This window comes from Talpa europaea (assembly GCF_964194135.1).
Source record: "Talpa europaea genome assembly, chromosome: 13".
Classification (NCBI taxonomy): Eukaryota; Metazoa; Chordata; class Mammalia; order Eulipotyphla; family Talpidae; genus Talpa; species Talpa europaea.
The window spans coordinates 90,056,542-90,128,630 of NC_140080.1; the positions used below are offsets into that span (position 1 = coordinate 90,056,542).

Sequence of the window (72,089 nt, forward strand, 5' to 3'; positions counted from 1 at the left end):
TTTTTTATCCCTAAGTCTAAAACCAAATGTACTACCTTCCCTCTAACCAGTGCCTCCTCCCAACTTCCTGCTGTAACCTAAGCACAGAAGTTACCTTGTTATTTTATCTTTTCCTGCACCCAATTCCTGCATACCTAGTCAGTTTGCAGGTGCTAGAGACTCTGCCTCCTCAAGATGCCACACATCTCACCAATCTGTTCCTCCCCCAGATCCTGAGTTCAAGTTCCCCTTCCCAATATTCCCTGGACTCCCAAGTGATTCTTCCATCTCCTCTCCAAACCTCTCCAGCAACACACTAAGCAGAGATTTGATTGGTTATGTTTGCATGCTGTAAAACCTTTAATCACTCACTATGAACTGCTAAGTATATTCCAACTCTTCAGTTCAATATTCAAAGTTCCCTGTTACTGTTATTTGCCTCTATTTCTCATCTCATGTCTCACTATTCCCCTAAATTGATCCTAGTCTCCAAACAAATTAAATTATTATTGTCCCAGGCAGGCCCTTTGCGTCCTGCATCTGCACCTTTGCATCTGTGTTTTCCTTCAAAGTCTAGTCCATATGCTTTCCCCCCTCTGCTAACCTGGCCTAGCAATCTGGTTTTAGGGGTCTTGTGGCCCTTCCCAGCGTGGAAGAAGCTCACGCTGCAGTCACTCCTGAGGAAGAGGCCCAGTTCATCATTTACTGGCTACCTGGCATTTCCAATAGCTGTGCTGTGTGTCCTCATGCCAAGGCCAATTTCAGGAACAAGAGATGGTCAAATTAACACCTCGGGGAGCTGATAGGAACCCACCCTAACACTTCAACATCTTATTGCGTTGTTTTCTTGTAAAATCAGAAAACAAAAGCTTTTCATGGAATTCTTGTAAAGATTAAATGACAAAATAAGTCTAAATTACTAAATGCAGCCTGGCCCAGAGTAAACAATGCAAGCTATCCTGTCTTCTGCTCCTGCTTGGTTACTCCTGCTATTGCTCCGCTGTCCTCACCACTGCTAGGAGTGGGATTATGCCTCCGCCTACTCCTACTACTATTTGTACTATTAGTATTAACAGTAATATCATCTCCACCAATGTAAACTCCTTGAAGGAAGGAGAAGGAATTAACATTTATTAAGCACCTGCTATTTTCCAAACACAGGCTTTAACGACCTGCCAAACATTGTGCTGAGAGCTCCCTACACATTTTCTCACTTAATGCTGACAGTCACCCTTTGAGAGTCTATGACTATCTCCACTTTGTAGATGACAAACTGAAACTGAAAGAGTTTAACTCATTTGCTCACAACTGCACAAATAAGAAGAGGTAGTTGTAGAACTGAAACTTAATTTTTTGTCTTCCCAGACCACTCTTTGATTAAACATATGTGATACTTAAATATTTATCAATTTAATAAACTAAGTCTTTTTTATAATAAATTTTATTTTTATATTCCCCATACAATTGCAACCCCCCCATTCTGAACCCAATCCCTCCCCTCCCACCCCCCACCCCCGAAAAAGTGTCTCTGGTTCATAGTTTTTTGTTGATTTTGATTTTCACTTTCTTATAGTTATTCATTTTCCTGGTCCCTTATTTAAGTTTTCTAGATTCCTGCTATGAGTGAGACCATCCGGTATTTTTCTTTTTCTTTCTGGCTTATTTCGCTGAGCATGATCCCTTCCAGCGCCATCCATGTTGCTGCAAATTGCATGTGTTTATCTTTTTTGAATGCTGAGTAATATTCCATGGTGTATATGTACCACATCGTCTTGATCCAGTCATCTATTTTTGGGCATTTGGGCTGTTTCCAAAGCTTAGCTATTGTAAACAGTGCTGCTATAAACATAGGGGTGCAGGTGTTCTTTGGAATTGATGTTTCTGTGTCCTTTGGGTAAATAAGTAGGAGTGGAATTGCTGGATCCTATGGAAGCTCTATGTTTAGTAGGTCCAGAAATCTCCACACAGCTCTCCATAGTGGTTGGACCAGTTTGCACTCCCACCAACAGTGCAGGAGAGTTCCTTTTTCTCCACAACCTCACCAACATTTGTTGTTGGTAGTTTTTTTATTATGTGCCATTCTCACTGGTGTGAGATGGTATCTCATGGTAGTTTTGATTTGCATTTCCCTGATTACAAGTGATGTTGAACATTTTTTCATATGCTTGTTGGCCATTTGCATTTCCTCTTCAGAGAAGTTTCTTTTTAGCTCTTCTGCCCATTTTTTGACTGGGTTATTTTCTTTGTTGTTGTTGAGTCTCATCAGCTCTTTGCAGATTTTTGTGATCAGTCCTTTATCATTAGTGTTGGGTGCAAAAATGTTCTCCCAGTCAGTGGGGTTTCTCTTTGAATAAACTAAGTCTTAACTTTAGAAAGCAAACTTACTTTTGCAAAAATTATTCTTCTTCCTGCAGATTAACTTTCACGGTCCAGGCAGGACTACAGACTTGTCCTACCTGCCTGTAGTTCTGCACAAAGGCGAAGTTGTAAGAGAAAACACTGAATGGCGACTATTTACAACTTCTTATCCAAGAATTTTAGCCAAAGAAATACATTTAAAATACATGCTATTTAAAAAATGATCAAACACAAGTTTAACACAATTATAAATGTCACTGATGACTAAAAATTAATGAACCTGTGAGACAACTCTGAAAAGTCAAAATTGATCATTCTTGTCTAGCTGTAGTCAATGAAATTGCCCACGGACCGAACTGTAGTTTCATCAGCTTGATTAAAAGTGAAAACTAGAGGAAGGGCAAAGTAGGTCAAAAACTTCCTGAGTCCTTTAGGATTAAAACATTCACTGATAGTCAGAGTGTGTGAACAGATCGGTAAGGATCTATTTGTCATTCTTAGAGGCTATGGAAAGAAAGACAGGGCACCCTCAACTGGAAAAATTGATAATAATGAGAATGAAAAGCAAAGAGGAACTGGGCATGAACTCTAGCGAAAGGATTTCCAAAGTGGAAATTCCTTTATTCATGACCCGCACTGGGGAATTTATAGCCAAAGGATCAGCCTATCTACAGGATACACAAAGCAGGTTTTATTATGTGACTGATCAGGGTTTCCCAAGCCAGTTGTTAATTACATAATTCAAGCTTCCTACCATTATTTTTGTTCTACTCTTTTCACTCACACATGGACACATACACACACACACATACACACACACACACCTCTACCCTTATATAAAGCCAGATATTATTCCTAAATTCTTCAACTAAGCCACCCTGAAGCTCCCCCTCACTCACATCCACCACAAGTTCTATTTTTGAACCTCTTAGAACAGCACTCCCTCTCATAAACTAGTTTGGCTGTGTGAAGGGAAAGAAGAGAGAAAAGAAGAAATTGCAAGAAAGGGGAGATTTCAGAGACTGAACCTTAGGCCCTGGCTTTTACAATTTTCCAGAAATGTAGAGAAGAGGGAATTCATAGAAAAACAATCAAAATCAGAATAAAAGAAAGCATTTAACAGAAAATCTGAATAAGACAACCTTTCCTAGGAAATCTCTCTGAAGTATTCTTTGGTTTTCTTCATCTGGTCAAAATTTCCAAAGGTAAATACTATATTCCTTGGTCCCAGATAACCATCCATTTATTAACAAATTCTTTGAAGTAGGAAGAAAGGAAATATAACAAGGTATACACTAACTGTAAAATATATTCCATTGCAGAAATGTTAACTTTGGAGGTGGGGGTAGGAGGACTGGTTCATGATGCAGATAAGACTTAGATGGGGGAGCAGGGGAATGGAAATCAGAGCACAACCCAGAGCTGAGAAACCCAGTACCTGGACAGCCTCTTCTGGCTTGTGGAGTTGGCTGTTCCATAGATGGGTCCTTTGGGGTAGTTGGTGAGTTAATGGCTGCAAAGTAGAGATGGAGTTTCTACTGATTTAATGACTTCCCAGGAAGAAATTGAGATGGGTGGAGCACTGTAGTAAATAAAAAAGACTTTGGGTCAGAGACTGTCTCATCTTCGAGCATGCAAAGCCAAGCCGCACATGCTTTCTACAACAGATCCCAGAAGTGAGTCTTGGTCAGTAGCACACACAGATATCTAGATCCAGGGATGTGGAAATCTTCTTTACACAAGCACTAGAAATACTTTCTTTATGGGATTCTACAATGGGACTCTTTTGCTTGTGAACAAGCATTCAAAGAGGTCATCGTCAAATGAAATATCTATATTCCCGACCACCTGTGTAATTCTCTGAGGGCTTGCTACCCTACACTGAAGGATTCTCATTGCTGAGAAGAATGCATTTGCTCTATTTCTCAAGAGAGACCCCAGATTGGAAGATGGAATTATGCTGTGACACTGTTGGGCTCCAACTTGCTGTCAATGCACCTCTTGGTACATGTCATATTTCACTGTAGTATTGAGGATGGTCACAAAGTATCTTTGCAGTGCATTTCTGTGGCTCCATCTTTAAGTAAAGGTGATAGTATGAAAGGTTTAGCAGTCTTAAACCATACACCATTGTCTATATTTACCATTGCAAAGGCTTAAGGCCACATTAGAAAATTAAAACATCCCCCTCTTCAGAGGAGGAGTCACTAGCAGAGTCGACTGGCTTTCTGCTTCTACAGAAATGTCATTTGAGCTTTCCTGAGTACTTCCATTATCCATGAAGAGCTCAGGGAAACTGGAATAATGAAGAAAGAAATCAGAGTGAGGCCATTAAAGCCCAGTTCATTTTAAGGAGAGAGCAGTAACCACCCCTTCCCCTACATTTTAAATATCACAATGAATTTAAGTAACAGAATAAACAATTCACTGGGAGCACACATTATGTACAACTTTAATTTCTTCCTACTGTGTTCATTACCAAGCCATTTGCTTTCTTCAGGCAGGATGGGGGAAAAAACTTTTAAAAGACTCATTTAACACAGAAGTCTATTTCCACTAATGTAGTCTTCGTGTGGCACACGTGGGCTTCCAAAACAGATCTATAGATACAAATATACAGAAATTAGTCTCTTCCTTTACAAGAACAATAAAAATTAGCCACCTTCAAACACAGCATTGCTATACTTAGCCAGTGGGGGAAAAAACTTGAATATGAGAATCATCTCATTTATAATCATTGCGATGGGTTAGTATTTCTGATAGAAGTTATTTTCCTTCGCTGTATGAAATACTTCTAATTGTGAAGAAAACAATGATGATAATACCCAGCTTTTACTTTCTATTAGGTAGGGAGTATTTTTCATGCATTCTTCTCTGAGGAAGCAGGGATAAAGTGCTGTCCATCAACTGTAGCCAACAAGTTATTTTACAGAGTTCACAGCGCGGCAGGCTTTGACACTTATGAGGAGGGACACTCGGGGGACATATGGGTCTCCAGAGCTTTCACAGGATCACCAAAGGCTCCACAGGTTCTAAAGATCCAAAAGCCACTTCTGTGTGTGCTCAATGAAAGGGAAGCCCATGTGGGCTTTGCTCTGGTGTGTAGGAGCCCACAGTGGGCAGGAGCTAGCTGGAAACCGTGGCAACCGAGCCACCTACAAAATGTTCATCACAAAGATTCCAAAGAAGGCCCTATTTTTTTTTTTTTTTTTGTCCTGAGTGCTACCAATCACAGGGATAGCTAAAGATGGGGGCTTTCACTGGCAAGAATATGTGTCTGGTTTGTAAACAAAATGAGAATATGGAGGACCCTACCTAAACCCCTCCAATTTTTTCTCAAATCTCATTCTGTCCAGGAAATTTAGCCAGTGAAAATAGGCTAGGCGACATCAGTGCATGTGTGTGCATGCACACATACACACACACACATGCACTATGCACCTGCTCACCTAGAATCCAAAAGCAAGAAGCTAAAACTCACCAGAGGAGAAATAAAAAATAAGTTTTAAAAATAATAGCTAGGCAAATGATACACATAAAAAACAGACAGTAAAGGAAATATATTAAATACAGTCTGTGTGTGTGTGTGTATATATATTTTTTTTCTACAAGAATGTTCCATCTTTGATAAATAAATACAACCCCAAAATACAACCCAAAAAAGAGTTTTCTAATAACTAATTCTTCACTCATGAAGTTTCCTCACTCAGAAACACATTAGCTTATTACAGAATTAGGCTTGGCCAGAATCTACTCCACAACAGCACTCATCACAAATCTGCAAAATAACATCTATACATCAAACCCTTTCAGAATTTCAACCCAAGTGTGCCCATGAAATATGTTTCAGACTCAGTGCCATCATTTTTACACGTGTCCCAGCTAATTTCTCTACGTGGCTGTTCAAATGTCAGCTGGCATCTTAGTTATTTACAAAACACTGTCGTTTACTGCTCCTCTTGGAGGTTCTGTGAGGTATGTGTAGGGACTGTGCCTCCTGGCTCAGCAGATGAGGAACGAATGTTTACAGAGAACAGGTCAGAGGTAAGGAAGGCAGAACCAGAAGTCTAGCCATGTCCCTCCTCTCTAGTGCACTTCGGGAAATCGCAGATAGGTCTGCATCTTACAACACATGGGATAGTCTCTTGGTGGTAAGCTGGCAATCACCTTTTTTGGTTATGCCCTTTAGTCCTTCTTCTAGGACTGTTTCAGAGCTGTTTCTCACCAAATTTAGTCCCCAGTTCATGTCCTGGATTAAGGTTCCTTCTTCCAGAATAGCTCCCATAAAATCGGGATCAGAGAATACCTGAGCTGGCTCACTGGCTTCTCAGGGCAGAGAGAGAGGGAATGGCTGCCACTTGATAGCCCACCTTCCGGCACCCCAGTTATTTATTAACAAAAAAGTCACCCTAAAAAAATCACACCTGGCTTGCATTCGCTTAACAATTTTTCCTTTGGAACTAAACTCTCAAAAGGCTGTCTCCCATTCTGTTACAGAAATTCTGGTCTCCCCCAGTTTTTTCCTCTTTATCAGTCCTTATGGAAGTGATTAGTGATTTCTTACATATAAATGCCTTCATCATTAATTATATGAAATGATTATAATTGTTTAATTCTTCTGTTCATTTCAATAGTGAATATTTGGGGAAAAAAAGTGAAAACAAGTTCTGACGATGACAGGCGGAAGGCGGTAACTGAGTTGGCGTCAGTGTATTCGCTTTGAACAACTTAACAGAAATGAAGCATTGTTTAGTTGCATGGATCCCAAATACACACATTTGTTCTGAGAAGAGGACAGCCATTCTCCACGTTAACGGGGACCATATTAATTCCACAGAAGATATTTTGGTTGTTTAGACAGAGTGGCTTATCGGCTCTGCCACTTCATTAAAGCCAGCCAAGGCAAAGCAGGAAAAGGTTGATGAGGTCATAGCCCAGGAGTGAGGTCACCAGCTAGTCATCCTTCTCTGCCACAAAAGAAGTTTGACCGAGGAGAGGGTGCCCCTGGGGTAGAAGTCAACATGCCTGTGCCTGAGTCTTTCAGACCCAAAATAAAAGGTTTGGTCACAGAAGCAGATGACTAATAGCACTTACAAATCTGCTGTGAATGATACAATGATTAACTGACTATTCCAATCCCAGAAAGGTCACATTAGCAGCCTCTCACAGTGCTTCAGAGCTGAGGCAGTACCGTGTGCAACTCAAATTCCACCATGAGCTCGGAGAATGATTAAAGCGGAGGTGATCCATGGATGCTTATAAATGAAATCCAAGATCCCTAATACTATCAATAATGTGGGGTACGGCACAAGATAATTGTGGGTGGCAAAAAAGATAGTTAATTTTGCTCTTTGTTTTTTAAGGGAGCCAAGAAAAACAGTTGGGCTAATGAAAATATTAGTTATTAGCTATAAATTTTGGAAATGAATGCTATTTTTAAGAGCTTAGGAGACTGTCTGATCATAAATCTTTCAGAGCATACACTATTAATTCAAGCCAATCAATAATACAGCATAACCCTCCAGCTACATTACCAATGAGAAGAAAATGTATTCACTCGTTTTATTCCCTCTGAAATCCATATCCAAAGGTTTGGGATTGATTATAGCAAGATAAGCTGTCTTCTTTTTTTCAAAATATTATTTATTACTCAAGCATTTCTAAAGCAAATAGCATGTTATAATTCTTTAATTCATTGAGTGGAAAGCTGAGCACTTACTGACATTTCTTGAAAACTTGCTACAAGTCCACAGGAAAGAATCTGACATCATCACACTGTGTTTTCCTTAACTTGACAGGAAGACAACGTCAAGCAGATTGACTTGAATCGGGACCTCATTTGAGAAGTCCAAGTGTCCAAAACACTGAGGTTTTTTGTTTGGTTTGGTTTTGGTTTTTTTTGGAAAATACTCAAATTCCAGCGACTTATCATCCTATACCCTACTTTCCGGAAACCTGGCGAGCCCATGTGGACTTCTGGTAGAATGAGCAATGCAAAGAGCTGGCTTGGACTTGGCGTGTCCTTATACTTCTGGGGATTGATGGATCTCACCACCAGCGTTCTCTTGGGCACAGCAACACCGCGAGAGGATTTAGAAGTCTTCCTGTCAGACAAGTCACAGTCACACTCTCGAACAAAGAGAAGCTGGGTTTGGAACCAGTTTTTTGTTCTGGAAGAGTACACTGGAACCGACCCTTTGTATGTCGGCAAGGTAAGAACTGCCAAACAGACAGATAAATGTTCAGGGATCGGATATTGACTAGGAAAGCTCAGCAGCCTGTGTCTGAGGCCTGAGAACAATTTTAACTAGCAGTATGTTACCTGCCAGCTAGGTGGATCTAATTTTGCTTCGTCAAGATACCAGCCAGCAAGGGGCGATTTCTCGCTCTATTCTTGCCTCTGTTCTCAGTGGGAAAACTGAGGAACTGGGTTTCCCGTCCCCAAAGAGGCAGGTGCAGCCTTCGGGGATGACAGGATGGGGGAGAAAGAAACTGGGAGACACAACAGGGGCAGCAGCGGGTTTTTCTTACTTTGTATTTTTTTCAAAGCATTTCTACAGGTATAGCCTGAGGCCTAAATTTAATAGGAAAAAAAAAAGAATAAAACATCCTTCATTTCAGAAAATCCTAGCATGTGCTTTAGGATAGCTGGAGACAATCAATGAATATATTTATAAACTTTATACTCGAATTCCCTTGATTTATCTATCATCATTTCATTTTTAATCCTGGCTTTCTCCTGTGTTTACTTTATTTGGATGTAATCAGAGACCATTTTGTGAAAGCAACCAAGTGAGAGAAAATGGGAAACAAGGAACTAATTAGAAAATAAATAATTCATTCAAATGGTAACTTAAACAGTTGTTTAGCACAAAGGCTAAGAGGATGGGCTTCAGAGTCAAACACATGTGGGCTCAAAACCCAGCTTTCCCCACCACTTCCAGGCTGGCCTGGGAGGGGTCATGGAGTCCCATTGGCCTCTGCATCTTCAGGTGTGGAATTGGGCTAAGGAAAATGACGACACCCACATCTGAGCCTGGTCATCTGACTCTTGTCCACACAACTGCACTAACGCAACGTCAGTGCTCCCAAGACCCTCCCTTGGGATGATCCAGCGCTCTCCTTCAATGGTGCCCCCCACTGGCCTTGGACAGGCTGACCGGTCCTTCTTGACGTACTGTGCTCCCTCAGCATTATGGCCTTACAATCCCATCCTTCCTCCTTCCTGCTCAGCCTCTCTACTGGTCCTCTCCTGCCACTTGGCCCAGTCATGGGTGGTCTTGAAAGCTTTTCCCTGGGCCAATTCTCTACCCATGCCCATTCCATGTGGTTTTAAACAACACCGCTAAACCAGTGAGACCAAGACCTCCGTCTCTGGCTCAGACACTCATCTGAGCTTCAGATGCATAAACCAACTATGCAGGTGAGCACTCCATGTTTATGACTCAGAGAACCCCCAAATGTGGCACATCTGGGGAGGGGCTCTTGTTTTTCCTCCCAAACGCTGTCTGCCCTCATCTTCTCTGCATTAGCATCTCCGTATCTAATTCCTAAAGCCAGAGACCCAGTGATCACTCTTCCCTTTCTCTTGGTCCCCACATTCTCTCCTCCTGCAAGTTCTGTTAGTTCCATGTCAAAATCATTCCCAAATCTTCCATTTTTACTTTCTGCCATCATCGTTTACCTGTGCAAGTACCCAGACTCCCAGTCGGTTTTCTTGCTTCTAATGACACCTCTTTCGGATCTGTTCTCCGCAGAATCTTCTTAAATGTCAGTCAGATCATATCGCTTGGATTACATCCTTCGGTGTCTTCACCACACTGAGCCTTGTGAATTCTCCCCACAGCTCTCAAGGACTCTCCTCTCGGGCCTGCCTGCCTGCCTCCTCACCCCTCCATCAACAACTGTTCTTGTCTCCATGTTCCAGGAACAGTCTGTGGCCACTTACTGCAACTTACCAAGCTCTGCCTATTGTTGCCCCGTAATGAAATGCCCTTCACCTGGCTTCACTCGTGGCTGACTCTTCCTCATCCTTTAGATGAATCTAGTTTTTGAATCTAGTTGTCCTTGACCATTCTCTAAATTAAGCCCTTCTGTTGGCATCTCTCCTATCATTGTATTTTTCACAGCTGTAATCACAGCCTGCAATATTTACTTGCTCATTTACATGTGTAAATATGTACTAGACTACAAGCTCAATAAGGGCAAAAACATTGCTTCCATTTTCCCTCAAGGGCTACACAGCACATAGAAGATGCTCAGAAAGAGATTTAATGAATGAGGACCTCATGGTATAATGAGGATTAAAACTCTAACACACGTTCAGTGCTGGACACAGTACCTGGTCCAGAGTTAGGTCTTAATAATTGTTATCCTGTAGCAATTAGGAATAGCAGCTGTTGCAGTAGTAGTAGTAGTAGTAGTAGTAGTAGTAGTAGTAGTAGTAGTAGTCATAGCAGCAACAGTAGTGCAGGGAGTTCGTTAGGGGGATTTACCAGCTCAGTAATGTATACTTAAAGCAGCTGCAAATCTCTTAGCCTCAAAAGCTGTGAATTTGCTTTGACTTCTCTCTTTCCATCTCTCCTTCCTTGATGCACGACCAGTCACCACATCTTGTCAGTATTTTCTTGCAGTTTCTCTCAGAGTCTTCTCTCCTGTCCATGCTCTGTCATTTCTGCGGTTCCTCTATTCTGCACGTTGGATTAACTAAGCAGGAAGCCCGGCTCCCACAGAGAGAGCCTGCAGGTCCTCCCAAGACTTAGGGCATTCACACCCTTTCCTCAGGTGACCCCCTGACTACAAAGGCTCATCAGAGCCCTAAGCCTACAATCCTCCTCCCTTACCCAGTGTAGCGCCAGCAAGACATGGAACAGGTTCTCTGTGATCCGGGCAGATGAGTAAAGGAGAGTCCTGGAGCCCTCAGTGGCTTTTTCGGGTTTTATTGAGCCTTTACATCATTTTTAGTGAGGCACCCACATACATGGCAGGCAAGGGTGCCGGGGGGCCAGGAGGCTGGCAGGACTCCCAGCCCCTGGTAAATCTTCACTCTTTCTGGGCTCTGCTTCCTCGCTGCTTCTGGTTCTCTTATGGTTCTGCGATTCCCCTACCGTGCTGCTGCTTCTTCCACTGCTGGTGTCCCCAAGACGCCGCCCTTATATGCCCAGTCTCTCAGCCCAGGAGCGCCCACTTACGCACGCCCATACCCTACTCCAGGTGTCCGCCATGGCGAGAGCGGGGGAAATCCTGACAATTTTCACTTACCCTACAACCAGCCTCTTCTACATATTCTCCCATCTAGTCCTGACCCCAGCTCAGCTGGGCCTCCTTACTGCACTCACACACATGCCACATCTGTGCTTCCCCAGGCCTGTCCCCAGCCGACCGCCCTCCCCAGGACCTGATGCCACCCTCTCTCTATTAAGTCCCATGCAGATTCCTCAGGGCCCCAACTTAAAAGCCACTTCCATCACGAGCACATCTCCTCTCTGTTCATACTTTCTGGCAACTCAATATTTATAAATGTCTCTTTCAACCAGACATACCGGGCTACTGCTAAAATAAGTTTAAGCAAACACATCTGCAGCAGAAACTCCTCTGTGGGCATGTTCCACTTAGAGCCCTGCGCCCTTCTCCCAAAGACAGGGATGCCTGGTCCTGGCCTTCCCACCCCTCCCAACACTGAGTGCCCAGCACAGACCTGGGCATACAGCAATGCCAAAGACAAGGGACTCTTGTCCCCAGGCTACCACCATACGTGTGTCAGCTGCATTCACAGAGAGCAGATCATCTCATCAGAAGCTGCTGGGAGGAAGTATAATTCACCATGGATGGGTGTAAGGGGCCGGAATGGACACGGTGCAGGTTTTCTGATCCCATGCAGACCGGGTAAAGGAGGAGTCAGAGTCCTCAGTAGTTTTGCAGGTTTTTTATTGGGGGTTCACCAGGCATATGGCAGGCAGGGGTGCTGGCTGGGGGGCTGGGAGGCTGGCATGCCTCCCAGCCCCCAGCAAGTCTTCACTCTATCTGGGCTCCCTAGCGTTTGTTCTGCTGCTTCTCGGCTTCTCTTTCGGCTTCTGCTTCGGCTTCTACTGCTTCTAGTGCTGCTACTGGTGGTGGTGGTGGTGGTGGTGCTGCTGCTGCTGCTGCTGCTGGCGTCCCCGTGACGCCGCCCTTAAAAAGCACAGTCTTAGCTCAGCTGAATCCCATCTACCTCTGCCCACACCCTATTCCAGGTGCCCGCCATCAGGCATGCATTCAGGACAAGGATCCATCATCTATCCTGATGGCGGAAGGGCAGAAAAGCCTGATATTTTCTTTACCCTACAATGGGTAATAGCTCACAGGGTTACATTCTATGCCCAAAGTCACACAGAAAGTAGCAGGAAAAGCCCAGAAGGAAACAGACACCAACATCTGACACTGAAGCCATGGCTTTCTGTGAGGTTGCCCTGTCTGTGGCCATGACTGTAGACTTAGCCCCAAGAGATACACAGACAAATTGGCACTGTTACCGTGGAACCAAGAACCAAATCCAGGGGGCAGCCTCCTGGCCTTGGGAGTGCTTGTTTCTGACCACCTCTGCGCCCTGAAGGGTGCCCACCCAGTCCTAACTCCCCCAGCCCAGGACACAGAAAACCTGTGCATTTCTAGTCATCTTACCCAACCCGCACTCCAGCACCAGTGAGTCTTTACCCTGAGTTGGGTGTGTTGTCTCCACGTGAAGACAGTTATGTCCACACTCATCCAGGCACTTCCCCTTCACTTTCTTTTGCAAGAGAATTCATCAGCCCTTCGTTCCCTTTCCTGCAGGGGCACTCGGCTTGTCACCTTGAGTTCTGGAACATGTCTGTTTAGAGAGCCTGCCTGAGTGTTTGCTTATTTCAGAAAGGAGTATGGCAACAATTATCAGCTGTAATTGGAATGGCCTCATAAAATCCACACTGGGCTTTCCAGGGACAGGGCGGTGTGGAGTTAAAGCTAGATTATATTGACATATGCAAAGAGGGGGGTGCAGAGAGCTCGTGCTTGTGCACGAATCTGTGGCTCCAAGTCCTGCTGAGGTTCACTACCCAGGAGCTGTCTAGCCACAACTGCAAGCACTTGCTGCCTCCCAGAACTACGTGAGGCAACTAGGGAACATGACAACAGGAGTGAAAATCACTCTTGTTCTGAAGATCTTAAACCAGCTAAGGTTTTTCACACCGTGCATGCACTTCCCATGATTCGCTCCTCTGGCTGAAGGTGTTATAGACTAAGGCATCTTTAGGTTAAACAGACTAGACCTGTCTTACTCTGTCTAGGACATTTGGGAGGAAATGTGTCCCAACAGGTACAAAAATCATGTGCTGCGAACTCAGTCTTTATTTTCTGAATAGCTGGTGTTCAGTCAGTGCTAGCTGAATTAAATATGGATAAATATAAAACACATTTTTATGACACTGCCAATTTGCTGAGTGACATAGAGAAAAGCTGTTAATGTCTCTGCTTTGCAATTCTCACAACCAAATGTGTGCTCCAGAGCTGGTGAGCCGACTATATTAAATGTGCGTTACTGGGCTGGTGACTAAGCTCGCGTCTAAGCTCGCGTCTCTCGGCCCTCTGCTTACCGTGCTCGCTCCACGTTGTGACTCTGGGGCTGAGACCCTAAGCCACAATGTCTCCTTTTCCAACCAGCTCCCCACTGGGTTCTGACAGTAGAAAGTACTGGAGGAAGGGGAAGGGACTTGCTCCTTTGGCCCAGTCAGCAGTGGGTTCCAGTTTTCGGGTTTTTCCCACACTTCGCCAACACCAGCCTTGTCAGGCCCCTCAGGATGTCAGCACCCTGGGATGGCGGCCCCCTCTCGGAGGCCTGAGTCTCCCTTCTCAGGACCTTGGTGCTGGGGAACCTGCTCTAAGCTCCTGAATCCACGTGCTCCCTTCCCAGTCAGCTCAGGCACACCCCCCTCCAGAGCTTTAGAGCTCCCACTCCTGCCACTACTTCCCCACGCAGACAGGAGTTAGTACCTGCAACACCTCAGAGGTCACTTTTGACTTTTTGGGGCCTCCATATTAAATTCTCTCTGCTAAAGGAACTGGTGTAGGTTTTTCCCTGACTAGATTCTGAACCGACACAATCACTCCTCAGAAATCAGTTCTGTGCAAGCAGATTCAGGCCCCTTCGTCTTTGGTCTCGTTCTGTTCATCACAAGGCGCCCTCCTTCTCTATCAGTGTCCTTTTGCTCCCTTTTTCCTATCCCCCCCCCCCCCGGCCTCCTCCCGATCCTGCCTTCTCCCTCTTTTATGCACAAGCAGGAAGAACCTGCGGGAGAGATGCCCGCTGGCCCTTTACAAACACAGGTCACGCGACTCATAAGAAGTTTTAACCCTAATCCCCCACCCTGCGCCCTCCTTTCAAGAACATCTTACTGCTCCTTTCCTCCCTGTGTAGCCTCACACTAAGAGGAACACACACTTCCTGCCCTCAAGAAACTCTCCATCTAGAGTGTTCCTCCAAGTCTCTCTCCGTGCAGACAAAAACAAGAGAACAGATCTGAGATTCAGTCCAGATCCTACTTGACGTCATTCAGCCAGATGGAACTTGAGGAACCAGAACCGCGTCTTGAGCAGCAGCAACGCTTGGGTTAGCCTTCTGCTTCTTATTAAGCACACCCCAAAGGCAGAGCTCTTAAACCTGGTCTGTGACAATCACGAGGACGCTTAGTTTTCTGAAGGCTCGTAAGACAAAACGTTGTAGATGATAAACAGAACATCTCAGTCCCGCATTCCTTGTCAGCTTCTACTCTTTTCCCCCTAGATAAACTCCCATGCCTTAAGTGAATCCAGTTCATCTGTAAGAGCAGGACAGGACACAGGGCAGGTTTTCTGATCCAGCAGACCGGGTAAAGGAGGAGTCAGAGTCCTCAGTGGCTTTTGCAGGTCTTTTATTGGGGTTCACCAGGCATATGGCAGGCAGGGGTGCTGGGGGGCCGGGAGGCTGGCAGGCCTCCCAGCCCCCAGCAAATCCGCACTCTCTCTGGGCTCTCTGGCGTTCTCTGCTTCTGCTTTTATCATCGGCTTCTCATCGGCTTCTTTCTCAGCTTCTACTGGCGTCCCTGTGACGCCGCCCTTAAAGCACAGTCTTAGCGCAGGTGGACCCACTGCAGGTGCCCGCCATCAGGCATGCATTCAGGATCACAGGGCTCCCTCATCTATCCTGATGGCGGGAGGGCAGAAAAGCCTGATTTTTTACCTTACCCTACATCATCCTAAATAAAAGTCTGTTCCACGTGCCTTTATATGGCCTATGTGTGCCGGTGTGTGTGTGCATGTTTAATTTTTTTAAATCCTGAGATCCCTGTCCTCACCGTGCTCCTCCCAACTCCATTCCTCTGCCTGGGGACCCAGTTCCAGATGGAAAGGATTTTCATTTCTTTGTGGCCAGATGTAAATAAAAATGCTTTTCTATTCTACACAACAAGAGCTGGGCACCTCGGCTTTTTTAACTGCATAAATAGCAGATTTGGATTGTGAAAAAAAAAAAAAACACTGTATACAGAATGGGGAAATATGAGAACTTCATATTCTAAATAGAATTCTTTAAGTGAAAAAAACCCACAGCTATTTTTCCGGTCAATTTTATTCTCTTATTTTCTTTCTCTAGATAAGACACAGCTGAATTCCTCTAGGCAGCAAAATCACTGCCTGCAATATTTGGCTGTGAGTCAATTTGAGATCAGCTCAAAGCCAGCCACAACCTCCCAACCCATCGTGGTCTGAGGATGATATGAATATATTTTCAGGTGTCTTGTTGGTGTCCATGCCATTTAATCCTCAAAGTAACACTGTCCCGGCCATGCTGCAGGCAGCATTCTGCAGCTGTTACCATCAGACTGTGCAAAACAAAAAACCAACAGGTCGTTTGCACTGTGTCTGCTGCACTCCCAGAAGTCTGAGGGAGAAAGAAGAGCCGGCATGTTAATACCCTCCTCTCTATGCACGTACATCATCATCATAATCGGCCCCATTTATAGAGCTCCTGTTATGAGAAAGACACTGTGCTAGGTGCTTTGCATACATTAATTTCTAATGATCCTACAGCTCTTCAAAGTAAGTATTAATATTGTTCTCCATATTTATAAAATGAGGAACTTGAGCGTTATAAACCTTTAGTAATTAGTCAAAGGCACCCAAGTGGTAATTGACATAGATAGGGTTTGGCCCAGTCCAGGCCTAAACTGGTTCTCTGTTTTGTAAGTTAAATTTCATGAACATCATTGCTGAGTGATCCAAAGTGCTAACAACCCAGGCAGCAACAGAGTTACTGGTGGTTGAGCAAATGTCATCAAGTGTTATTTGCCTCCTTTAGAGAGACTGTTACTTACAGGATAGCACAAAATTACCACCCACACACCTTGTCTACAATTAAAGATGCAGAAATGTATTTCTAGGCTCAATATGAAAAGAGCGCCCCTGGACTGCTTCTGAGATCATCACAAAGTAATAGGGAAGGACATGCAGTTGGATGGGCAGATAAAAGCTCTCCCCAAACTCAACCATCCATAAATAGATTTCAGTGATTCCATTACAAGCCCAAGAGCTGGTTCCACCAAAAGGAGAGAGACACTGATGCAAAGAATAATAACCAGCAGTGAAACTCCATCTTGACACCTGAAACATAAGCCAGCACAGTCCTGCTGAATGAAAGTGCTGAACCAGACAGGGGCCTGAGCTCTGGCGGTCCTGGAGACTTCCCAGCACAGCAGCCAGAGTCTATTTATTAATCACTTCATCATCTTTTCCACGACTTGAAGTGTCATAAAGTTTTGAAACTCAAAATCCTAGTTTATATCAAACACTTTCATGGCAAAATGTTTAGGCCTGTTCATTTTATTGTAAATGGAAAGGCTGGCTTCCTCCATAGGAGACGGCTTCCACTGCTTTGTCATGATCACGTTCAACGCATGTTAGTCTCTGTAGACAGATGTGGTAAACATTTAAGTGTTAAAAAAAAAAAAAACTCTTCCTGTTTGAAAGGGGATCCTAAGTTTGGGTCAAAACATAGATCCATTTATTTCTGACATCTGTCCGTAGCCGTAATGACATTTCAGTGCTGTTTCTCCCCAGCTCCATTCAGACATGGACAGAGGGGATGGATCCATCAAGTACATCCTCTCGGGAGAAGGTGCGGGGGTCGTGTTTACCATCGATGACACCACTGGAGACATCCACGCCATTCAGAGGCTCGACCGGGAGGAAAGGGCTCAGTACACTCTACGGGCTCAAGCCCTAGACAGGCGGACGGGCAGGCCGATGGAGCCGGAGTCCGAGTTCATCATCAAAATCCAAGACATCAACGACAATGAGCCCAAGTTCCTGGACGGCCCTTATGTCGCCACTGTGCCAGAAATGTCACCAGTGGGTAAGGTGGAGCTCTCCTGAGTCCCACAGACAGTTCCTTCCAGAGAAGGTCTGCCCACACATACGCAGAGGAGGGGATGTGCAGCCGAGCTCACGAATTACAAAACTGAACCAAAAATGATAACCAAGTCCTTAGGCAGGGACCGACGTAGACACTGGACTATAATGGTAATGGTAATAGTAGTAGCAGTAAGCCTGGTATTGTTCTTCAGTAATGGTTCTTAAAATATAAAAGATAGATGATATCCAGATGGCTGGCTGGCTGGCTGGCTGGCTGGATGGATGGATGGATGGATGGAGGGATGGATGGATGATGCTGGATTCATAAAGACAAGTATTTTGGTCTTATCAAAAGAGCAATGAGGAACTCAAAGGCTATGCTGTCTTTGCTAGTTATTAAGAACCTAAAACACAAATAAACTCCCATCCCCACCAAAGAGACACAACATAGGAGTTGTGGAAACTGGACCTAGAACAGCACCTTCCCAGGGAAGCAAACATCACATTTGCAAATGCGGAACAGCTGGCCATTCAGGATTGGGGCCGGCCTTGAACACTTCAGCCTGAACAGGTTTCTGCCATCTCTCTTCCTCAGGGACCTCTGTTATCCAGGTGACAGCCACGGATGCTGATGACCCAACCTACGGCAACAGCGCACGGGTGGTGTACAGCATCCTCCAGGGCCAGCCCTACTTTTCTGTGGACTCCAAAACAGGTATTTGATGCAGCAGTCAAGTTAGAGGTACCTGCTTTATTCCCTACTCATTATAATTGCTACTTAGGATAGACCTAAATCTCCTTTTCACTCCAGGGAGTGGACTAACCAAAGGAGATTGCTATAAGCGATGGAGAGAGTCCCCCAAGTCTCTAGAGGGTAAGAGGGTGCTGTTTAGAAGGTCTGCAGGGTCCGGCTGGAGGGGCCAACAGGGCTACCTGCGTGAAAGTGCCTCCTCACTAGTCCTCCGATATCTCTGTGGTTGTATTTATTTCCAGGGACTAAGGTCTTTTATCACTCCAGAGGCCGGAGAAGATTGACACGTTAAGTTGGGCTCACCGTGGAAGCAAAATTATTGATTTGGAAACTAGAAAGAGACTTAGGGGACTCCTCCAGCCGTCACCACTCAGTTAACGCAGAAGGAAACTGGGAACTGAAAGGCGACAAAGGGCATCTAGTCGTAGCTGTGCCTCCCGACGTGCGGGCTGTGTCCTTCCACTGAACCTCCCCCGCGGAGCAGAGAACGAGGCCAGAATGAGTGGGTGCTGGGGCAACAGATGTTGATGAGGGGCAAAAGAGTATAGAAAATGGGATGTGGCCTCCAGTATTAAGGGTGCTTCGTGGGGCGCTCTACCTGGAGGACAGCACAGACAACTGCAGGGGAAAGGAGTGTTTGGCAGGAAGAGACAAACCAGGAAACGTGGTTTTGGCATTTTCTTGTTTTTATTTTCAGTTTCACCCAAGAACTCTGATTCCAGCATTAACATGTTTTATCTGTGAAGACTTCCCTTTCATAGTTTGACTTGGACAGAGTAACTATTATATCATTATCTTGCACCGTGCCAAGCCCTCTCCCTTGTAAGATACTTCCTAAACAGTACCACAGAAGAGTGTTCCAAAATCTCATGAACTCATAAGCTATATGGAAGTATTGGAATTCCATTTACATAGAGGAAAACTGGGAATTAACAATTAATGAACGAGGATCCTGAATAAAGAAACTTACAAGTGGTGAAGTCAACAGTGAAGGATCAAAGTCACCTCTTTATTTGAAAGCGAAAAAATACATTTCTATTAGCAACTGGAGAAAATTTTGTCCAGAAGTCCTAAGGGAAACCAGACTTTCAGAAAATTGTATCATAAAAATCGAAAGCAAGGGAGTATAAATTGGCAGGAGGAAAGAAAGGAGATTGCAGTTGTCCTATAAAACAGTAACTTTAACCACTCTGCAGATGGGGAGAGAGAGGCTAGGGGGTGCCCACGGGGAGGAAATGCACAGACAAGAAGAGGGTAATGTGTACTTTATATCCTAAAAGGAACCTTACTTTATTTTGACAGCTCCCAGGGGGCATCTTCAGTGTTAAGGTCAAAAATACATGAGAAGACAGCTATTGCTCTCTCCACAGGGCATTTTAAAAAAGAAAATTCTGCATATTTCACTTGATCATCCCTCTAAGGCAATATACATATTATAGGAGTAAACTGAGGACAGGCCTGTTGTTTTCACCCCTTCCCTTTTTTTATGCAAAGAGGTCTGTTCAGCCAGGGGTCCTGCTGTAAACTTGCAGTAAACAGGCCTGTAATCTTTGCCTAGAATTAAACAACCAAACTTTTCTAAGTTGAAGGGTTAAAAGTGAGATAAAACATTACCACACATCCTTGGCAGGAGAAACCAACACATTTCAGTGGATTTTGATTTCCACCCTCTTCTTAAATGAAACCGTATGACACCGCGATGCTACTGTTTACTGTCTGGGGAAGGTCACCCCTTATGGAAGGGATCATGCTCAGCGAAATAAGACAGAAAGAAAAAGAAAAATACCGGTTGGTCTCACTCATAGCAGGAATTTAGAAAACCCAAATAAGAGACCAGGAAAAAGACTAATTATAATAAAGTAAAAATCAAAATCAACAAGCAACTAGAAACTAGAAACATGGCGGGGGGGAGAGGAGGTGGGATTAGGGTCACAATAAGGGGGGTGGGAATTGCATGGGGACTATAACCAAGATGAAAATTGCATACATTGTGCAAAAATGAAAAATTATGTAAAAAAATATATAAAATAAAATAAAATAAAAATAAGCAACGCACAGGGCATCTTTCATATCCTCGCTCACCGAATTCTGTGAAGCACAGAGGTAAGCAGAACATAAAAAACAGAATGAATACAGAACAAAAGAAAATCAAATCAGAATCCCAAGGCTGCTTACAGGTGGTGAGGAAGCGGGGAAATCAGGCGTAAGTTGCTTAAAGAAGAATCATTCACACTACGAGGGCTCTAGGGGCTGCAGAAAGAAAGAGTTGAAGAGTTATCTAAAAGCACAGATTTGTAGACCTGTGAGGTTTTGTTTTCTGGGCCCGACGCCCCGGTTTTCTTGAGTGCGCGGGAGCCGCCGGGCAGCACGCGAGCCTCCCTCCAGGTCTGCGGGAGAGCCATGGCGCCACCTGCCGTTCGCTCTCGGTGATGCAGCCGGAGCAGTTGGGGCCTGCGAGCTCTTTCCACCGACGCTGTTGATTCTCCATTTATTTAGGCACAAGGTCTTTTTTTATATATTTTTACATCATTTTTCATTTTTGCACAATGTATGCATTTTCATCTTGGTTATAGTCCTCATACAATTCCCAACCCCCCTTATTTTGATCCTGCTCCCTCCTCCCATCCGCCCCCCAGTGTGTCTCTGGTTTATAGTTGCTTGTTCATTTTTACTTTATTATAATCAGTCTTTTTCCCGGTCCCTTATTTAGGTTTTCTAGATTCCTGCTATGAGTGAGACCATCCAGTATTTTTCTTTTTCTTTCTGGCTTATTTCGCTGAGCATAATCCCTTCCAGCGCCATCCATGTTGCTGGAAATTACATGAGTTTATCTTTTTTGATTGCTGAGTAATATTCCATGGTGTATATGTACCACATCTTCTTGAACCAGTCATCTATTTTTGGGCATTTGGGTTGTTTCCATTGCTTAGCTATTGTAAGTTGTGCTGCTATAAACATAGGGGGCACAAGGTCTTTTTGAAGCTAGATTCTGACCTCCAGTTTAATGAAACACAGCTCAACCCTAGAACTAAAAAATGTGCAAGGGAGAAACCTAGTAACCAATCTTAAAAACTGCACTTGTGGTTTTATTTTCAAACACCACGTCGCTTCTGTCCTGCAGGTGTGATCAGGACAGCGCTCATGAATATGGACAGGGAAGCCAAAGAATACTACGAAGTGATTATCCAAGCCAAGGACATGGGAGGGCAGCTGGGAGGCCTAGCCGGGACCACCACGGTCAACATCACCCTCTCCGACGTCAATGACAACCCGCCCCGCTTTCCCCAGAGTGAGTATCCCCCAGTGAGAGACCAGAGCTCAGGCCCGGCAGGCAGGCCTGTGACAGAAGCCAAGGAATAAGGCCAGCCTGAGTCCTCTTTAACCTCTACTATTCATGGATCCCTGTCCTAGAGTTACATGCAATTCGCCCATAACCATTTGCCTTCTGGGAGCAAATTTCCCAAAGTGTTTCTCTTTCTTTTTATTAGGACCTGTCTAAAGAGGCGTCCTCTACTTTTTTCCTTTGGATCATCATTCCCTGCCCCAGCCCATAAAATTTAATAGTGTGGAATAAAATCTTGTTGGGTAGGATTGAACTTTAGAGAGTCACAAACAATCATAACATCTAAGATTTTTTTTCACCTTTTACCCACACATGAACCAGTGTTTGCCCCCTGGCGATAATATTGCCACACAGGGAAACAAGGTCGACGCCCCTGCCCTGGAAGCGTCTCATGGTTTGGATTTGATGAGCATCATCACGGAGTATGCTATGTTCATCACTGGTTAGCCAAGAAGCAGCATTTGTTGTGCTGCTTGGATAGTGCATAATGAAGCCTTCATGATAAACTAAGATGAAGGTCTCAAAGAAGAATGAAACTTCAACAGGGAACTGCAGAATATAAAGGAGTGAAATAGGCAAAAAGGAAAATATTCCTAAAAGGGGAGGACATTCATTCATTCAAAATACATTGTGTCCAGGCACAGCCTCGGTGTGGGACACGGAGCAGGTTGAAAACAAATGAAATTTCTGCTCTCCTAGAGCTCCCTTGAGCTCCCTGGATGTAAATAACTTTGTCTTCTATTATCTAATTAATAATTTAGTTCATCTAGAAATATATCTGTATATTTGTATGTGTGTACAGTATGTGTATGTGCGCTTGATAAGGTGGCACATTTATGGTCACAGTTTCCTAAACGAAGACCTGCTCTTTAGTGTCTCAAATGTATGAGTCTAATGGGCATCACTAAAGTTTTTGAGAAAGAGAGAGATCGGAAAAAAAGCTAATTTGACAGCCACGTGCAGGATGGATGGACCAGGGTCGGGACAGAAGGCGAGTCCATGAGGAAGCTTTTAGCACTGTCCAGATTTGAAGTGATGGGACTTAAGGGAATGGCAGAAGGGTTAGAGTGGGACAAATGAGAACATGTGGACTTCTGCCCTTGTTCTTGACTAAGGGAACCAAGGCAGAGAATGGAGTCAAAGATGACAATGATGCTTCTGTCTAAGCGGCAAGGAACAGGACTTCTGTCCCAGGTAGGGTGCAGTGAGCTAGCTAGGGGCAGTCAGCCTCCCCAAACCTTTGTGAAACTCAAGCCGCCCTGTAGCTCACAATGCATATTAGAATAGAAGAGACCACGTACATATTAGACGTGGTTATGTGATTTGTTATTTAGTCAGTCACATTATGACTGACAAAATAATGAAGAACTTCAAAAAGGCATCCCCAGAGAAGGCAAGTGAGCAAAGACACAACTCGATGGCAATGAAAATAAACTAAATTTAATTGTGAATCCAGGATATCGAGTTGAAAAGGAGAATATTGCTCGCTCTGAGATTCTAACTTACATGTATGTTTTGGGGATTCTATTCTGGAGCCAGAGAATAAAAAGCATCACATGTCTGTCCATGAAGAGGCTGCCGGGGGCAGTCCCAGGTAAAAGGTCGCATGGACAGACACCACCAGGCGCTGGTGTGGTTTGCTCTTGTTCCTTCACAGATCACTGGTCATTATTAAATGTGGGCAGGTGGTTGTGAAGATGGACACTCAGCACACAGGCCAGGCCATGAAGGAAAATGCAGGCACTTGAAATGTGAGCAGAATATTTTGTGACCACAACACTGTTTTCTGTTTCTTACAAGAAATTAACATTGGGGAGATAGTTCTTTAGGAAGGACTGAAAGATTGGAAAGCGAAACACTTCCTCCCACTCTGCAGGGAGATTAACTGAGATAAGAAATAGTTTTGCTTTTGTCCTGTCCTCCCATGGGGTTGTGATCAAGCTCTTTTGGCCTCCTCATCAAACATCCACACAGGCCCTTGACCCACCTAACAGCATTCGCTCAGTTTCTTTAATCTGTTTTTTTTGTCTGTGAAACTCAAATTTTCACGTTGAACCAGGAGAAAGATGTTTTGCACAGCATGCCTGATGTGATGTAATACTGACAAGGCACTTTTCTCAGTGACAGATTACCAAGAACGCATGTTCTGATCTTTCTTCACAGAACATTATCAGATGAGTGTGCTGGAATCAGCTCCAGTCAGCTCCACTGTGGGCAGAGTGTTTGCCAAGGACTTGGACGAAGGCATCAACGCGGAGATGAAGTACACTATTGTGGATGGGGATGGTGCAGATGCCTTCGCCATTAACACGGACCCCAATTTCCAAGTTGGCATCATAACTGTGAAGAAGGTAATCCAACTCCCTTGCCCGAATCATTTTAATGGCTACTTGAATGCATACTGGATGTAAGGGCTATTGCACTGCTGATACAAATTGTTTCAGATACTCTAATAAATGCTCTTTTCTATTATTTGGAAAAAGAAAAGCTCTTACTCCTTTTACTTATATGTAGACACTATAATTGTTTTAGAGAAAAGGTGCAAGGTCATAATAAAAATATAACACATACAATTTCTCTAACTAGCTCTTACTTAGCCACTTAAAAAACTGTTACAGCTTAATTCTATAATGGTGTTAATGACTTGATCAATATTTGCACTTGAATAACACCTTTTTTAACTACAATACACCATAAATAACAATAAAACAAACCATAATATTATTTATGAATCAATAAATAACATGCAGAGATATTTTAATTGCTGCTTGAAGATTCATAGATGCTAATTAGACTTGGAAAAGCTTTATCAAACTTAGCTGCCAAGTGATGTAATCACCTGAAACTCCTTCGCTTCATAAGTCACCAAATTTCCAGAATGTATCCTCTGAATGTGTTATGGCTTAAAGCACATATGGATATACTCAGCTGGAAAGTAAAATACTTTTTTAAATTCAAATTTTAGCATACTAATAAATACATATCTGATGAAATACATTAATTCAAAAACTCATTGTTCCAATCTCCCTTCTCTATTTTAAGTATATTTAAAAATCCAAGATACATGTAAATTATTCATTCAACAAATATTTGTAGAGTGTCAGGTACTGCTCCAGGCATTTAAGGTAGAGTAAATAAAGCAGCCTCACACAGAAAAAAATGTCATTTATGCAAAAACTTAAAGTGGGCAGAGTCGCAGCCAGCATTGGGCAAACACGGAGGGATGCCCTGGAATGACTTTCAGTGACACCCACATGTGGCGCCCCGGAGACAAGGGAATGGGCGTGGACATACTGAGGAGAGTGTGCCCAGCACATGGTGGGCAGTGCAAACTGGGACTCCATCTGGTTTGTCTCCAGATCAGCAATAGGGGTTGTCAAGGCTGAGGGAGGGAGACACTAAAAGGTGATAGGAAAGGAGAGAAAAGTAACAAAGGGGCCAAATTGTGCAGGATCATATGGCTGATGGAAGGATTTGGGGTTTTACTCTGAGTAAAGTGGGAAATAACTACAAGACTTCAACAGATGCATGACATGACCAGACTTTCATTACAAAAGAACTGCTGTGTAGGCTGCGTTGAGAAAAGACCCTAAAGGGACAAGGCCCACGGAAAGGTTAGGGCAGTAATCCCGGTGAGAGATGACGGTGGCTGGTCTAGGGGAGTGGAACTGGGGCACTAAGAAGTGGTCAGAATCTGGACATATTTTGAAAGTAGGGCTAACAGCACTTCCTAGAGTAGATGGGGACAGGAAAGACAGAGAGGCTCAATTTAGAAGCAAGAATAGAGTTGCCCATGGATGGAGCTGGAAGGGATCATGCTCAGCGAAATAAGCTAGAAAGAAAAAGAAAAATACTGGATGGACTCACTCACAGCAGGAATCTAGAAAACGTAAATAAGGGACCAGGGAAAAGACTGTAAGAAAGAAAAAAATCAAAATCAACAAACAACTATGAACCAGAGACACTCTTTTGGGGGGGGGGATGGGGTCAAAATTGGGGTTGCAATTGTATGGGGAATATAAAAATTTAAAAAAGTAAAAAAAAAAAAAGAATAGAGTTGCCATTAACTGAGATGGGGGAAATCTGCAAGTAGAACAGGTGGCAAATACTGGGGTTCAGTTCTAGACCTATTATGTTTGCAAAGTCTGTTAGGCATCCAAGTAAAAATGTGTAGTAGTTGCTGACTTTAGGTATCTGCGGCTTTCAGAAGAGTTTGAGGCTGAAAATACAAAGTTAGGAGTCATAAGCATCAAAATACAGGATGATATTCCAAGGGACTCAGCATAGATGGAGAGGAAAAGAGTGAAATGAGTCCTGTGCATCCCAACATGAAGAAATCAGAAGAGCAAGGACAAGCAAGGAGATTGACGAGACACAGCACAGAAAGAAAATCAAGAGTGTGGGGTGTCCTGGAAGGACTAAAGAAACTGTGTCCAAGAGAAGGAAATGATCGCCTGTGACAAATACTGATGAAGATCATATAAGAACACTGAAAATTAACCACAGAAATTAAGCACATGAAGGTCATAGGGTGAACCTCACAACTTCAAATGTGGCATTTGAAGTTGTGTTTCAAAAGTGAACATGTTTAGTAAGGACCAATCTATGCCATTCCACAGAGTGAACACTGACTTTGAAGCAAAGGATACAGTTCACATGTTTGTCTTGTATTTATTTAAGATGCTATCAAATAAAGCAAAATTACAGCTTTATCAGGTATTCCATCTACCAGAAATCTTAATAACTGGCACACAATGACCTCAAAATAGTGCAGAATGCAGAGATTAACTCTGGAATCATCACTTAAACCTGGATGTAATTTAACCATTACAATATTATTTTATTCTTATCCTTTGAGAATAGCACATGCAGAGTTATAAAAGGTGGCCTGTAATAACACCAATTTGATATATGACATAGGATAAAGAACATTTACCTATTATGTGCCCTAACCCAAGTTAACTACTAAAAGTATATTACTTACCACAGCTGGTAACTGAATAAGCTCAAAGCATTATTATTTCTTTAAGGTAAAAACTCTCTAAAAAAATAAATAATCAGGGCCTCCCTGGTGGCACAAGGGGCTAAGACACAGCCTATGAAACTATTTGCAGCCACTGCAGCACAAGTTGGATCCCCAGCCAGGGAGCTACCCACATGGTGCAGCAGACCTCTCCTGGCTTGCCCGCTGCTCCCCTCAGCAGTGTATTTCAGTCAATCTGCCTGTTTTGTTCCCCACTTTGTCTCTGGTGAATCCTCCCACCCCCCACACCTCTGTCTGGCTTGTACCCCAGTTCTTGTATGCATAAATAAATCTTTTTTAAAAAAGAAAAAAAATAAGCAATCAAAAAGAATTTTTGAGGGTCTCAATATACTTTATATTTGATCTTTTTATACCTTAAAATAATATATAAAAATAATTCTAAATAATAACTTAATGTTAATTCATGTCAAATTATTAGAATGTAGCTAGACCTTATTACAAATGTTTCATTTAAAAATGAATGAATTTTTAAAAAATATATTAACTATTATAATGTTGTACCTGAAAAGAACCCCAAAATGTTATTTCTCCAACTCCTTTATTTGGAGAAAAGATTAAACCTCCTAAGACAGAATACTCTTTCATTGTCATTACTAAAACTATATCCATGTTTAATCAAAACATTTATCAGTTCCTCCAAGGCCTTTTGGATTTCTTCTTCTGAACTTATGAGGTACCAGAAAATGGAATTCAAAAAAGGTCAATAAGTTGGGGAGATGGACAAGTCAAATATAATGAATACTTTCGAGGACACTGCTCAATCTATACCTTGGGAAGGGTATTCATTCAGATGCCTCCACACCCATCCTTCTACTTTGTCATTAATAATGTCACATAAAATTGAAACAAAAGCTCTGCTTTTGATTTATTTCCCTAAGGCTTATTCTTTGTCTAAAGGCACATACTTTTTCAAAAAGAGAAATTAAGTTGAATTGATAGATTGGGTCTTCACAAAACCACACTGATTACTACCCAGTATCTTGGGTCTTTTTGGCTTTTAAGTAATCAATCAATTGATTTTCAGTCTCTTAACTTTAAATGCTTGAAAGATAACTTGAAATGTATAATTTTTAGAATATTCTTTATATAAACATGACATACGCAATTCTCCAGACTCCAGCATGCCTTTCCTCTTCCAGCATGCAATAAGTAATTGTTCTAAGTCCATTCTCTGCTTAGACAGGCCACAAAAAGCAAAACTTTTGTATTTCATTGACTCTGAGATGCATGAATTGTAATGTGCATCATTGTTTTATATACCACTTTAAAAAACACTCTAGCCAATTTAAATGATACAGTGCTTTCCTATTCCTTAGTTTATAGTTATTGAAAAAGCTCTTGGAGATGCAGACATATCTGCTTCACTAATATCAAATTTACTCCCTGCTGCTATTTCTGCACCACTCTGCCTACACAAAAACTTTTGTTTCAATGTCAAATCATAGCACAGCCTCTCTGAAAACAATTTACAAGGCAATAAAGTTCAAAACATGTAGTGCCAACATTGCGCAGAACTGAACTGAAAACAACCTGAATGGATTTGTCAAAGTTTGGCTTACAATACAAAATAAAAATAAACTTTGATAACAGAACTAAGGTTACCAGAGGGGAAGAAGATGGAGGATAGGGACAAGGGTGGAAGGGGCCTTTTTCTTTTTTTTGACAAATAAAAATAAATAAACAAAAGCAACTCTTTGACGTAAAAAAAAAAAAAGTACAGAAACTTTTTGAGAGAAATTTTAATCATTCTAGCCTTTTCAATAAATGGTGCTTCAAAAAAAAAAACCTGGAATCAAATCTCACAAAAAATGAACCCAAAATGGATCCTAAATATAAAAAAACTATTAGTTAAAATCTCTATGACCTTAATTAGACAGATTTCAAAATCAAAAGTGATAAGACAGCAACAAAATTGAGTTTCTTGTCTTCAAAAGTCATAAGATGAAAGAATGGAAAAGCAAATCACATATAGGGAGGAAATATCTGCAAATCACATTTTTGATTAAAGACTTGAATATAAAAAATATAAAGAATTCTTCAAGAAGATATACAAAGAGGCCCAACATCATTAGGTGTCAGGGAACCGCAAATCAAAAAAGCACAATGAGATACTACTTCACACCCATTAGGACACTAACATCACCAAACTGACAAACTCCAATGACAAGGCAGCGAAGCTACCAGAAAACTCACACATTCCTGGTGGGAATGCAAGACAGTACAGCCGTTTTGAAAACTGGTGGGAAGTTTCCTATAAAGTCAAAAATACACTTACTATGCAATCTTGCAATCCCATCTAGGTATTTACCCTATGTGAAGTGAAATGAAAACCTATGTTCTCTCTCTCTCTCTCTCTCTCTCTCTCTCTCTCACACACACATACACACACACACACACACAACTGTATGCAAATACTCACAGCGACTTCATTCATAACTGTCAGAAATTAGAAGTAACTGAAAAGCACCTCTACTGAAACTCTGTCCCTTTAATAAAGGGGAATACTACTTAGCAACAAAAAGGGACAAATTATTACTTCATACAGCAGATGGATGGATCTCATAGGCATCATGCCAAGTGAAAGAGACCCTACTTGAAGCACTACACACAGAAGGACTGCATTTACATGACATGCTTGCAACAGGGATAGAACATAAATCAGTGGTTTTTCAAGGGAGGATTTGGTTACAAAGGAGTACAAGGCAGGAAGTAACAGGTGATGGGAACTGTTCTCTCTCTTATCATGGTAGAAATGTGACTATGCATTTGTCAAAACCCATAAAACTTTACACTAAAAGATGAATTTTAATGTATATAAATTACACATTTTTAATACATCATAACAAATTAGAAAAAAAAATGACTTCAAATTAAAAGGAAAACATATTTTGCTGAGCTCAAACCTAACATAAACAACAGCATCCACTTGGGGTTACCCTTATACAAGAATTTTAAGAGTCTATAATATAATTTTTGAGGAAAGACCATACCCAGAGTAAGTACAAATAAAATAAACTGGTAATGTAATTCCTTCAAATATATTGTAATCTGAATGGCAGATTTGCCTGTTTATGAAAAGTTTACCTTCTAACCATTTCTGAGAAAAGGTTGCCAGTTTACATGGGAAATGCTGACTCCATAAAACAGGGCCTACAAGCTACAGCACCAAGTAAGTGGCAGAACAGGGAGTGACCCAACCACAGCCACTAAACAAACCAAAGCTTACGTTTGAAAGCTTTGTTTGAAATAACAAATTGAGTTAAAATCATTCCTACCACTGTTGGTTTCTCCATGTTTATTTTTAAACATGAAATGTGCTGACATTTTTATGAAATGAAAGAAGGAATAAATGTTTAGCTAGAAAAATGTAAATCACTGTCAAGATACATGTGACTTTTAAGCTTTAGTAACTGCTTTGCCATCCACTGTAATTATTTCACAGGACTGACTTTCCATGATATTTTTTTCATTCTTGATGATGTTTTGAGATAATTGTTGCTTAAAACACGTAAACATTTCAGTCATTTAAAAAAACAGAAGTGGGCTATTCTTTTTTTAATAATTTATTCTATTTATATATATTTTACATCATTCTTCATTTTTTCTCAAGTGTAGTCCCCATAAAATCCCCACCACCAATTCACCTGTGCACCATCACCATAGTCCCTTCTTTTTTTTTTTAAGATTTATTTATTTACGCATACAAGAGCTGGGGTACAGCCAGAGATGCAGGGGGGGTGAGAGGATTCACCAGAGACAAAATGGGGAACACTGTATTTCAGGCAGAGTGACTGAAATACACTGCTGAGGGGAGCAGTGGGTGAGACAGTAGAGGTCTGCTGTGCCATGTGGGTAGCTCCCTGGCTGGGGATCGAACTCATGCTGCAGAGGCTGTGGATTGTTTCATAGTGCGGCGCTTAACCCCTTGCACCAGCAGGGAGGCCCCTGTCCCTTCTTAAGAGATAGTATTCAAGTTCACTTTCTGCCCTAAAATATTTAGACAAAAAACATTTTGAAGGTAGAGATAGATCCAAAAACAAAAAAGGAACAACCAAAAATCATGTTATGATATGGTCACTGACAAAGTTAAAATTTTGTAGATGAGCCTGAATGAGAAATTTGAAAATCTAGACCAGCATTTCTACTGTTAGACCAAGAAATATGTCAGCTTGGTCCAACCTCTGAGCTCTCTGGCTCTCAGTTCCTTCAAGTGTAAAATGGGGCACTGGATTAAGTTTTTAAAAGAGGTGGCTTATGGCAAATTAAATATACAAATATTGACCTGATATAATACCCAGAAAAACCTTATCATGTACTTATGATGGTTTCTTGGAAAAATTCATTATTGCCTTTTTACTCAAGGAAAAAAACATGTAAGGAAGAAAATAGAAATGCCAAGGCCAAAGTTGTATGGCTACTCTGAAACAGGAATGAATTCTCAATTATCATGACATCTTTTCAAATGAACTGCAAGGCGACGGTGCTGGTTAAAGAAATGATGCATTAAAGCCAGCCTGCCTAGAGGATGGTGACCTTCTTCATCATCAAACAGGCATCCTTCACTATCTCTAAAGCATCTAGCATCCTCCTGCCTTCTTTGCCCAACTTGCAATTCTTTGCCCAAAGGACACTAAGACTGAAGAACTACGCCTTTTTTCCTAGGACTCTTTTCACCATTCTAATGACTATGGGGTCTTCCTGCCAGCCACCATACTGGCCACCCTTTTGGACCCTGATGTATCTGCTCATGTCTAACCAGTTTTCCTGGATTACTTTTCAGCCCCTGAGTTTTGAAAGCAAGAAAAGCTACACTTTGAAAGTGGAGGGAGCCAATCCTCACCTAGAGATGCGTTTTCTGAGCCTCGGCCCATTTCAGGACACCACCACGGTGCACATCAGTGTGGAAGATGTGGATGAGCCGCCTGTATTTGAGCCTGGCTTTTACTTTGTGGAGGTACCTGAGGACGTGGCGATTGGAACAACGATACAGATCATTTCTGCCAAGGACCCAGATGTGACCAACAACTCGATCAGGTTTTTTCACAAATTTCACCTTTTCCTTGTTTTCTGGACTCTTCCCTTCCCTTGAATATAATTTAATATAACTTTTTCCCTTTGCTTCTTCCATCCCTGGAGAGTCTATCTCTTTAAGTTCTTTCTGTTTAAATAGCATGGCCTTTTCATGTTACTTCGAAGTATCATCATGTCTATAGCTCACTTTGTATACGTTCCATACACGCCCCCCCCCCAACTTCTCAATCATGATCCTACTGACATTTCAAGTTGGATCATCCTTTGTTGCAGGGGCTATGTTATATATGTTGTACAACGTTTAGCAACATCTCTGACCTCTACCCATTAAATGCTAGTAGCACCCCTGAGCTGTAACAACCTAAAATGTCCCCAGATATTGCCAAATGCCAGAGAGTCTGCAAAATCACCCCTAGTTGAAAACCACCAATTCAGATAAAACACAGACACATAGATATCAAAGCACTGATAGCATAAAAATTGTTGAATCTTAGCGGTGAATATAAAGTTAATCGCTGCACATTCTTTCAATTTTTTTGAAACTGACGGTTGTTTTGAAAATGACATACAATACCTATCTCCATGTATTGTACAAAGAACATAGATACATATTTCCCATATGTTATCCATATACTATAGAAAGGCATAGAAACTACTGCTGTGCTCAATGGCTTCCAGGCCCTGTCAACTGGCCAAAAAGGACTTTCTACCTATTGCAAATCCACGCATGGTCACTCTAAAACATGTTTTGAACTAAAAGATTCCAACCAAGCTGTTTCCCTCTCAAGGTGGGAAGGAGAGCTGCTCTTACATTTGCTATCAACTCTGGAGCCAACATGCAAACAGCTGGCAGCAGGTTGACACCTCAACCTGGCAGAGCAATCGCCAAGCCTCTGAAGCTCAACACAAAGGATCAGGATTCCGAGGCTGTCTGAGGCCATCTGTCGCATTAATTGTTGAAAGCCACAGTCAAATGGGTCTGGGGCTTTAGTGCGGATAACACACTTTAAACACACTCCAATTTATCAAATGCCTGTTCTGTCAACAGGCTACTTCCCTCACCTGGTGCTATTTTGCATCTAATGAAAATGTGCTTTTGCAGTTAACTAGCATACTTCTCTCCTGAGAATATCCATACTGGAGAAAATTTGCTTCCTCTACCCAGTAGAAAACATTTCACATTTTCAGGCACTAAGATAGCTAAAATGATTTTGTTTGAATTCTGATATTTGATTTTCAGAAGGTAACTAAGCTTTCTGTTATGAGTTATAACGACTTTATTGGAATGCTACCTCAACCATAAGCTTTTTAGTAAAAGGCAAAGATTTATTCAATCTGAATAAATCAGTGTACAACCTTAAACTTTTTAAATGTGTAACAGGAGGGGAAGAATTTAATGAAACCATCTTATCCCCAAAACAACCACAACATAAATGAAACAGATTCTATTTAAACTTATATATTCAGAAGCCAAGATATAGATCTCTCCTGATCAATCTGTCTAGTCATATTGGAGAAGATATTGTGAGGAAAAGCTTTAGAATAAAACTTTATGAAGGCAAAATGTTTGAAATAAAACAAGCACAACCTTGAAAAAACAGATTCTATTTCCAAAACAGTCAATCCAAATACCCAATGAAAACTTCCACACCTTCTGTCCAGTTCTGACTCTGGACTCTGGTAAGCACTAGAAACAGAGTCCTATGAGGAGTCACATGACTATGTGACAAGCCAAAGAGAATGAACCCAGGTAGCAACACACACACACACACACACACACACACACACACATCCCAAGAGTCTATCTGCAGTATTGAGAACTAAAGCCAGTATCTCAAGACATCTAAAATGAAGGAAAAACACCAGCAGGCCCAGATCCACCAGCAAGGGCAAAATGAGGTATAGAAAATGAAGGAGTCCTGCCTGTCTAACAGAAAATGCTGCTTCAGATGACGGGTCAGTTGAAAACTCTGTTGGGCGACGTGGTGCAGCACATCCATAATGAAGTCCCCGTCTGTTCTGACAGATCCCAGTCAGGAGGAATCCAAGAGTGAACAGGCTAGAGACACAGAAATTACTCTGGGGCAGGGCTGTGAGTCCTGAGGGAGAAACTGAAAGAACAAGGAAACAGCTACAGTCCTGAATATTCAGGCACAGGGGCAAAGCAGAATCCCACTTACCACAAATGGGGGTAAAACTCTACATATTTCGATGCAAAGAGGGAACAACACTGATATTGCCATCTACAAGGTTGGCATGGTTGGCAGAATCCCTCAGGGACACAGATGCATCCTGAACCACAACATCAGGGGTCCTGGACTCTCAGAGGGAAAAGCATCTAAAAGTTAAATCTCTATCATTTCATAAATTGATTTGGGAATTACTGCCCTATGCTATCTTTCCCCAAAAATTGCTTATATTATCCTTAATTTTTCCATGAAAGTTATTTTCTTTTTAAAGAATTTGCATGTTAGCTTGACTAATTCATTTCTGCATTTTTACAACAAAAAATAAAATGAGATTTATATTCCTAGAAAGAAAATACATATTAAATCACCCCCCAAAAAAACCAACCTATCTCCTGAAGATAAAATGTTACGGATAGAGCCTCCCCGGTGGCGCAGCAGGTTGAGTGCTGCGCGGTGAAGCTGTCCGCAGCCTCTCGATTCCTGGCTGGCCAGGGAGAAACCCACATGGCGCAGCAGACCTTTCCTGCTGCTCCCCTCAGCAGTGTCTTTGGCCCATCTGCCTGTTCTGTTCCCCACTCTGTCTCTGGTGAATTCTCTTGCCCTCCCGTGCCTCTAACTGTACCCCAGTTCTTGTATAAATAAAAATCTTTAAAAAAAAAAAAACTTAAAAAAAAATGTTATGGATAAAGGGCCATTTAATTTTTTTAAACACTTTTAGAGCTTTTATAATCTTTCTAGAAAACTGGTCATCACTTACTAGTAAACCCCAAAACTAAGTCTCCAGATTTAGCTACTTGTATGTGAAAAATACACGCTTGGATCTCCTAAATTTTTAATAAATGCTCAAGAAATTTCTGGCAAGCCAGCCTCAGAAGCATTTGGCAGCTGAAATAGGTTTCTGCTGGTGTGGAAACAGCCTGCCCTCCTGTGCCACCCTAAGGTGACTTTCGCATGGGTGGCTTCTGCGAGCTTGCCCTGCTCCCAAATTCCGAGACCCCCCCACCAAGCAGAAGAGCAGGGTGCCTGATTAACACTAGTTTTGTGTGTCAACATTAGGCCAATTCTGCCCCTGCGAGGTGAGACTATCGGTATTTCAGTTGCCCCAACGCTCCCATTTCCTATCTGTAGCTACACGTTCCATTTGTTCTGCTGCCTTCCGAAAACTGGCACGGCCTCTCAGTCCAAGAATTGAATGCTACGATTGCCGCAATTCAAGCCTTAATCCAGGCCTCGGGTGGGAAGCAGAAAAGGGATTTCACCCCTTGGGGAGGCGGCTTCTCCCAGGCAGGGTCTCGGTGTTACCGGAAGGTGTGTCACCAGACACTAGTACTGTCGAGGGCCCTGCCAGCAAGTTATTTCTATCACTCCAGCTCCGTAGCAGCTGCCACATTTACTATGGTGGTGTAGGTTTGAGTGCAGAGAGCTGGCTCGTCACAGGCCATCTCTCCCCTCAGCATAATGCCCATGACTTGGAGAGCTGCCCAGGGTGAGCGCTCTCTGGAGTAAATGACTGGCGTCTCTCCTGGGTGGGTGCTGAAAGAAGAGACCGTCATGAGCCAACCAGCATTCTTTTTTCTATGATAAAATTCAACTTTTAAAATGGCCAGTAAACTTCAAAACTAAAGCACCCATCGCACCCAGGGAAAAAAATAATGCTCCAGTTAATTTTAAGTGAACTTTGTAGGTATGTGTTTGCTTGTTATTAAAATGTCAACTGTTTTCTATCACAGCTTAATCTAGCTTTAAGAGGAGTTCAAGTTTGTTTCTTTAAATAATCTCATTCCTTCTGGTGCAGTATGGCAGCACGGCCTGCTGGTTAGGCACAGGAAGCTGAATGGGGCTGCCTGGACCTGACTCCAGCTGTGTGACCTTGGGCAAACAACTCAACCTCTCCACACCTCAGTGTCCTTACCTGTAAAATGGGGATGATAACAGTACCTTCCATAGGGTTATTGTGAGGCTTAAATGCATCAATATATTCGTAACTGAAATGATTCCAACTTCCCTAACCCTAGTGGTCACCTTTCGTTTTAATTCCTCAACCCCTGAACAGCCATCCTGAATCTCCACAGAAAAGAACATTTGAAACAAAACATTTTATCAAACATATATACATAGGTATGTATGTGTGTATGTGTATATATATATATGATGTGATGCACAAGTTTCAAATACATGCCATCAATATTTACCCTCAGTACACATGATAGTCTGACATGCATATATCCTATTCTATTCCATTATTTTTCAACTCTGATTATAACCCACTATACTAATTTCTTTAACCTGCAGTTTGAAAAACAATGCACTAAAGAAACCTCCTAGACCCATCAAGAAAGCAGTGCCCCAGTTTTAACAAATTGAAGATATAAACTGCAATAGCTGGCAACTTTAAATAGGATTTTGAATCAAATATATCACAATAGTGTGTGTGTGTCTATATATATATGTCTATATATATGTGTGTGTGTCTATATATATAGACACACACACATACATATATTTGTGTTTCAAATCTTAACTTACTAGCAAACTGTTAGCTGTGGAACTGTATGAAGATGACTTAACTTCTCTAAGCCTTAGTTTCTTTATCTGTTAATTGAGATCATACAAACTGCCAAAGAGGTCATAAGAATTAAAAAAGAAACTATGAATTAAGTACATAGTAAAATCCCTGGTATTCAATATATGGTAGCTAGTATAATTACTGATCTCTACCAAGGGCTACACAAGTTTCTCAAAATGCTTTTAATCATGGCTACATATCAAAATCCCTAGAGAGGGTTTTAAATATGCAGATGCCTTGCCCCCACGCGTGAATCTGAGTTCACACAGAGAGTCAGATTGCCAAATCAGATTCAGAACAGGAATTATAAAAGGGAATTGCAGAATTTACCCAGAACCAAGTTAATTAACGCCTCAGAGGATAAAGACAGCAACAAAATATGGGCCAAGCATTCTTTCCTTGCAGGGTATGAAGCCATCAAGTGCAAGGGCCTATAAATAGACTTATTTTCCTATAAGGACATACATTGGCCAACACCGGACATGAGTGGTGTAAGCAATGGATAAAGCACATTGTCTGAACAGGAGGAGACATTTGGGTTATGGACATCTGCCTTTATACCCCATTAATTGCATAAATCACATGATATTTTCCTGCAAGCTGTGCCCTATAAATTCGTAAAATTAGATTTATTTACAATAAGCAACCTAGACAGACCTGGTTCACCCTGCTATTTGTATTCAATAGGAAAGAACTCTCCAGCTAGTTAGTTAATACTATTATTGTATTTGCCAGAGGATTGGTCATCAGCATCTTTACAAAGGGCCACATGCAAATCTTTCCTTCTCATAGGAATACTAACTAACTACAGAGACTAGAACCACAGAGCTTATCCTTTCCAGTTCCAATTTAGCATGTCAGACCTTATTTTAATAGAATTTGTTTTGAACAAAGATATGTAGGGTTGATATTCAGTATCCTAAAAACTTCAGGATAGTTTAAGGTTTTAAATAGCTACAATCGATCTTTAAATCGCATAAAACTTCCCTGATGCTTTGACACCCTGATTTCAATTTATGAATAAGGAAATTGAAGCAATAATCATTTTTTCTAGTTTTGTTGGGCATTGGGGGCTAGGGGAAAAGGCTTGATTTTGCTAAAAGAGCAAAGCCAGTCTGGGCCTCCCCTGGTGGGGCAGGTGGTTGAACACTGGGCTGCGAAGCTGCCCGCAGCCTCTGCAGCGCCGGTTCAATCCCTGGCTGCCAGCGAGAGTCCCACATGGCACAACAAACCTCTCCTGCTGCGCCCGCTGCTCCCACCAGCAGTGTATTTCTTCGTCAGTCTGCCTATTCTGTTCCCCACTCTGGCTCTGGTGAATTCTCTCACCCCCCTCCCCACCCCCTGCTTCTGACTGTACCCAGTGCTTGTATAAATAAATAAATAAATCTTCAAAAAAAAAAAAAAAGAGCAAAGGCAGTCTTCTAAGTACCATAACTGAGAACTAGACCTACTTCACACAGTGAGCACTGAATTCTTTCATATGACACTCTGAGCTATGTTTATCCAAATAAAATAAGGTATTTTTAATTTGTGATTCTGGCAGATATTCCATTGACAGAAGCAGCGACCCTGGAAGATTCTTCTATGTTGACATCACAACAGGTGCCCTGATGACGGCAAGACCTCTTGATCGGGAAGAGTTTTCCTGGCATAATATCACAGTCCTTGCTATGGAAATGAGTAAGTGACACAATAAGCTAGTCTCCGCGTAGCGACTAACAAATGTAATAAACATTGTAGAAGGTGAAGCTTATTGGAGAAAAATTAAATTCTTTATAGAAGGTAGCAGAAAACATGGCTTAAGCTTGTAAGTGAATGCTCCTGTATACCTAGGCCTATACTAAGAAATGAAAATAAGCCAAAGCCGTTAAAAAAAAAATAGCATCCTTAAGGAGCTAGACTTTTTTATATGAGGGAAGGGGTGATTCCTGAAAGTCTAAGAGGTTCCAATCTTTAATAAGGTTGGGAATGCACAACTAGTATAAATTATCATTACGGGATGAAAGGAAGCATTTAGAATATATCACCCTTGGGCCTCCCCGGTGGCGCAACGGTTGAGCGCTGGGTTGCGAAGCTGCCCGCGGCCTCTGCGGCGCCGGTTCGATCCCCGGCTGCTCCCCGGCCACCGGAGGAGGGTCCCACATGGCGCGCAGACCTCTCCTGCCGCCCGCTGCTCCCCTCAGCAGTGTGCTTCGGTCCTTCTGCCTGCTCTGTTCCCCGCTCTGGCTCTGGTGAGTTCTCTCACCCTCCCGCACTTCTGGCTGTACCCAGTGCATGTATAAACAAAAAACAAACAAACAAACCAGCAAACAAATAAATAAAGCATGCCTCTATTAAAAAAAAAAAAAATTAAAAAAAAAAATTTATTTTTAGAATATATCACCCTTATTGTACACACAAATACATAGACAGATGAGAAGTCAATGCATCTTACAATAAAAGGCAGATTTATTAATACCATACTTATATATGGAATGGAAAGTAAAAATTAAACTAACATATTTATTATAAATTTAACAAAAAAATAATATATAATGCTAGGCTCAAACTTTTTTTTATAATAATGACGGTAAAGGTCTAAAGAAATGGCAGACCCTAATGTGGTAACAGAAGTATATACAGCCATTCAGGAGGACCATCTAACAATTAATCTCTTGTTTTAAGATTCTCCAAATTATTCAAACGTTTTCTCTCAAAAATTCTACTTCTAAAAATTATCTTAAGAAAATAACCATAGATCTCAACAAAGATTTGTATATCAGAAAGTCCACTACAATGTTATTTTAAAATATCGAGTGACAGGAATTATCTAAATGTCTAATAATAGATGGACTGAAGAAAGTATAGTACAACCATCAGGTAAAGGAGATTGTCATATAAATATTATTACCCATGCTTTCAATGTATATTTTGGTGACACGGGATAATCTGGCCCTAAAAATTAAGTTCTAAATCCATTTTTTTTTTAAATTTTGCTTAACTGCAATTTGTGTGTGTGTCTATATGTGTAACTCTGTATTTTGAAGACATGTAATATTATATAGATCATATAATGGATATCTCTGGTGGTGGTGTGGATCATATTTAGCCTCATATTTTTCTGGAATTTTCATTATTCATTTTATAAACAAGTATCACTGTCATAACAGAAAATAATTTAAATATGTTGGCACTTTCGGTAATCAAACAATAGAAACAGGAGGAAAACATGGTAGACCATAGCTATTTTTAAGAAAGAAGAAATGGAGCAGAAGAATAAGGCCATTCCAGGATTTTATAAAAAATATTTACTAAGAGTAATTCCTGTGTCTTATAATTTCTATTTTGTCTTCTTGGGATGATGACCAAAACAGAGAAAAACAGAAGGGACACGACTGGTGCTGTGAAATTGTCTTTGGGTGACAGTGCCAAGTAAAAGACAGACCAAAAAGCCACATTTCCCCATGAGTAACTATGAGTAACTTCTGCCCCAGCCAAAGATATGGATTTGGGGTCTATTTGATCCCCGTAATATCCCCTTAGTCCCTAAGCAGAAATAAACGTGCAATGTTATCTGTATTCCAGTGAATAACTTGAAACCTTTTGAAACAGAATTCAAAGAACTGATTATTCTACAGGAATAAAGCCAAGCAATGCCACACAGTATGCATTCGATTAGAAACGGGCTGTTTTCAAGCCTGGAATACAGAATTGACCTGCCTTTAATTCCAGAACCTGAAGTATGAGCCAAGTGAGAGGTTCAAAACCTCTTTTTAAGATTCATTTTGTGATACCGGCTCCCCAAATTGAGTCTCCTCCTCCCCCTCATCATCATGCTATCACACACCCTCCGACACACACCTCACTCTGCCCGCACCACCTCTGTTCTGGCCACACATACATCCTGTGCTCATGTGCCCACTTCCATGCATTTTGCCTTTTCCTTTAAAAACCAGACCACCAGGTAAACACATGTGCCAGCGCAGAGCTGGTGTCTGTCATTACTTGGACCCTCCTCAACTTTACCTTCTTTGTGCTCTCTTTAGACAACCCTTCCCAGGTTGGAAGTGTTTCTGTCACAATCAAAGTCTTAGATGTGAATGACAATGCTCCCGAGTTCCCCAGATTCTATGAAGCTTTTGTCTGCGAGAATGCCAAAGCCGGGCAGGTAAGGCAGCCTATGAGGCTCGCACCTTGGTGACCCCCAACATCAGGAAACAACTGTTACAGAGAACCAATTTTGCCATCAAAGACATTTAAACTAAGTTTACGAAAGAGTCCCCAACCCCAACTTCTGTGTATCATGTTACAATCTTTTATTTGTTCTGACAATGGTTTGGAGCCATTTGTTCATGGCCTCTTGACAGTAGTGTGATCAGGGAAGGCCAATGCGATGCACAGGCCCCCGTGACAGGGAGCTACCCACCTCGTCACTGATGTGTACAGAATCAGTTGTGATAGCACATTCCGGGTCCTGAAAGTGAGGGGCGACAAAGATCAGGGAGACAGCCCTCTCTTTGCCTGAGTGTAACACTAACCCCTGGAAATACTGGCAGTAGGGAAAGCTTATTTTTCATGTCTTCCCATCTCTAGTTCTTAACTTCTGGCATCAGGTTCCCTGTTTAGGGACGGCTGCCTTATTCTCAGAATGCTTTGTTACCTAGAAATCACCTATTCTGTCCCCCCTCTATGAAAATACCCATTTTCTTGGAATTGTTCATGTCAGGCAAGTTTTGAGAGGACAAGAAGCTGAAGGAACAAATTTGAAATAACTATAGTTCCACACTCTTCACACATGTCTGCACATTTTTGAAGTATGTTTTTAAACCTAAATAAGTATTTGGCTGATCAGATTCCAAAGTGCTATAACTGAGGAATATCCAGAATGCTGCTTAGTATGGCCCTTCAGGAGTATGTCGGCCTGCTGCCCACCCCACCCCCAGGAAGTCCCCTCCATGCCTCGGGTCACACACCTTCTCCTGCTTCTGCTCTCTACTTATGACTTGCCAGATTCCCCAGCAGCCCTAACTAATTTCCCCTGGTGTATGTCCTGTGATCCTGTGATTCTGGTGCAGGGAAAATAGGTCAGGATAGTTTAAATATGCATGCTGAGTGTGGGAAGTGCATATTTTTAAGGCAAGGATTCATGCCACGGTAACGCGGGCCTCTGGCTGTAAGAAGCTTTTGCTTTCATTCCTCCCTCACCTGGAACTTAACCCCAGCATCTAGCTGCACAACCAAAGCTTCTAGTTGCTTCCTAAACTCACCAAAGATTGACCCAACACATCTCTACCACCCTACTCTGCCAAAGTGAAAAAGGATTCCCATCCCCAGAAGAAAGATGTATCCTGTAGTGATTCTCACCTACACTCAGCATCCATTAACTCTGGAAACTTTTTGCAATGGTAGCACTCCTAAAAATTTTTTTCAACAAGCCTAGGATAATTCTACTTTCATATCTATTGAATTTCCAGTCTAGAAAGACCTGAATACTATGCAGCCAATAAAAGTTATAAATAAGACTTCACAGTGTAAGAAATGATCTGTGTCATATTAAGTTAAGACGGAGTATGAAAACTTGATGTGTGTGCTTGTGGTTCTGCAAAATGCAGCTTGGGAGGCAGGATGCACAAATAGCAATAGTTTCTGTGCTTAGGTGAGTTTAGAGTGAGGCCGTTTGAGTCTTTATTGTGATAATTTTTCCTATTATACAATTGATATATATTGTATGTGATACATAAGATTCTGTCCATGTAGGATTATAATGTGACAAATATATAGCATGTGACAAGAGGCTCATTTTTAATCTATAATAAAGAGGGTGCTAAATAAGTAGCACAGTAACTCAACCTCCCCACCCAAAAATACAAAGTGTTTCCTTTCTTAAATAGAATAGAAGGAGTTGCATTTTGACAAATGACAGCACTTTAACCACCTCTCTTATTTTTGGAGCAAACACTCGCATCCCCATTTCTAAATACATCTTTTAATGGTCTGTTATACAGTCCTTCGAAGAACAGTTAAAGTGTGATTTAAAGTTCAGATCAGGCACCACAAATCTGTCTTATCTGTCATCTTTAGCCCAAGGTACTGAAAAGCCTACCCTTCGATTTTATCTCTGGGGCATATTTTAAAGATGTTCAAAAGCACACAGCTCAGTGGGCATGTCTGGTTTCTAAAGAAGCAGGTCTCCTTGCACAAGACTTGCTGGGCATTGTAGTCCTCTTTGCCATCGCCAAGTCAGGAGGAAACCTGTAAAGCCTGCAGAGAACTCAGACCACATACTCGGGTGCAGAATGAAGCCTTCCAACCAGAGTGTTGCATGGCAGCAGGGCTGAGGAAGAAATCTGACCTACCAGGAGACTGGAGAGCAGGAGAGCAGGCCACACTCCCACCGCAGACCCGGAGAGGCAGTGTGCCCACTCACCCGGCCTTCAGGGCTCTGGTTAACTGGCCAGTGCTACACAGCAAGGGCCCAGCTCACCAATATACATGAATGATTTCACAGGTCAAGTGTTCCAAAATGACTTGTCCAGCTATGTTTTCAATACATAGTCGCCTACTTATAGGATCCAACAGGAAATATGGGTGGGGCTGGGGCGGCAGGCTGGCCCTCGTGTATAAACACTAATCCTAAGCCCGACTGAGGGACAAGTTCATCTTCAGTGCTCCCTGGCCCTCCTCCTTTATTGCAAGTCTGTTGCTCCGATCATTACAGTCAACAGTGGCCAGCTGCCAGATGGGTTCTCCAAGAGGCACACCCTCAGAGAGTTTTGGTGTAAGATATTAAGGAATAATCTTGGAGAGTAGGTCTGTGGAAGGAAAGGACCTTTGCAGGACTGTGCAAGACAAGTGCAGCTGCGATGCAGACCCACTAACAACCTTGGATGACTGCGCAGCTTTTAGAACCAGTTTCCCCAAGCTGAGATGGGACGGCCAGGCCTTTATACTGTCACCTCAGCCACTGGGTGTCGGTTGCCCTTGGAAAGATGGGGTGACTATGAGCAGGTGGCTCTCAGCAACTGATGCAATCCCAGGGGCTGAGAAGAGAGGGCTGGGGCATCAAGTCCTTCATCGTAGGTGAATCTGAGCAACAGTGCCCCCCAGATGGCCCGTGGCTGGGAGTGTCCCCCTCCATTATTTAATTGGCAGCATATTGGGAGGGCAGCATTACTTCCTTAATTCACAGATGAAGATGTACAAACTAAGCAGCCCACCTGGGCCCTCAACCTGACCCTTGATGTGCCGGGGCCATCCTGGCAGCATCGTAAGTGGCTCTTAACAGCAGAGTGTGGCACCTTCAGGGTGAGGCCCAAGGGAGGTGGGAGAAGCCTGGGTTATTGGGTGGTTAGGGGCACAAACACATAGGAAGATCACCCTCTTGACTCTTTTCTATCTCCCCTTCCCCAGAGCCAGCCTGGGGCTTTTCCGTTGTGTTCTTTGCCCTACTCCCTTCAGCAGCTGCTCACTGTGCTCTTCACAGCCTTCATGGCAACTTGCTACATCGAAAAGCACCAGGAAAGAGGCAGGAAGCCTCTTCAGCCAAAAGAGCTCAATCAGCAGCTTCCTCCCTCTTGCTCTCATCAGCCCAAACCTTTCTTGACTCTATGCTGCTCAGTATATCCCATCTTAGGGGGTCTTATGCTCTACACCACATCCAGTGCCCCTTCCTGCCAACAAGCGACTGCCCGCCAACCCATCCCCTTATCCTGCCATGGTCAATGATGACGTGTCTGCTTACTTCTCCTCTAGATATTGGTCATTTTTAAATAGGGGCTTCTCAAAGACAGCAATTTGATCTTGAAATGTTAACCCAAAAGTGAGGTCAAGTAGGGGAGGACAAAAAATTGGGAGACAAGTAGGATTTTATGACATCCCTGAATTCTTTTTCCTCAGTCTTCTATTTACACTGCCCCCAAGTGGCTGGGCTGGGTGTGAGAATGTCATGTTGATGTCTGCCATCTGAGGTATTTAGGTAACATCTACCCTGAGCCTGTTAATGTGCTCAGGCCCAACAAAAACTCAAACTGGACCCTGAGTTGTATGACGGCATGAAGACCTTCCAGGTAAGTTTCACCATGGCCTTCTTATTACGGAAAACAATCTGTTAGTGGATTTCACTGGGCCCTGAAACCTTCTCTTTTGGCTCCAACTCCTGATGTCATGCCCTTCCCTCAGCTGATCCAGACGGTGAGTGCAGTGGACCAAGATGACCCTCGCAACGGTCAACACTTCTACTACAGCTTGGCTCCCGAGGCTGCGAACAACCCCAACTTCACAGTCAGGGACAACCAAGGTAATCAGGTGGATAGCTGGCTGTGGGTGCTTCTGTATGACTTGGGTTAGATGCTTCGGGTGCTATACCCAATTGCAAGCAGTGTCAAAGGTCACCTGCTCTTTCACAGCAGGGAAGGCAGCATTGCAAATCTGTGGTATTTTTTAAAGTTCTGTTTGACAACATCAAAGAAAAAGAATATCCTCTGCTGATTCTGAAACTTTTATTCAGTCAGTCAGCTCACAAATGTTTTGCGTGCGTGCTCTGCACCACTGCCTAAGGCAGGTGGAAGAGACCTTCCTTCATTCCCAGACAGCAGCCATGTTTCCATGAGAAGAATCTGAGCTGACAGAACATGAACTAGATGAAGAGAAAAATCTGAGGGGATATTTCTAACCAAGGACAAAGGGGTGAAGAGCTCCCAGAACAAAAGGCAGACAAAGGCTAAGTAATTGCAAAGGATAAATATGGGATCACAGAGTAATTTCAGCACAGAAACAATTAATTATTTTAGAATGATTTAGAAAGATGCACCCTGTGGGGCTCCCTATTCCACAATATGCTTCCCACTATAGCTTTGCTGGAATGGAATCCTAGAGCCCTCTTTAGGGGATCAGCTAAGGGGCTACAGACCTACCATACTCTTCACTGGGCACAGAAAGGGGGGAATTTTGTTCTCTAGCCAGATGATTTTCAAAGAAAGGTCAGAGCAAGCGCATAAATAGTTTAATTCTGTCCAGCGAATCCTTTCTGTTGCTAACTCGGCCACAAACGAGTGATCTGACCTTGGGGAGGCTCTTCTCTGGACCGCAGTAGTCTCAGTTTCATTCCAATTCTATAGTTTACCACTTAAACAAAGAGTCACAAAAAGTTATGGTCAGGGAAGCCTGGTCTTAGTCTCAAATGTCAATTATTTGAGATGTAAAGTATTAATTCCACCCCATGATACTCTTCTGCTATTAAACTTGTGAATCTCAAACCTGTTTTCTTCTCAATTGAAAGCATTCTTTTCAGCCATCCCTTCACTCTCCTACATGTAATCATAAAATTGCTCTGATAATTCTGGAAGGGCAATATAAATTATAAAGACAGAAGTACTGAAATCAAATGTCCCGGGACTATTATCAGATCAAATTTTGAACTGCTCATCCACCTGCTTCACAGGAAAACCCTTCCTACAAAACATGGTGTTAGCCCCTACAGAAATGGCTTTGAAATGGAAATGAAGGGGGGAAACTAGCACACCAGGCAGTTTTCTCAAATTTTTAGCTTAAGAGTTACCATGTTCCTTCTACTCTGGTATTTGCCAGAATCAATACAGAAACAACATGGAATAAAATGCTACAAATTTCTTGAAGATGACTTTGGGCACCAATCATGGCACCAATACCTTAAAAAGATGAGCCGTGAAACATGAGGAGTATAAAAAGAAAGGACTCCTCTCTTGGAAAGTTTCCCAAAACAGAAGTCAGCAAATCTTCAACATCAAGAATGAGCTCCACCTCGTCATGACAGCTCATCCCACGAGGCTCATTTAAAAACTGACCAACATGATACATGAGTTTACTGTCAAGCCCCCCAACTCCCAAGCCCAAAACGTGTGACCCTTTTATGAACAAAACAGGACACTATCTCAAGTAAAGACTTTCTTTTTATCTCCAAAGCAATAGGAAAAGATTGTGTATAGCATACTCAATGGTTTCAAATGTATTTTTCCACACTTTGCTTTGATAGTTTCAATAATCTTGTGAAGTTTGAAGAAGTTACTAATCCCTCAGATTCTCATTATCTTATTTGATAGATAAGGAAAAGAAAGCAAATGGCCCAAGCTCAATGAGTAAGCATGAAGCCTGGGACTGGAACCAGGGCCTGTTTTAGCCACACACAGAGAAAAAAAAATTTAGTTGTCACCTTGGAAACAAATTCTGCTTTCAAATGGGCTCCTCGAGCCTGAGCCATCATATGCAACAAAAATTGCCCAAGTGACGACTATATGGCAGGCCCCTTCTAGGCCTAGATTCAACAATTATATACTCTGATTAATCCTAAATAATTATGAGATCCAGAAGCATAGACTATGTCGTGGGCAAGAAGAATGTTTTTTCTTTTAAATTCAGCTCTGGTTAGACTGGTCTGATTAAACTGAAAAATTTTTAAAAATTTAAAAACCAAAGGAAAAAGTTTCTGAAAAAAAGCTATGACAGAATTAACAGTACTTAGCTGTAAGTCTAGAAAACTAAAAAGCAGGTGGGTTATGTGGGAAGTAGAAATAGGAATATAATCTTCAGCTTGGCTTTCTCCACTGAAAAAGGAAAAGAGGACAGAAGCCTGAAATAAAACGATTCTAATTAGCTGGACAGTCACTGGCACTAAGATAAGTGGTTACATGACACAACGGAAGGGTACATGTCTGAAGTCAGAGAGGCCAGAGTTCAAATCATTGCTCTGCTACTAATTAAACTAGTGACTTTGAACAAATTATATAAATTCTTCAGGCCTTAACTCGCTCGCTATGAAAGGGTGAAATTTCCACTATCTCATCAAGTTACCTTGAAGATTAAATGATATGTTGCGTATACTAAGCGCTCAATAAGCAAAAGCAGGGGAAGAAGGATCTGAAAATTAATGATAATGTCGTCAGATTAGGCTAGGTTATGCTACAGAAACCACCACCAAAATCTCAGTGGTTAAACAGTGTAAAGTCAATTTCTTGTTGACACAAAGCCGACTATGGCCTGAGTGACTGAGGACAGTTATCCACCTGTCCAAGGCAGCTTGGGTCACCATTACTAGTGCTACATACGGCAACAGAGCTGGGAGAGCCACACACCTGCTCTTTCATACACCTATCTGGAAGTGACGCAAATCACTTCTGCTCTTTTTGCATCATCAAAAAACAGGCCCAAACTCAAGAAGGTAGAAAAGTATATTCCTTTATTATCAGCATGAAGGGAAGGAGAGCCAGAAGTATTGTTATGGGGATTAATAATGTTTACTATGATTGGGCTCTCAGAATATTTTTGTGACTTTCTAGACCCTTCCCTGTGAAATGACACACATGTGGAGAACAGTCCGTGGTTGTATATCCAAACATCTCTCAAACTTTTCCTCTAAGGAAAATGATCTAAGCTTTGCAAAAAATAGATGTAATTATAACTCAAATCCCCTTGAGAAAACGAAGCTCCAAAACATGACCTTAGGCAAATATGAACATAAACACAAACGCCAGCTTTGTAGAAACACATCTAAGAATTTTGCTCATCCCCTTTAAAATTAGAGAAAAAGTTATTTGCAGATCAGAAATGAGTTTTCATCAAGTTCATATTAACTGGATAAACTTAGACCACACACACAGGTGTGTCCTATGAGGAGATTTCCAGTAAGCTTCTGCTAGCTGAGCAGGTTGTTGAGAAAGCACTGGAGGAGTCGGTAGTGTATCTCGCAGGCATAAAAGAAAACAGAAAAAGATGTGAATTCCAGCCAAAGTGGCAAAAATAAGCAATCTGCCACGGCCACGTGGGCTCGTCACTGTTCTTTTCCTGGAGGCACAAAGTAGCGTGGGGCCTTGGAAAGCTGCTGAGCAGGATCAAACAGGGACCACAAGTCACCAGTGATTGTTCATTTCTGTCAGGCTTTCCCAGGGACATTTCAGTTAGATCTGAAGTCTGACAGTTCGCCCTGGGCACTTTATGTCACAAAGGGTAAGAGAGACTCTCAAAAAGGCTTTCTCTCCGAGGCCTCCCAGTATTGCCTAGAAGCAAGGAAAAATCTTGCTCTTGAATCCAAATGCTGATCCAGACAAACCCGCTGTGGCTGTGGCTGAAGGCCCCCGGGCAATGTTGTATTCTGCTTCTCGCTCCTTCACACAAACTATTTGGGCCCCACGGCTTACCTCAACCCAAGAAAATAATTCACTTGTTGGTTCTTGCACTTTCTTCTTCCCGCTCATTTTTCCTCTTCCCTTTTCAATAGTGGAACCCCTCTCTTCTCCAGATAACACTGCCCGGGTTCTAACCAGGAGGTCTGGCTTCCGGCAGCAGGAGCAGAGTGTCTTTTACCTGCCTATCCTGATCTCTGATAACGGGCAGCCAGTGCTGAGCAGCACGGGCACACTGACCATCCAGGTGTGCAGCTGTGACGACGACGGTCATGTCCTGTCCTGCAGCCCCGAGGCCTACATGCTTCCAGTCAGCCTAAGCCGGGGCGCCCTCATCGCCATCCTGGCCTGCATCTTTGTCCTCTTAGGTAAGTGGTACCTTTCCGTTCCGCGGGGCCCTGCAAGAGCTTATTCAGCACTTGGCCATCATGGTTTCTACACTGTGCTTATTAAAAAGCCAGGAGAGTAAAGCTGTGAAAAAAATGAAGAAACTTAAGACAGTTCCTTCAGGTCAGGCCAGAGCACAGACATCTTTCAAGCAGCTACTGTGGGCTGGAACACCACTGGTGGTGCTGGGATTGATAGGGCAGTCTTGTCCCGGCCTTCACAGAGCTCAGTCACAGCAAAGCAAGTGCCTTTTCACATCCTAGAAACAGAATGGCAATTTTGGACAAGATATGATTACTTATAATCCCCCATTTCAGATAAGTAGTAGTTAAATCACATAGAGGTAGTGACGGGCCCACAGTCAAACCTCAGAGGCAGACCCCACCTTGAAGAGTAGGTGCCATTTTAATAGAGTGATCAGGGATGTCTCAGTGATAAGGGGACCTGTGAACACATTTCTGCGAGAAGGGAGGGAGTGAATCATTAGATATCAGAGAGAAGCTATTTGGGGCACGAGCACCCACCCAGGCACTGTGGTCATCGAACAAGGAGCAATGCCTGGTGAAATAAAAAAGATGTAATGACAAGCTAGCAAGAAAGCGCTGTGAGGGTAGGGGCCGTCACTGCCTCCTCTCAAGTCCTACTGCAAGGCAGCCACCCTGCCCCCTTGTATTTAAGACTACTTATGCAATTGTTTGCAAACTCCACACTCAAGACTTTAACACCTAAAACTAAGAAAGTATCTGTACATACATCCCAACTCTGCTGATGATTCTACGGTAAAGATAGATCGACAGACAGACAGACAAACAGACAGATAGATGTAAAGAAAAACAGACTTAGTAGACAGCAATGTTATTCAATACAAAAGAAATCCCAACATTCTATGAAGGAAAAAAAGCACAGCACTAGAGATTTACAGGAGACAGATGCACAGATTACCACATACCCGCCTGATACCAGGTTCTACACGATGAGCCTGAGGCCGACCAAAGAAAGAAGATCCTAACTTACTAACAAAATGTCAGCACTTGACTTGAATTTCTAAGTCCATGGAATTTGCTTTCCAAAAAGCATTTAAACAACATGTGGCTTATTTTTATTTTAGTTCAGTGCTACATGAAGAGAAAAGCAGTAGGAATAAGTAAACTCTCTAAGTCCTAGGATTCCTGGATCAAAAAGAGTTAAGGTTTCTGGTCACTGAAGGGGAAAAAAAAAAAAAAAAAAGAGGTAAAACCTTCCTGCAATTCCCTGAGTGTCCATAAGGTGGCAATGGGAATCCTTGAGTACACATCCGGATAACCTGTAATAGGCCTCTGAAGAAATGCTGCTAGGAAAAATTCCATACTGGCAAAATGACTGTAAGATCACCCTGGCCCACAAAGAAGTAGGAGTCGTCATTTCAGAAAGACTGATATTAAGACTGCACAACAAGAATCTCAAGTTAGAAGAGGTGTGCAAAGCACAATTTATTTTGTGCCTCCAAAACCCCTATGTCTTATATTTTGAATTGTATAGAACAGTTTTCAGGAACTAAATTGAGCAGAGCTATCATAAAAACCTCACATTTTTAGGCACTCTTATTTCTAAGAGCACACAACTCACATTAAATATAATTCATGAAACTCTGTGATACGAATTGCAGTTGATTCATCAAGTTTGGGGACAATTAACTAAACATACCAATTTTGATTTCACAGTATATTTTGACATCAAGTGATGTTCAAGTTCCTAGAAAATTTTCTAGGCCCCATGCACAGTGTCTACAGTAGCTGAAGAATAATCATCCTGATCCCTTCTGTCAGGGAAGTCTTCCAGCTAAACAGGACCATTATTCCCAAAATCTGATTTTCGGGGCACCATATAATACTTGTTTTTAAGACGTGTGGTAACCTTTATTTTTCAAGAGATGGACCGGTTGTACAAACTACCCAGTTCTCCATCACCATCAGAATTCTTTCCAGCAGATACTGGAAAACTTTTCTAATCTTACCTCCTAGCATTTTCTAAAACACCACGCCTGCCCAGTTCCCAAGGAAGGATGAACAGTTCCTCTACTCAACACTTGTAACTCTATGATAGCCCATATCACTGCCTGACTTGCATTAATCACAAGTATCTATAATCTCTTTGGATGTAAAAAAAAATCACATCACTGCAAAACTGTTTCTCCATCACATAGCAAAATGTCTAAAAAACAGATGAGGTTAGTAACTGTCTACTGAATCCCACAAACAGAGCACGTTCACCTAGAATTCCATTTCTCTAACCTGCTTCCAGCCAAATCATAGCCCAACTCTAATGTCCGATTCAACCACCCTCTTCCTTAGGGCCCTATTACTTCATTTCTCGAAAATCTCACAATCCTCTGTCCTTAAGTCAAATTTTTGTACATGGAGAAAACAGAGAAAAATATACAATTATTCCCTGTGTGTGCTTTTGGTTACTCAAGCTATTAGGGAAAATACTAGATGTTAACATCACTAATTGCAATTTACAAAAAAAGTACATTCTATATTCAATTTTTTTTAATTATTATTATGAGTTTTTGCAGCCCCTAATCTTACTGGGTATACAGCTGTATTCCATTTTTTTTCTCCTTGGATAAACTGGGATTCTATTTTGCCCTGCTGTCAAGCTGTCACTGTTCACCAACTGTAACAAAGAACACCAGAAAAAAAAAAAATCAATAGCAGTTCTACAGCTGAAACCTCAACACACTTCCTAGAAAATGTTTTCAGTCACTGAGATAAATAGTTCAATGGGATTATCTCTATCACTCCTTTAAACCCCAGTGAACACATCCTGGGGGAAAAATGCATTTGTTGGGATAAAATTTTATCCAAACCTGCAAGGGCACATCTAACAGTATGGTGCTTCTTTGATAACATGATGAACTATGTGAAATGTCACTGCTCATTCCCTCTCTTCCATGAACAGTAATGAATCCAAAAAGTCATAATTGAAGACTCTGACTTTACTGGACAACAGTGATCATTTGTGCTCTTATTTACTTTGGCTCATATTTAGTATACATGTCTGCATGCATTTGCACATGCGGATGATTATATTTACAAAACAGAATCCTATTAAGATGCTAACATAAGAAAGCAGGATTCCACCTGCATGGTAAGATTTCCACATGATGGGCCTCCAAGGTGGGGCAAAGGATTAAGCACAGCACTATGAAGCAATCCAGAGTCTCTGCAGCACAAGTTCGATCCCCAGCTGACCAGGGAGCTGCCCACATGGTGCAGCAGACCTCTCCTGCCTCACCCGCTGCTCCCCTCCCCAGTGTATTTCAGTCAGTCTGCCTGTTCTGTTCCCCACTCTGTCTCTGATGAATCCTCTCACCACCACCCCACCTCTGCCCTGTATACCAATTCTTGTATATATAAATAAATCTTTTTTTAAAAAAGATGATTTTGACATGATAAAAATCTTTAATAGTCTTTATATAGTCTGATAAAGTCTTTATAAAGTCCGAGGTCACGACTGGCTTCATGGCCATAGTGCTAAGCATTTTGTCAACAGGATGCATATCGGGTGGTTGGGTGTGTGTGCACAATTTCAAAAATGCAACTGGATTTTTTTTTTTTTAAGATTTATTTATTTATTTATACACGCACTGGGTACAGTCAAAAGCGCGGGAGGGTGAGAGAATTCGCCAGAGCGGGAAACAGAACAGGCAGCCTGACGAAGTACACTGCTGAGGGGAGCAGAGGGCGCAGCAGGAGAGGTCTGCGCGCCATGTGGGGCTCTCCCTAGCGGCCAGGAATCCAACCGGCGCTGCAGAGGCTGCAGCAGCTTCGCAACCCAGCGCTCAACCGCTGCGCCCCCGGGGAGGCCCTGCAACTGGATTTTACATGCAACTTCCAAAAGGACCATCTGAAAAAAAAAAAAAACACAGTGCTCCTTCTGCACAGATTCGACAGGGCAGCTCAGGCGACCACGAGGGCGACTTGGCGGTTTGCAACAATAGCCAAGCGCTGTCTCTGAGCAACCCATTCCGCAAACTCTCCCCTCTCGGGGCCCCCAGGAACACCTCCAGCGGGGGGTGCGGGGCCGGCCGCCCGGGTAACCCCTGCCCTCTGTGCCCGCAGTGCTGGTGCTGCTCATCCTGTCCATGCGGCGGCACCGCAAGCAGCCCTACATCATCGACGACGAGGAGAACATCCACGAGAACATCGTGCGCTACGACGACGAGGGCGGCGGCGAGGAGGACACGGAGGCCTTCGACATCGCGGCCATGTGGAACCCCCGGGAGGCGCAGGCGGGGGGCGCCCCCAAGACGCGGCAGGACATGCTGCCCGAGATCGAGAGCCTCTCCCGCTACGTGCCTCAGGCGTGCGCCGTCAGCAGCACGGTCCACAGCTACGTGCTGGCCAAGCTCTACGAGGCCGACATGGACCTGTGGGCCCCCCCCTTCGACTCCCTGCAGACCTACATGTTCGAGGGGGACGGCTCCGTGGCGGGCTCGCTGAGCTCCCTGCAGTCGGCCACGTCGGACTCGGAGCAGAGCTTCGACTTCCTCACGGACTGGGGGCCCCGCTTCCGGAAGCTGGCCGAGCTCTACGGGGGCTCGGAGGGGCCGGCACCCCTGTGGTGACGGAGGCCGGGAGGCAGCTGCGCGGCCAAAAAGCCGCCGTTCTGCGCGGCGGCGGCTTCGCGGAAGAGGCGCAGCCCACCACGTGAGCAATACCGCGCTGGAGAGTGGGGGTGGGGCGAGCGGGCGGACAGAGCTCTCTCTGGATCAGCTTTACTTGGGTAGATTAAGTTAAATGAGCGAAAGGAAACACAGGAAGAGGGGGGCAGAATCTCCAAATACCTTTTTGTCTTTTGAACGTGGTGAACTAGTCGAAGGCTTGGAGGCCGAGGTGGGGCAGCCGGCCTGGCTGTGGCGTCCATCGCCCAGGCCCTGGTCCTGTTGCACCCCAAGAGGCCAACCTTGGGGTCCTTCAAAGTGGATAGAAAGCTCTACTCTCATAGCCGTTTTTTCTTTTCCATCTTATTTTCATCTCCATTGCAAAGTCTTGCTGGCTCGTCACCGCACAAAGGACTCTGCAACATTTTTCCTCCATGAAATTAACCTGCTGGTCCTGGGGTGGATGGAATTTCGTTTAACCTTTTTGAGACAAGGTTAAGGCTGAACCGACCTTGCATGAGGGAGGGTGGGGGGTGGGAGAAGGAAGAGGCATTGACTTTTCGGTCAAGTTTAATGGCTGAACCAAGAGTTCTTGGCATTGCAGTGAATCCAGTGCTCTCACATTGGAGTGCTCTTGTTCTCTCAGCTCTTTAACTGTGCCCCTGCAAAATAACCGAAGGAAACTAGAAAATCTGCCTCTTTTGCACTGTAGGTGTCTCTTCCATGTGCCAAATGTGAAGATTAGATGCTACAAATGAAAGCCAAAAAAAAAAAAAAAAAAAAGAAGTATCTGATAAAAGCATGGGTTAGAGGCTTTCCTAATCTGTGTGAGGTCAATCCAAGGGATGTTTACATACTGTAGATAATCTACTTGAACAAAAATCAGTATTATAGAGAATAAATGGATGTAAGAAAATTACATGTATAAGTTTTGTATATTTGTTAATAATTTTGGTAATAAATATGATGTACTGCATCTCAGTACCTTAGCACTTCTTTTAATAAAAGTTAAATAGAAGGGAAAGGCTATTGCATATTTTTATAATTGGTGGGCAGGTCTGAGGTAGCTTTGTGACTTGATTTACCCTTAGGTTCTTGGGGCTGGGGCTGATGCTTAAAGCAAAAACAATAAGTTAGGTGTGAGGCTGTGCATTCTGTTTCATCTACTGTCCCCAAGATCCAAATGGTTGAAACGTAAGCTTTTTAGGAAAACTCTTCATTCCCCCATTTTGAAATGAACAAAGGATTGTTTGGTAACATCAATGATACACCGGTGGATTTAACCCGTTTTCCACTTTGTGAAAAAGTATTGCACAGAACCACCAAGGAGGTAAGCCACTGTTCTTTCATCTCTTCCTACTGGCAAAAGAAATATGTACATAAAAATATGGACACACACACACACACCCCGGTGTGCATAGCGCAATACTGGATGAGCACACAGAAGGCTGGGACCATAGTTTACTCATCATTCCTCTCCCATGGTAACTAACATAGTCCTTTGTGCATGGCTTAATAAGTGCTCAGTGTGTTCATATGGAAGGGGCCACTTTCTTTGAACTCCTGTTACAACAGGATACTTTATCTTGTAAAACTTGGCAATGGAGAAAAAAAAATATGAACAAGATAGTTTGCTGAGTATACTGCTGGCCCCAGGACCACACTGAGAACCTCTCTCTCTCTATCTCTCTCTCTCTCTTTCTCTCTCTCTCAAACATAGGAAGATTAGGCTACCAGCCTACTCAGGCTGGTGTTGCTCTCTCAGTAGAGCAGTCCTGTGACTCTTTTCCTGTGCCAAGGGCACTTTGGTGGAAATGTGTGAAAAGGCTGATCATAATCTGGGAGCCAGAAGAACGTACTCGGTAATTTATTATGTCATACACTAATCACCAGGCTAGTCTCATCTTCAACCTTCAGCAAACTCTTACCTCCCATGAAAGGCAGCCTCACACACCCTCTTTAAGAGTAGAATGTGATATGTGAAGGTAAATAAACCTAACAACAGAAACAACTCATTTACTTGAGTCCAAACAAGGCTCCCCCACATACCGGTTATGTGAATGTGGACAAACCAACCCTTACATCGTTATTCCTTTCCATCACTAGCCCTGAGGATAATTAGTGGCTATTTCACTTTCTATTGTGTGTTAAAACTGGGAACAGCTGTTATCCTAACCCTAGGAGGTTATCATGCCCCACATGCTGCAAATGTGGTCCCCAGGATACTGGGCATGAAGCGATCAAACCATCTCCTGGAGCTCGTGGTCCCTGGGAGGGTGTTTAATGGTGTGATACAGGAAGTATGAGAGAAACACAGAACAGGAGATCCATTTCAGCTCACACTCTAAGATAAAGCAGACTCTTCCCTCCAAATGAGTTTGAAAATTCCCTTTCCACTGCCACAGTTTACCACAAATGCAGGTGCCTCTGGAAAGAACACCTCATCACCTCCAAAATGAATGCAGTGTTTAGCCATGTTAGACGAGAAGGCTTTAAAACTATTCAGCCATTTCTTTTGTAAAGGGCAAAGCAAGTAGCCCCTTACATGTTGGAGAGAAATAGGTCCTCTGTAGAAACCAATTGATAAGACTTTCTGAAACTGTATTCTGAATGAGAACATAAGCAAAGATTAGCAATGAATCTTCGGAATCAAATAAGTATACTATCCCAACATGACATATAGCAAAGACAAAGTGGCTCACCAAGAAAGAATTTACATGTCCTGAAAACAAAGTTCACATGAGTCAAAATCAGTGCAGGCATATTAACTAAGGGCTGTTACTGTTACACCAGTGATGCAGAACTTGACCTCCATGTCAGGACTACATGAACAATAGGATACACTTTATATAAGTAGTTCTTACTACAGATGAACTCATCCTCAAATCCATTTGTCAACTTCATAATAAAGTTTAAGAACTTTCAAGATCATTTTTTCTATAAATATCTGGATTTGGAATACTTCTGTTTGGTTCTAAGGCTGAAGCGCTGATAGAAGTAGAAGACAAAATTCGATCAAGGAATTCCCTTTCTTCAAATGATCTAATAAGACATAGCTCTCCTGTGATTCACTTTGTGCAAAAAATGTAAGTACTAGTTTATAGTATGTGTAATTAACTACTGTGGGTCTGCTACTCCTAGGCAGCCTATTCGGCCGCCATTTTGGCACCTAAACAAGGTCAAAATGGCCCAGCCAGTTAGGTACAGGAGCCCAAACCTTCAGCCCTTCAAATCAAACAAGAGCACCAAGCTGGATCATGCTGGGAAGTTATGGATCATGCTGGGAAGTTATGCATTACGAGGTATGTCCTGAGCGCGGGGGGGTGGAGGGGTGCCGCTGAGGACCCTTATACATCACGAGGTATGACCGGGAATGCGCAGGGGGCCGAGGACCATTGTATGGCAAGGGACCCCAGAAGCTGATCAGTGGAACACCTTGTTGATAAGATTAAAACCATGGCTGGGGATTAGAGTGTGTCCTCAAGTAGGTAAGAAGTGTCTGGAGGGCAGACTCACAATCCCTAATCTTCTACACCCTTCCCCTTTCTATAATCTCCTTTTGCTTCCCCTCCTTACAACCAATACCATGTGTCAATAAAAGGGCCAGGATCAGTAGCATCCTGCATTATGTAGCCTGCTCCACGACTCCCGTTTCTTTGTCAGTGTGGTGTTGCCCGACACAACAAACTACAATATCCACCCCACATACAATTTTTCTTAATTCATTCTTCTTGAGACAGGAAGCTAGCAAATTCAGCCTCATTTGTTTTGCTACACTATTAGATTTGTAAGCATTGTCCGACAATGATGACGAGGGAGTTTCTACCACTCCAATGCCCTAGCCTTGAGGGTCACTTTCCTAGTACCCTTGATGACAAGGGCTACTTCCTATCTCAGAAAGCATTTAACCACTTCTCTGAGAGTAACCACTCCCAATAAACAGTATACTGAATATGGATCTTTTCTTATTGTTCAGGAAGCCTGCAGCCTAGCTTTTATCATTTCTATTTCTTCCTTCTTCCCTATTATGCATTTCACTTGTTGCATAAAAAGATACATCAAGTGTAGCAGTGCAAAAGCATAATCATTTATTTTATTTTATATATTTTTACATGATTTTTCATTTTTGCACAATGTTTGCATTTTCATCTTGGTTATAGTCCCCATACAATTCCCAACCCCTCATTTTGACCCTAATCCCTCCTCCCTGCCCCCCCATAGTGTGTCTCTGGTTTATAGCAATTCCACTCCTAGGTATTTACCCAAAGGTAACATTAATTCAAAAGGGCACCTATGCTATGTTTAAAGCAGCACAATTTACAAGAGCAAAGCTATGGAAACAACCCAAATGCCCAAAAATAGATGACTGGATCGAGAAGATGTGGTACATATACACTATGGAATATTACTCAGCAATCAAAAAAGATAAACCCACGCAATTCACAGCAACATGGATGGAGTTGGAAGGCATCATGCTCAGCAAAATAAGCCAGAAAAAAAAAAAAAGGAAAATACCGGATGGTCTCACTCATAGCAGGAATTTAGAAAACCTAAATAAGGGACCAGGAAAAAGACTAATTATAATAAAAAACAAAACCAACAAGAATAATCGTTTTATTGTGTTCAGATATTTCGTGGGTCAGGAATTCAGGAAGGATATATCAGTGACACCTCCTCTCTGTTCCACAATGTCAGGACCTTAGCTGGGAAGACTCAAAGGCGGGGGGGGGGGGGGGGTGGGGGCGGTTTCAACTTATCCAAAGCCTTATTCACCAATGTGTGCGGTGATTGGTAATGACCATCAACTAAGACGTGGATGGTGCGATCAACAAGCCTCACTTGTGTGGCTCCTTGGTCTTCCTCACATCATGGGGGCTAGTGCCAAGAGAACATCACAGAAAGGCAAAAGCTGAGTCACTGTATCTGGGTTTAGAAGTCACAGAACATGTAGTCACAGCAGTTACAAGCCCCTACATTAGAGAAGAGAGAACATAAACTCTGCCTCTCAATAGGAAAATTGTAAAAGCCACATTTTAAGAAAAATAACATGCCCATTGCTGGAAAATACAATCTGCCACATCATCTCTTCCTTTTATCCTGCCTCCTTCATCACTACGTCCACTCAGCATTTCCTTTCACTCTTCCGCTGCTCCCCCTCTCCCCAAAATACTTCCTACTCTATAGGTATATTACTCTTCCCAGAAATTCACTTTTATTCCTACCACGTAGTACTTTCAAAAGTAACTGAATAGTCCATGAAAACAGGTAGCAACACATCTGACATAAAAGAGGCATACAATACATTTTTCACTGAGGTATAATTAGTACACAATTAACCACACATACTTAAAATATACAATTTAAAATATTTTGACAGGGCCTCCCCAGTGGTGCAGCGGTTGAACGCTGGGTTGCGAAGCTGCCTGCAGCCTCTGCAGTGCCGGTTTGATCCTCAGCCACCGGGCGAGGGTCCCACATGGTGCGCAGACCTCTCCTGCCGCCCGCTGCTCCCCTCAGCAGTGTATTTCATCAGTCTGCCTGCTCTGCTCTCCCCTCTGGCTCTGGTGAATTCTCTCACCCTCCTGCGCTTCTGACTGTACCCAGTGGCTTATATAAATAAATCTTTAAAAATAAAATATTTTGACATAGGAATACCCCAATGAAATCATCAGCACCAGCAAGGTAGTGAATATACCCATCACCCCCACATTTTCTGGTATGCACTGTAATACCTCCCTCGCATCCTTGCTTATACCGCCATTCCCACGTGACCACTTAAGTACTTTCTATCACTGCAGGTTAGTTTTCATTTTCTAGAGTTTCATATAAATGGTATCTGGCAGTGTGTGCCTTTTTTGTGAATGAGAGTCTGGCTTCTTTTACTCAGAATTATTTTGAGATTCATCCATGTCATGTGTATGGCAATAGTTCATTGTTTTTTGTTGCTGAGTAGTATTCCATTGTGTAGATATATCACACTGTATTCTCTCATGTATTAGTCCACTTACTCTGCCACAACAAATGTCACAGTCTGGATGACTTAATAGAAATTTATTTTCTCTTTGTTCTGGGGGCTGGACATCCATAAGAATGCCAGTGTGGACTCTTTCTGGTTTGCAGTTGGCCACAGATTCATTATATCCTCACATGTTGGAGACAATGAAGGAACACAGGTGTCTCTTCTTATAGGGACACTAATCCTATCAGTTCAGAGCCCTACCCTTATGACCTCATTTAACCTTAATTACTTATTGACCAAATATAGTCGCAGTCAATGTTGGAATTTGTTGTATAACTTTCCACAATCCATAGCAATTCATATGTTGATGCATATCTGGTTGTTTGAAGCATTTGGTATTTACAAATTAAGCTGTTATGAACATTTGTTCTTTTCAAGGACCCATATTTTCTTTTCTTTTAGGCAGTAGGTATTTAGGAATAGAATGGCTACAATCATGTTGTAGGTATATACTTTCCTTTTTCTTTTCTTTAAACTGCCAAACTGTTTTCCAAAGCCTTTATCATTTCATATTCCCACCAGCAGTGACTGAGAATTTCATTTCCTCCACATCTTCACCAACCCTTGGTATAATCACTTTTGTTTTGTTTTTTCATTTTATAAATTAATTTAGGAACGTTGTAGTATCTCATTGTGATTTTATTTATAATACCCCAATGACTGATAATATTGAACATGTTTTCATATGCTTATTTGCCACCATATATCTTCTCTGGTGGAGATTTTTGCTAGGTGTTTTGCCCATTTTTAATTGGGTTGTTTTCTTATTCTTGAGCTTTGAGATTTCTTTTTATATTCTGGATACAAGTCCTCTAGCAGGTATATGCTTTGCAAAGCCCACTTTGCAGTATGCCTTTTCATTCTCTTAAAAATGACCTTTGAAGGGCAAGAGTTTTTTTATTTTGGTAAAATCCAATTTATCAATTTGTTCTCTGATAGATTGTGCTTTTGGTGTCAATGCTAAGCAATTTCTGTCCAAGGTCATCACAAAGATTTTTATTCATATTTTTGTCTAAAGCCTTTATAGTTTTAGGTTTTATAGTTAGGCTTATAATACATTTAAATTTTTTTTAGAATTTTAGATATGAGTTGAGATTCCTTTTTTCTTTTCTATTTATTATTATTATTATTTCGCAAATGGATATCCAATTGTTCTAGCACCATTTATTGAAAAAGTCTATTTTTACTATCTTGCTGTTGGACTTTAGGTTGAATTGTGTCTGTCAAAAAAGATATGTTTAAGTCCTAATCCCCAGTACTTAGGAATGTGACCTTATTTGGAAACAGGGTTTCATTTTCACATATAATCAAGTTAAGGTGAGTTCATACTGGATTAGGTTAGACCCTAACCCAATGACTAGTGTCTTTATAACGAGGGAAATTTAGACACAGGAACAGAGCCACAGAGGAGAATGCCATGTGGCTACAGAGGCAAAGATTGGAGGGAGGTTAACTGAAAGCCAAGGAAGGCCAAGGATTACTGGCAACATCACAAGTCGAAAGAGATAGGAGGCAAATTTTCCATCATGCCTCCAGAAGGAACCAGCCCTGCCAACATCTTGATTTTAGACTGCTCGTCTCCAAAATTGTGGGAGAATGCATTCCTGTTGTTTTAAAACACTCTGTCTGTGGTCATTTGTGATAACTCCCTAGGAAACCAATACAAGCATTTTTAAGTCCATTTTAACATAAAAATAAGTAAGTATGAATCCTTTACCTTTCCCCATCACTGTGGCTGGATCTACCGCATGGGCACCTGCCACTTTACTTACCAATTCTTTGACTAATTAGAGTGTTCATTTTGTGGGATTTTTAAAAATCTCAACTCAGCCCTCGCCCATGGTTTGAGCAGATGAGGAGGCCCTGAAGACGCCCTGGGTCTGCAGGTCACAGGCAGTGTCTTCTCCATCTGACTTGGCAGCTCGCAAGCAGCTCTCACGGCTCAGGCAGGGGGGAAGGAAGAATGAATCACCAGATGGCAGAGAAAAGACACGTCCACTCATGTGACCTTGCTAATGTGGGCCATGCAGAGAGGCGCAGAGAATGGAGACCAGTGCATGCTTGCTGGAAACAGCACTAAGTGCCCGTCAGTCCGCAGGCAGCACAGCAAAAGGACAGCACTGGAGAGGCGCCCCACTCCCCGCTACAATACGGAGCATATGTACAGTGCCAGAGAATCCCCCCTTGGCCTGACTCTGGAGGTGAAGAGCTGCACCACAAAGTGAAAGAATTAACCTTCAAAGAGCAAGCTGTGTGGTTTCCTTCTGTCTCTTGCACTTGACATTCCCTGGCTGCCCCAGGAGTCTGATGCAATCCTCTGTGTTTCCCTGCCAGGCCCATATGCGGTGAAATTCACTCATCCTAATTGCTATTCTTCGGTAGCCTACCCAGGGACGCTAACTGCCGGGCCTGTTAGTCTGCTAATCCTTCAGAATTAGCCTCATCAACCTCAGGTTTTTCTGTTTGCCTCTGACTCCTTGGGACTATATGACGGTCGGTGCGCTATGATGGCCGGTGCAAGACGACACACTCAAGTAAGGAGCATTACCTGGGAATGAATATTAACTCCTCCCAAGAGAGTCTCGGGACGTTGTTAGGATGCTCCAGACTGACATCACAGCTGCTGGGCAGCAGAGTTTAGGAAAGGGAAGAGAGAAGGAAACTGCCAACTATTGAGCACCTACTGTATGCAGGCACTGTGCTAGGTGCTTTCACACAAATTAGCACAATGAAACATACACAAGGCACAGACATAAAACAAACATGGGCAATGACATCGATGCCACTGGCTCCTCAGGAATTATAACACAGGATGAACTCTGCACACATTCTTCACTGCACGCTGTTGCCAAACCTTCTGCACCGAAGGCTGGCCTCCACCGTGGGCAGTGAAACGAGGCGAGGACAGTAGACACAAGCCACCTGGCTGGCCGTGTGTTTGAGACTCCAGACCTGGAGTCATTTCTGAAAGCATGATTTCATGACAAGTAAAGACTGAAACAAAATAGATGTCAGTGGATAAGACTTAACTGTCACACGCCTTCCATTACCCGAGTTAGCCTCCTATGAAGAACAAGAAGCTGTTTCCAGAGGGCATGGGCTTGCTGCCACATGGACAGTGCATCCCTCACCTACAACTGGGTACAAATTCTCTGTAAACTGAAGGCACTTGCCACATCCAGCCTCCCACGTGGACCTAAATATATGCCATGTACATCTCAGGCTCGTTGGGCAAACATTATTTATGGGGCTTGGCAGAGAATCCTTCTCAGGCTGTTAAGTCACAGGCCCGCAGACGGCACCCGTGGTTGAATGAGTAATGACAAAGCAACCTGGAAGGCCAGCTCCTGCTCCTACGTCTAATTATTAAGTGCACCATTCTTGTGAGGCTCGTGGAGTTCCTTCTGTGAAGGCAACTGATCATTATTCAGAGTCGTCCTTGTGTGGCAGATGCACTGCAGCTCAGCTGGGAGCTGCTCTCCTGCAAGCCCTTTGTTCTGCAGAAAAAAGACAAGGTGTGGTTTTCTGGTTTAGCTTTTATTGTATGTTTGCTTTTTAGAATGGAAGCCAGTGCTTTCTTCTCTGTTCATTTCAGTGCATCCTCACCGTTAGCGTCCGCTGGGGAATCTTGAGGCACCACTAAAATGTGGCCTGATAAGGGCCTCGTTTGCAGAAAGTGGCATGGTTAAGTGCGCCAAGAGGGTCGGAACTGTGGATACATGGATGCTGGTGATGGTGCCTCCTTCAGGAAAAGGCCGGAGAAAATTGCAAACAGCCAGTGTGCCAAGTCCACGGGCTTCTTCTGCGGCAAAACCCATGTGAAGAAGAGAGCGGTGCGGCTGGCACTGTGGTTGCTGCGTGGAAACAGTGGTCGGAGGTTCCTGCCCCTACCACACCACCTGTGCCATCTCAGAAACATCTCCATCCGAAGCCGGAAAGGAGTTAAAGAAGCTTTCCCACTGCAGGCCGTGCCAGCCTGTCGCAAATGGATCCATTTCTGTAACAAAACGCGCACACGTCTATGTAAGTAAAACTTGATTCAGGATTATCCTTCAGCATCACCTAAATCAGATTGTTTCCCTCCCGACTAAACACTTTCCCATGAGGATAAAGAAAATAATGGTGCCCTTTCCACCTTATTTAAAAAAAAAAAAAGCCAAAAAGAAACCTGCAGTCACAAAAATAAGGAAGTAATAGTTCAGAAGTTTCCATGCACTGTTTCCCGGAGAGAGATCAGACTCAAAATGCGCCAGCAGGGGAAACGTGACCACCTCAGGGGTTTCTCGTGAATTGCATTACTTGCCCGGCCTGGGCCACGTTTTCTAATAAGGTCTAAAAGGATAAACGAGATAAATAGCCAGCTTAAGGAGAAAGGTTATTTTACATCCTCGATATTAACTAGCACGCTTGGGAGCCTAGAGTATTGAATACTAAGCATAAGACTATTGCAGGGATCGCCTGTAGCCTTTGTCCTTCCACCCTGTCTTTGCTTAACCGTGGTGTATCACACACGGCCGTGTTCAATCGGTTTGCTTAGCATGGGGTTCAGTTTTATTGGTCAACATTCCATCCTGGGGCCTCCCCGGTGGCGCAGCGGTTGAGCGCTGGGTGGCGAAGCTGCCCGCAGCCTCTGCAGTGCCGGTTCGATCCCCGGCTGCTCCCCGGCCACCGGAGGAGGGTCCCACATGGCGCACAGACCTTTCCTGCCGCGCCCGCTGCTCCCCTCAGCAGTGTACTTCGTCAGTCTGCCTGTTCTGCTTCCCACTCTGGCTCTGGTGAATCCTCTCACCCTCCCGCGCTTCTGACTGTGCCCAGGGTTTGTATAAATAAATAAATAAATCTTTAAAAAAAATAAAAATAAAAAATAAAACTTTAAAAAGAAAAACTTTAAAAAAAACAAAAACAAAACAAAACAAAACAAACAAAAAAAAAAATTCCATCCTGCACTGGAGAAGCCTCTCTCCCCCTGAACTGAAGAGAAAATGGAGAGGGTGTGTGGTGACCAGAGCTGAAGGGATCTGAGCTCAATTCTCCTCCCTCCAGGTGTTCTTCTCCACCCTACTCCACCCTTTAGAGTTGGGCCTGACCATGGATTCTGCTGAGATCATGACACATGAGCAGGAGCCTTGACAGCCACCGTGGGACCTCATGTTCCCGGCCCCTGCCGCAGGGATCTTTAAAGTCTAGGCCAACGTGGAGGCCCCGGCCTGCTGGGGTTGCTGACTGACCGTGTTGAGCGGTGGCCCCTGCTGGCCTGCAGCCTGAGAGAAAAATGGGAGCTGAGACATCATGAGTGGAGCCTGGAGCCACTGAGACTTGGGGTTACTGATGACTGCGATATGAGTTAGACTCTTCTGACTAACACAGCAGCAGTTGTTCACTTCTCCTAAGGAAAGAAACTAAGCCATTGGTATGGCTGATTTGAATAGAATCACAATTTCTGAAGACTCATCAAAAATACATCCTCCTCAGTTGTTTGTTTCTTCCTCTGAGTAAGAATGGAGTTCTTTGGTCAATTTGCTTTCTAGCCTTCCTCCTCCAAATGAATAGAAGACATTTTTGGGATTAGAGACCTAAATAACCAGAGGCAGGTGCAGAGATCAGGACCCAGTGACCATGGGTGCAGAGATCGGAGTTATGCACAGCAAGGCAAGGCTCACCAGCTGAGAGAAGCTTGAACAGATACTCCCTCTGAACCCCCAGGAAGGCACTCACCCTGCTGGCACCTTGAATTTTTTATTTCTGGCTGCCAGATGTGAAAGAATGAATTCCTAACATTTTGTGCCCCTCCGTTTGGGGCCCTTTGTCACAGAGGAACTAGGACGTGAACAGAGTGACTTTTCCTACTTTTTCCACCCTTCGTCACTGGCTGGCCATCTTTACTATGAGTCTATACACTGTGGTCCGAACTGTCCCAGCATTTTAAACCTTGGTGCTTTCCAGGCCTTTTCCTGAGTTGAATAAAATAGGATATGGGACCTGGGTTCTTCTTTTGTCAAGTAAACCCTGTCAGAGCAGAATTAGTGTCTTGTTCATCTTCTAATCCCTCCTCCTACAATTTCTCAGAACCTGGTAAGCACCTGGCATGCAGCAGCAGCACCTCCAAGATACTTGTTAAGAAAATTACAGAACAAGGGCCTCCCCTGGTGGTGCAGGCAGTTGAGTGCAGTACTGATAAGCTGCCCACAGCCTCTGCAGCGCCAGTTCCATCCCAGCCTGCCGGGTGAGGGTCCCACATGGTGAAGCAGACCTCTCCTGTCTCACCTGCTGCTCCCCTCAGCAGTGTATTTTGTCAGTCTGCCTGTTCTGTTCCCCGCTCTGTCTCTGGTGAATTCTCTCACCCTCCCATGAATCTGGCCTGTACCCCGGTTCTTGTATAAATAAATAAATCTTAAAAAAAAAAAAGAAAGAAAGAAAGAAAGAAAGAGAGAGAGAGAGAGAGAGAGAGAGAGAGAGAAAGAAAGAAAGAAAGAAAGAAAGAAAGAAAGAAAGAAAGAAAGAAAGAAAGAAAGAAAGAAAGAAAGAAAGAAAGAAAGAAAGAAAGAAAGAAAGAAAGAAAGAAAGAAAGAAAGAAAGAAAGATTACAGAACAAGGGCCTCCCTGGTGGTGCAGATGTTAAGGTCTCAGCGCTGTCAAGCTGTCGGCAGCCACTGCTGCATGGGTTCAATCCCCTGCCAGGGAGCTGACCCACATGGCACAGCAGACCTCTCCTGTCTCACCCGCTGCTCCCCTCAGCAGAGGATTTCAGTAGATCCACCTGTTCTGCTCCTTACTGTGTTTCTGGTGAATCCTCTCACACACACACACTTCCCCCACCTCTGGCCTGCATCTCAGTTCTTGTATGCATAAATAAATAAAACAGATCTTTAAAAGAAAAGAAAAATTGAAAAAAGGAAAATTACAGAACAAATATTGACTACTATCCCTATTCTTTCTGTACTTCTCACCTCATACTAAACAGTGATTTAGAACAACTGGTTTACAAAGTCCAGGCATGTCAGCTCCTGTCAGGACAAATCACCAAACAATAATCTGGATCACTCTGGGGGCTAATCTAAATCAGGCCATCCACATGTGGGTGCCAACTACTCCATGGTCCATTAATGCCATCACCATCAATGATTACATCGGGAAGCAAAGCAATGGTTATTCACCAGAGTTAGGCTTGGGGGCTTTGAAGTAACAGCACATCATTAATCACTGAGGGAAGAACCAGAAAACAAAGACTTAAGAGGCAAAAGTAAAAGTTAATCTGATAAAGTGAGACTTGATGTACATATAGCCATGTCATCAGTGATTGTGGACACATACTGTGAATTAAAAGAATTTCTGTTAATTCATTTGTTATTTCTCTTAATGAGTTGGCTCATAGGTAAGTTTCTATGTCCATTTGACTTTCTTTCCAAGCAGAAGGAAAAGCCAACTTTCTCATTTGGCTGGGAAGGAGTCCTAATTACCCAAGCACCAGCACATTTCAGTCTCATGAGGACTGAGTTTCTCTGTATTGAAAAGCGACCAACATGCAGGTTTCTGTCTCACATACAGAGAAAGCCAACTTTAGGTCTTCTCCAGACTGCGTAATGCCTAGGAGGTTCTCCAATCAACTTTATCACTTGAAATCATAACCCTTACAGGCAAACCAATGGTCCTTGAAGCATCCCTTTTGCCATGGATCTTCCCAATTTGTGGTTATTTGGGGGACATTTTAATTAGTCCAGCTGCTTTAACACTCCTTTCAGTATCTCCAGGGATCTGCTGGCCTCTTACAGATCTCAGGAAGATGTCCTGCTTCCCTAGAGGCGGACTACATTTGCTCTTAAAGTTCTATTGTTTTTATGAGACAACTATTTCATCTCTCATTTCCCTTCCACTGCTAATCATTAAATGTTGAAAGCCTTGTCTAATTCTGGGTACCCTAATCTGCACATCACAGGAAGAGATGGGTCACAAAGGTCAAATAGCTAACTGCCCACGTTGGGTTCCAGCAAAGGGTCTCAAACTTCTCAGCATTTCCCCCACAAATCCTCTCTGAAAGTGCAAATAATCTGAGGGAACTAACAACCTAAATTGACATTATTACCCTTTACAGCATTGCTCAGGGAGCTGAAATGATGGTATATTTTGTAGAGCAAGAAAGAAAAGGGCTTCAGTAGTGCATGGCGAGGAACAGAATCTACAGCCAGAAGGATCCAAAAAGATTAGAGGGTAGAATCCTCGATTTCTGATCAGACAAAGCATTGCTATCTCCATTGCAGAAAAACAACAACTGAGTGCCTTGGGATTAAAAATGATACCCCACTGAACAGCAAAGGAGGCACAGGTGCCTGAAGCACTTTAGAAGTGGATGGTAGAAATGAACAGGAAAGGTCAGTAGGAGGATGTCAAAAGCCTAGCTGGTTTCTAGCAATTCTGCCCAGAACTGTCTCCAGTTTGTGAAAATGTCAGGGCCACCTGTGGAGGTAGCACATGAAGCCACCACCAACTAGGTTTCTGAAGAACCAGGACTGAAAAGACAGGAGGTTGAATGAATAAGGAGTGTCTGGTCCGGGAGGCAGTGATGGGGGAAGGGAGAGCAGACAGTCAGGGACATGGAGGGCTCTGGAAATCTGGATGAGGAAGCTGAAAAACAGGAAAGAGCAAAGACCAGGCTCACCTCTTTCCTGCATGGAAACTGCAGCCAGTTCTGGTTTTATTCCCGAATTCAGGAGCAACTGTTTGATGGGTAGCTGGGGCAGAGTGACCAGAAGGAAGTCCAGCAAGATAGAAAATGAGCAAAGCCCAAGATTTTCCCTACAGAATTCAGTGTTCCAAAATCTCGACAGTAACATACCAGGTCAGAGATCTGCAGCTGCCCTCCTGGTCCTGCCCCACATCGTGGTGGATGCGGCCATGGATCAGATGGGAGTACCTGCTCCTCAGCCCCAGGGGGCATGAAGGGTGACCTAAGCTAAAGTTTCTATTTCTCACAAATAAGAACTCCAGTGTGACTATGGGGACTCGGGGATGCCAGGTCTCAAGATGATAGCAGTGACTCCAAGAAGCAGATCTCACACTGCCTTCAAAGGCGGGAGGCCAAGGAGAAGGTCTGAAGGTTCGAAGGTTTGAAGACCCTCCTTTCCTGGAGGGCCTCAGAGGGCTTCTTCCATCCTCATTGCTTTGCACCACACGGAGTTCTTTGATGAGGGATTGCACCCAAATCTCCTAAAATGAATAGATCTCCATCTGATACGTGTCCTAAATGGGTGCCCCTGCCCATCCCATGGGCATGAAGATGGGGCAGTCCTCCAGAAGCTCTGACTTCTGGGTTGAGGACACCTGAGGGTGTCACCTCGCAGGGCGGCAGGATTGAGGGCAGCACGGGATGGAGGAAAGGCAACTCAAACCCAAGTAGAGAGAGAGAGACCTAGAAGGGCTCACACCTCAGGAGTGCAGCACCTTTCCAAGGGCAGTCTCACATTTTTTGGGGATCAGGTTCAAGGAAGGTGGGCAAGTCCATGGAGAAATGGACATGATGGGGATGTATATTAGGGCTGCATAATTGTATGTGGGGGGGATGTGTATGGGGGATGCATAACCTCATGTGGTGGGGTTGTGTATTGGGGATGCATAATTGTATGTGGGGGGGATGTGTATGGGGGATGCATAACCTCATGTGGTGGGGTTGTGTATTGGGGATGCATAATTGTATGTGGGGGGGATGTGTATTGGGGATGCATACTTGTCTGGCACAAGCTGGGGGGAGTGAATAGGGGCTGTTGCCTGGGGAGCCCTCTTGTTCCCTGCTGATCAAAGCATCCTGTCTATCCCTAGTTCCTGTTCTCTCTTACCTTTCTGTTAAGGTGGTCTAGCTGGTTATGTTAATCTCACCATAAAATCTGCCTGCTGTTTTCAGCAGATACTAGATTCCTAGTATGTTCCTCAGACCTAGACTTTTACCCTGGCGAGAGGCCTCCTGCCTGACTCTGTGTGGTAGCTTGACCAGTGGGCACCAAGACAATATTCCAAGAACAAGGGAATTTGGGGAATCCACATGAGGGGGTCTCTGGATCAGAGCAGAGCCACAGAGACCAACATAAGCAGGCGGTCCCTGGAACTACTGGTAGAGAGAAAAGTTTCTGTCCCAGACAGGCATCCTCTCCAAATTTAGGCGCAAGAGCAACCTTCCCAGAGGCGCCTTCGAAATTGTTAAGAAATTGTAATTAGACTTTGTGCTTCTGCTCGGCGTTCCATCCCATGAGCCCAGGACACTTTCCTGCATCGTCTCATTCATCTTCACACCACTTGAGGCAACTGGCATCTACTGGCATCTTTATTTTCAGAATGAAGAACCTGAGGTGGAGGTACAGGTTAATGATTTGCCTGATGCCATATATCCAGAGAGTCACCAGCCAGATGGGGAGGGGACCAAACCGAGTTAGCTACCCTCACTCACTGAAACCCTGGGCAAGGAGGGGCAGGTCATTTACTTCCCCACATTGTGAGCCCTGAAAAGTGACTTGAGGGAAGAATATTGGAGCTCTGGGCAAAGAGGCAACAGGAACAGGGTCCTGCTACCATTCACCACATAGGCAACCTTGGACAAGTCACTTACACTTTCTTCTATACGCTCCTTCTTTAAAAATTTAGTTCAGGGCCTCCCTGGTGGCACAAAGGGTTAAGCACCACACTATGAAGCAATTTGCAGCCTCTGCAGCATGAGTTCAATCCCCCCCCCCACCCCCGGCCAGGGAGCAACCCACATGGCAAGGTAGACCTCTCTTGTCATGCCCGCTGCTCCCCTCCGCAGTGTATTTCAGTCAATCTGCCTTTTCTGTTCCCCACTCTGTCTCTGGTGGATCCTCTCAACCCCTGTATCTCTGGCCTGTACCTCAGCTCTTGTATGCATAAATAAATAAATCTTTAAAAAAAATTTAGTTCACTCAGCTGTTTCAAAGATAAATGGAATGTTTCAAATGAAACCATTTTGCAGAATCTAAGTCAATTGGGGAATTGTCAAACCAACCCTTAAAATCAGTCTGCTGCTCTTGACTTACAAGGAAAAGGAAAACCCTAAATTGCAACTAGGAAATTATCCAGGACTTCTCCTAGATGAGAAATCAACTCCTTTCTGCCAGTCAAAGTGCGAGAGGCAATTTTCAGCCCAGGCTGTCAGGAGTTTGCTACGTGGGATGCAGGTATAACTAGATGTGACTTGTGTCCTACGTCTAGGAAATGCAGTCTGGCTGAGAGGGCAGACAAATGAACCACCTGATTCACTGTGAGGCATGATGATGTAAGGACACATGTGATCAACAGGGACGCCGACCTGGAGGGCCAGAGCATTTAGGTCAGTCCCGCCCAGCTACTCCAACGAGGCTCTCAGGAAGCTACAGGGGACAGGGTGACAGGAAGACATGGCAGGTGGCAGGAATATCAAAACCAGAGACATGGGATCCAAGAGCAGGTGGGATTAATATGGCTGGAGAAAAAGGCATGTGGAAAAAACTGGAAATATTTGATTGAAAAAAACTGTGCAGCAGAATAGTAAGTGGTTCTTTAGTTCCCCTGTGGTCCCTGATTTGCAGTTAAGACCCATAGTTGAGGTCAGAAAGCCCTAATTATCTCCTGGTCCAAGTTCAAGGAGACAGCAGCAGAGGCTAGACCTGCAGGGTTTTTTGAAGCCAGTTCTTTAACCCCCTTCTCCTGCTTCTGGAGAACTGAGGAAGATACTGGGAAAGAAAGGCAGGTGGAGAAGGCCCCTCTCTTTATGAATTGTTAAGAAAATCATCCAACAAAGAAAATCATCCAACACCCCTCTGGGTTCTTCTAGAGATCAAATGATCAAACAAGCATCCGACAGATTGACAAGGAAAAAAAAAAACCCACAAAGAAGTTTTAATAACAGCCTGGCTACTTCCTGGGTATTCATGGGACCCAGCATGACTAAGTCACTCACCGTGTCACTCCAGACGCCATCTCAAATAGCTGAGCTGAGACAGAAGCTTGAAAGGGGAGCAAGAGATAGAGAAGGTTAGTCAGGGAGTTTACCAGGAAGGCAGAGTAAACAAAGATGTGCAGAAATAAGTTCTGCCTTCTCCGTTGAATAGAAATGAGATCTTCCTGGGACAGTGAGGGAGATGCCCTTACAGAGGGAAGTTTTTATGTAAATGTCTATTTCTGAAGCAACCTCCACCCAGCCTTCAGAGTCCCTCTCATGAAATCAACCATTCATCAAAATGATATATTTTGGGGTCGTAGATTTTTGCTCCCC

At 43.2% G+C, this 72,089-nt stretch overlaps 1 protein-coding gene across 1 annotated transcript; it reads left to right on the forward strand.

Annotated features, from left to right (window-relative positions):
* Positions 1-8,303: 8,303 nt before the first annotated feature.
* CDH20 (cadherin 20) lies at positions 8,304-53,784 on the forward strand (the record flags this gene model as incomplete). The annotated part of the gene is made up of 11 exons (XM_084251862.1): positions 8,304-8,549; positions 17,440-17,734; positions 18,329-18,448; positions 21,606-21,773; positions 23,991-24,178; positions 31,652-31,905; positions 38,201-38,337; positions 40,683-40,804; positions 44,815-44,932; positions 48,905-49,156; positions 53,279-53,784. The coding sequence occupies 11 exons, from the start codon at positions 8,304-8,306 to the stop codon at positions 53,782-53,784; spliced, it is 2,406 nt and encodes an 801-aa protein (XP_084107988.1).
* Positions 53,785-72,089: the final 18,305 nt, after the last annotated feature.